The sequence below is a fragment of the Varanus komodoensis genome, unplaced genomic scaffold (genome assembly GCF_004798865.1).
Source record: "Varanus komodoensis strain SLA01 unplaced genomic scaffold, ASM479886v1 scaffold29_1, whole genome shotgun sequence".
Taxonomy (NCBI): domain Eukaryota; kingdom Metazoa; phylum Chordata; class Lepidosauria; order Squamata; family Varanidae; genus Varanus; species Varanus komodoensis.
In genome coordinates this window covers 8,703,019-8,772,279 of record NW_025335759.1, presented here as the reverse complement: position 1 = coordinate 8,772,279, position 69,261 = coordinate 8,703,019, and the positions used below count along the sequence as shown (strand labels likewise).

At 46.9% G+C, this 69,261-nt stretch overlaps 4 protein-coding genes and 1 long non-coding RNA gene across 11 annotated transcripts in view; 2 read left to right on the top strand and 3 right to left on the bottom strand.

Moving 5' to 3' along the window:
* Positions 1–8,800, top strand: part of LOC123025869 (phospholipase A2 inhibitor and Ly6/PLAUR domain-containing protein-like) — a 9,065-nt gene extending 265 nt beyond the window's left edge. Inside the window, exons 2-8 of one of the 2 annotated variants that reach the window (XM_044434982.1) lie at positions 488–549; positions 727–849; positions 1,751–1,879; positions 4,736–4,852; positions 5,023–5,175; positions 6,462–6,599; positions 7,449–8,800. In XM_044434982.1, the coding sequence (XP_044290917.1) occupies positions 543–549; positions 727–849; positions 1,751–1,879; positions 4,736–4,852; positions 5,023–5,175; positions 6,462–6,599; positions 7,449–7,642 (861 nt within the window). In that variant the 5' untranslated portion in view covers positions 488–542 and the 3' untranslated portion in view covers positions 7,643–8,800. Of the gene's footprint in view, positions 1–487; positions 550–714; positions 850–1,750; positions 1,880–4,735; positions 4,853–5,022; positions 5,176–6,461; positions 6,600–7,448 lie in introns of both variants that reach the window. The other variant, XM_044434980.1, reaches the window with a different exon arrangement.
* A 7,509-nt stretch (positions 8,801–16,309) lies between these two features.
* Positions 16,310–24,291, top strand: LOC123025851 (phospholipase A2 inhibitor gamma subunit B-like). 3 transcript variants are annotated; one of them, XM_044434945.1, is made up of 6 exons: positions 16,310–16,405; positions 18,850–18,942; positions 19,839–19,955; positions 21,922–22,074; positions 22,589–22,732; positions 23,914–24,291. In XM_044434945.1, the coding sequence occupies exons 2-6, from the start codon at positions 18,894–18,896 to the stop codon at positions 24,057–24,059; spliced, it is 609 nt and encodes a 202-aa protein (XP_044290880.1). In that variant the 5' UTR covers positions 16,310–16,405; positions 18,850–18,893; the 3' UTR covers positions 24,060–24,291. The 3 variants fall into 3 exon arrangements, with proteins under 3 accessions (XP_044290880.1, XP_044290877.1, XP_044290878.1); XM_044434942.1 differs by lacking the exon at positions 16,310–16,405 and adding an exon at positions 17,367–18,238; XM_044434943.1 differs by lacking the exon at positions 16,310–16,405 and having other exon boundaries at positions 18,258–18,942.
* A 612-nt stretch (positions 24,292–24,903) lies between these two features.
* LOC123025852 (phospholipase A2 inhibitor NAI-like) lies at positions 24,904–31,412 on the bottom strand. 4 transcript variants are annotated; one of them, XM_044434947.1, is made up of 6 exons: positions 28,606–31,412; positions 28,185–28,245; positions 27,044–27,163; positions 25,922–26,071; positions 25,685–25,840; positions 24,904–25,187 (listed from the first exon to the last, which is right to left on the bottom strand). In XM_044434947.1, the coding sequence occupies exons 2-6, from the start codon at positions 28,231–28,233 to the stop codon at positions 25,057–25,059; spliced, it is 606 nt and encodes a 201-aa protein (XP_044290882.1). In that variant the 5' UTR covers positions 28,234–28,245; positions 28,606–31,412; the 3' UTR covers positions 24,904–25,056. The 4 variants fall into 4 exon arrangements, with proteins under 4 accessions (XP_044290882.1, XP_044290883.1, XP_044290884.1 ...); XM_044434948.1 differs by having other exon boundaries at positions 28,185–28,829; positions 29,372–31,412; XM_044434949.1 differs by having other exon boundaries at positions 29,372–31,412.
* Positions 31,413–33,813: 2,401 nt separating this feature from the next.
* LOC123025853 (phospholipase A2 inhibitor and Ly6/PLAUR domain-containing protein-like) lies at positions 33,814–42,235 on the bottom strand. The gene is made up of 6 exons (XM_044434950.1): positions 42,162–42,235; positions 41,110–41,199; positions 39,339–39,455; positions 37,734–37,886; positions 35,696–35,839; positions 33,814–34,433 (listed from the first exon to the last, which is right to left on the bottom strand). Exons 2-6 carry the CDS (start codon positions 41,153–41,155, stop codon positions 34,291–34,293), a joined length of 603 nt encoding a protein of 200 aa, XP_044290885.1. The 5' UTR covers positions 41,156–41,199; positions 42,162–42,235; the 3' UTR covers positions 33,814–34,290.
* A 9,512-nt stretch (positions 42,236–51,747) lies between these two features.
* Positions 51,748–53,952, bottom strand: LOC123025854. The gene is made up of 2 exons (XR_006415196.1): positions 53,042–53,952; positions 51,748–51,855 (listed from the first exon to the last, which is right to left on the bottom strand). It is a non-coding gene; the product is annotated as an uncharacterized LOC123025854 (long non-coding RNA).
* Between the last annotated feature and the right edge of the window lie 15,309 nt (positions 53,953–69,261).

Sequence of the window (69,261 nt, the reverse complement as noted above, 5' to 3'; positions counted from 1 at the left end):
AATGCAAGAGAGAACAGCAACCACCTGAAGTTCTCTGTCATAGCTACAGTTGGTTATTTTTCAAATGTTTTCCATCCCTATTTTCATTTTAAATGCATTAAAATTCAGTATGGGCTTGCAGACAAGTTCATGTGATTGGTTTGATGCTTTCCACGCATTCACCCACAAAACTGGAATTGGCTTAGTGCTGCTTTTCTTTTATCGATTTGATTTTTTATTTAGTGCCGAGTAAACACAGAAGCTTCTGGAATGGGCTTGGCAAAGTATTATTTCTGTTGCCTAGTGTTTGCGAAGTGCTGAGAAAGTCTATACAATGTTGTTAAATTGTGTATGTGTGTGTGTGTACAGAGAGAGAAACAGAAAGCCAGTGAGAGAACTCCTGCCTGTCCAGCAATAAAATATTTGTTAGCTATTTATACTTGGCTGGACATTGCATTCACTTCCACAGTGAGGAGCTTAAAACCGAAAGCATATCTAATCCTTTTAGACAGAAAACTATTGACTTGCTCTCCCATTAAGGAGTTCATTATTCTTCTCTTCCAATGCTGGGTAAGTCACCGTCTTTTCGTGTCCTTTGCCTACCTGCAAAGCAAGTCCTGTCTTAAAGATTGATGAGATGATGCAATATGACAATGCACTTTTTCAGATTAGCAATGGTTCCAGCCGAGTTCACTAATGCACATCTTTTTCCTGTCTGAATCCTTATATGGACAGTTCAAACCGCAGGCATTGCTTCATCAGAGACAGAAGTTTTGTCACCGGGCCTCCACTCTGCATTTCCTCCCATCGTCATGACAGTCGTGATAGCCTTCTTGCGACCATTTCTCTTCTTTGAGCTTCTTAGGGCAGGTAAGCACCAGAGGGTCCTTCCCACGGGGTGGATTGAATTGTTCCGTGGGGTTAAACGGGGCCGAAACACATCCAAGATGGCAAACACAGAAGTGACACGTCAGCGTGGCCGCCGGGTGGGTGGTGGGTGAGGGATTACGTCCACAAGGAGGCAAGATTGCCACTTACTGAGCTTCCTTTTTTATGCTTTGGAATGCCCCTTGGGAATTACATACCAGCACCGAGGGCTCTCCCAAACCAGACAGAACTTGACTTTTTCAGGGATTCTGAGCATACAGAAATAGCAATCCATATGTATGCTCATAGGCACGGAACTCTTTCAGACTATAGCCCACCCCATAGCACCCTAATCATATGATATCAGAAAGAGACTTTGGGGTCATTCTACTGATATGGGCAACTGCAGTGTAATTTACAAAAGGGCTCAAGCCATACCAGCAGCGGGGAGAAAGGGCTTTATTCAAATTCTCGGGTCAGGTTCGTGTTTTTTTAAAGCAGGTCACAGGGCTGAGCTCCCACTCCAAGGAAACCACAAGCTTCTAGCACTCTTCTATCTCTTCGGGGGCAACCCTTAGAGAAGGGTACCAGAGTAGATCCAGCCAATCCAGAGTCTGAATTTCTGTCTTCACCTTCGCTCTCTCCACCTATGAGAGAATTCTGATGTCACCTAAAAAGTGTAGGGTGGTCCCCTAGACATAAGCCCCCTCTTAGATATCTGCCTTCTCCTCCATCTTCTTCTACTGATGAGAAGAGTCTGCCTATGACTTTTCTGTCCCAGTTCAAGGCCGCTGGGAAGGCAGCTTCTAGGTATGGCCCACCAGGTGCCCAGAAAGGTAGTAGAGCACTCATAAAAATCTTGAGTCGGGACAAAAATTACCACGAAGGGTCCTTCTTGTTTCAGCTCAACTTTCTGCGTTAGAGGCCCATACTGTAAAGCCGACCTTGCCGACCACAGCCAGTGATGTGGAGGCTGGTGGACCCTGGGAGACGTCCCAACCAATGTTTTCTACGCATGCAGAAATCAGTCCAGGTGAGTGTGGCTTCCTGCTCCCAGTCTGGAGTCGTCCCAGGTGATATCCCTTTTCTTGTTTGAGAACCTGGAGAGCCAGGGTGGTGTGGTGGTTAAGAGCCTGGGACTGGGACTCAGGTGATCCGGATTCAAGTCCCCGCTCGGCCATGGAGCCAACTGGGTGACTCTGGGCCAGTCACAGATTCTCAGCCCAACCCACCTCCCAGGGTGGTTGTTGTGGGGATAAGATGGAGGAGGAGATGTAAGCTGCCTTGAGCCCTTTGTAGGAAAAAGGCAGGATATAAATCGAAAGAAACAAAACAAAACAAAAACCTCTTGCTTGGGGCATTTCAGTCCCCTCAGGAGTAACAGGAATTAGTTACATGAATGCAGATTTCCCCTTGACGGTGCCAAACCCTCTCCATTGGCAGGACCACAACACATCCTCACGTGCCCAGAGGTGGTGGCTTCTCCTAAGGATGCGGAAGCCCCTTAACATCAGATTTCCCTTATCCCTCACAGCTGGTTATCAGAGAAGATCTGGAGTGGGGAGCTTGTGGGTGTGTTTTGCTCCTCTCCCAGGAATCCAAACAAAAAGCAAAAGGAAACGGCAGGGGCAGAAGCACAATAAAGTCATGGGAAAAAATGTGATAACAATATTTGGAATAATTGGGCAGTAGGATTACACACATGCGTATGGTATGCTGGGAACAGCCCGGAAAGGGGGCTGCTTTTACCAAATATTTAGATCTTTTAAAGATGTGAGAAAAACCCAGACTGGCAGATTCATTCATTCAGGCCCAAGGCTTTAACTACTTAGCTATGAAATGCCTGGGTTCAAATCCTGTGCATTCGGCCAAGTCAGGGCCGCCTTAACAGCATGATGGGCCCCGGGCAAAGCAGTGCCCTGGGGCCCCTACGACAACGACAACTACTGTTAATTTTGGAAGTTTTCCAATTTTCCAAGGGTTACCATGCACGGATTAGCATGGGGCCCACGGGCAAGCGCCCCTCAGGCCCGTGCGTTCAGGCGGCCCTGGACCTTGTGTGTGATCTCAGGCAGGGTAGGTGCCGCTCTCCCCCGCTAGCAGGCTCCCGCTCTTGCACACGTCTGTGGTTGGCAGGTACAACATGGTCCTCTGCACTCTGGCAATGGCCTTCCTTGCTACATTCGGCTGGAGCACATCGATGAGAAGTCTGTTTCCTTGCTGATAGGAATTTACCAAACTTTTGCAAAGCTCTGCATAGTCCCTTAAAAACATTGGAAGAGCCAGGCTAGGTCAGTGCAGCTGGTGTGGCATTCTGTTTCCACAGTGGACAACCAGTGGCCCACGGGACTGTACAAGAGGGATGCAGGCACGACAACACCTCTGCTCCTGGAGGTGGCATATAACCGTCCGGATGAGTAGCTGTTGGTGGACCTCTCCTCCGTGGAGGGTGCAGCCATCCGAAGGGGTGGGGTGCATGGGCTGGCCCTTCCCAGTGGCTGCTTCCAGGCCCCGGCACTCGAGGGATGCTAGACTAGACTCCTTCGTGTTTCTTTCCACCATAAACAAGGGCATTTCAGATCAAGCAGGCGCCAGGAAGCACGAAAACAGGAAACAGTTTGAGCTGGTTGGATTTCCCAACTGCTTCCAGTCTGGTGAAGAGAGATGGGTGGAGTCAAGGGTTCATGCTGGTTTTTTCTTCATAGTTTCTATCCGTAAAACAGACCACAATATGCATGTTTTGTTCAAATCAGTAAATCAGAACTCCTTTCCAAGGGCGCAGTTCTCATTCCATGTGCCACAGTTAGTCTTGTCTGCCGAAGCATATTGTGCTGGAAAAGATTAATATCTAAAAGATAATATAAAAGAGAACTGAAGATGTATTTTTGTGCAGATGTATTAATATATGAATTTTAATTTTGTGAAAAATTGGATGGAAACAAAGTTAAGACCAAAATATTAGAAATCAAATAAAACCCAAATTCATCTATCCCTATTTTAAAATTGAAAGTGGATCATGGGACGGAAATTGCTCATTAAGCAAGTATGGTGTAGTGGTTAGAGATCAGAAGTGGGACTCAGGCAATCTGGGTCCTAATCCCCACTTGGCCCTGAAGTGGACTGGGTGACTACCTCACAGGGTTGTTGTGGGGATAAAATTGAGAGCAGGAGGAGTAGAATGACGCAACCTGCTTTGAGTGTGTTGTAAGAACAACATGGGGCATAATAAGTGAATAAAATTGTGGGGATTCATTTTAAAAAGGGATCAATTATGCCAAGTAAAAGAACATAGGTACATTTAGTTTATTTTCGTATGGGGTAGGGGTCCTCAGCTATGGATTTTCTGGGCTCGTTTTAATAGCTTGCTTCTTAGCACATAATATATAGCAGTCTGCTCATAGGAATGAGCTCACAGGTGTGGGAAAAGAGCGCACTGAAGGTTTTGAGGGGCATCAGATCATGTTAAGTATGGTTAAGCCCTTTTCTTTGGCTGGCCGCTTAGAGATAGGCAAAGCAGTCTGTTTCTGGTCCGTGTCTATTTTGCCAATTCAGCATCAATTCCAGAGGGGGGTGTGTGTGTGTGGGGGGGTACTTAATCTGCAAAAAAATTGCATTCAGGGCTCAACTCTACACATGTTTAGACAGAAAAATATCCTGCAAGTCCCAGCCAGCTTTTGTGTTGAAACGTGCATAACTTTGTGCCCTAAACATGTATTCAAATGGATTTCAGAATGTTTTTGGGAGGAGCTGAGAACAGCATTGGGAGACTGGAGATGTTCGGAAGCGGGCGGATAGCTAAGCTCTTATCTGCCCAGGAGACGGGGACTGGGTCAGGTCAGCCTTTGGCAGGAATACCCCTCACAAAGCATTTCTCTCCTCTGTTTTGGAGGTGCCTTCTTGGAATGTGAAACCTGCTTTGCCACGGACAGCAGCTGCGAGGGGGTGATGGAGAGATGTGATGACGGCGAGGACACCTGCGCCATCTTCTTGCATGAAATGTCCGAAGGTGAGCAGCGGGATTGTAGGTGCATCCACGGTCGTGGAATTGCCATGGGCCAGTGCAAATCCTCTGAGGCAGGCCAGGTGTGCTGCATCGCATTTTCGCTTTCAGAGGAGGAGGGCAAAGGATGGAGGCCGCAGCAATGTGATGGGCCAAACACCCTTATTTCTCCGCAGGTGAAGAAACCAGGTTGAGGTTTGCCAAAGGCTGCTATGCGTCACAGTACTGTGGCTCTAGACCAGTTTTTGTGACGTTCGGCAAAGGAAAATTCATCAGGAGAAATATCGTCTGTTGCCAAAGCAACGACTGCCCATTGGCTTCTCCCCGAGGTAGGAATACTCTTTCCGTCTCTTCCACCTTCTCTGCCCCTCTCCCGGTATTGCCACAGCACCGTCATGGTCTCATGGGGGATGCAGCCTGCATTTCTAGCGCTTAGTAAAGGCAAGATCCTATGCTGGGAGCTGTAGGACATTTTTCTGTCCAAACCTGTATAGGATCGCTCCTGAAACCTTAGAATCAGAGAATAGTAGAGCTGGAAGGGGCCTCAGAGGCCACCGAGTCCCCCTGCTCAGTGCAAGACTCCAAGTTCAAGTGTTCCTGGCAGATGGCCATCCAATTGCCTCTTTGATGCCTCTGCGGGGGTGGGGGGAGACTGCCCCCCAGGGGCAATTCCTTCCATTGCAATGCTGCTGTAACTAACAGTCAGGAGGATTTTCCTAACATCCAGCCGGAATCTGGCTCCCTGCAGCTTACGCCCATTATTCCATGTCTTGCACATTGTGATGAATCCCAGAGTTGTATATAATCTGCATATAATATAATTCCAGATTTTTCTATAATTTTCTACATATTTTGCCAATGTAGCAAAAATATCAGCTGACCTTCCCTGCAAATTGTTGTCCGGGTCCTGCTCTCCGCCAACTTTGAACACTTGGTGTCCTGCACCAGCAGGGGGTTGGACTTGATGGCCTTCATGGCCCCTTCCAGCTCTGCTATTCTATGACTCTGTGACTTTTTAGATGGATCAAGTAACCATTTGATTTGCATGCTAGTGTCATATTGCAGCTGCATAATTGGCCTTTCACTGAATCTTCTAGCCACAGATGTAAGGATTTTATCAAATCCATTCCATCTGATTGTCTGGTGCCTCGCATGTCATCTTCTGCTCATGGACAGAATCAGATTTTGGCAGAGGCAAGGAAGCCTTTCCTAGCTAAGACTGGTCACGTGGATGTTAGTTCTGAGCCCTCCTCACTATCAATATGAGGAGCATGGTCTCAAGGCACATAAGGCATCCACCATGTGGAAGCTAAGCAAGCCTGGGGCTGGCCAGAGCTTGGAGGGGGGACCACTTGGGTGCTGCTTGAGCTCCACAATGGGAGAAAGGCGGGGTGAAAATATAATAAATAAATACGTGCAAACATCTGCTTGGTGCACAGTGTGCTGAAAGCCATTTCACTGCATGCGCTGCATCATCTTTATGGCAACCATCCAAAGCAGGTCACTGTTATTATCCCCATATAGCAGATTTGACTCAGGAGCTCCCTGCATGATGTGTCGATTGCTCCTCTGCCATGCCATCTCTCTATGTTGCCTGACTCTCTTTGCTTTTCAGTGTCCCCATGGAACACCACTGCCAATGGAAAGCGATGCCCAGGCTGCTATTCTCAGTCACACCCATGCCCTGCAGGGGAGGTGAATTGCACTGGAGCGGAGGACTATTGCTTGAATTTGATGGGGCTAAACGATGCTGGTAATTGTCCTTTTGCAGTGCATGCTTGTATTTATTGATTATCTCTCTACCCCACACTAGCGTGAAAATAGAATGAAACCTAGCAGCAATGCAAGGATTTAAAATGCCAGACAGAATGTAAAACTGTGCAAAGTTAAAATTCCTGGGAGAAGTCCTGGGAAAATAAGGTCTTCCCTGGCATCAAGGAGAATCCAGTGGAGGTTCTCCGTGAGTCTCCCTGGGAAATTCATTGCACGGTCTGGAAGCCCTCTTCCTCGTGGACACCTGCCGCCGCCGCCACCATTATCACCAGCACCACCAGCGCCGCCAGCACGTTAAGGATGTTGCTTGAGGTTTAGCTACAGATCCTAGTTCCAGTGGCGTCTGAAATAAATGTTGAGCAGCTTTCAGCGCATGCAGGCGCATGTTCAGAGGAGCATGTATTGCTCTGTCAAGGAAGGCATGCGTTTTGCGCAGCAGGTCCTGGAGGCAAACCTTTGGCATCATGTCATACGGATGCCCAATGTCTGCCTTTCTTCAGACAGGAATCTTTGTAGGGTAGGAGCTCCAATGAATTCCTGTGTACATTTTCTGCCCAGCGCTCTTACCCACCCACAGCACACACACATGTACGTGCGCGCGCGCGCGCGCGCGCGCGCGCGCACACACACACACACGTCCTTCCAATATAGCATTTCATGTCATCTAAATAATATTTGGTGCTGTTTCTGTTGCTGCATGCGGTCTGGATTGTGTGCACCCCTGGGATTTGCCAATGGAAAACTGGGGATATAAATCAAATGGATAGATGGAATTGCTTAGTTTACAAGGACTGGGGAAAGTGACACTCATCTTTGTTCTGGAATCCAGGAAAGACCACCATCGTGAGAGGCTGCACTACACAGCCCATCTGTGCCGGATTACAAAGCGGCCAACTGGACCTGCAGGCCTTCGAAGTGGAGGAAGCCAGCGTTGAGTGCAGGCGGGCTGGCCAGACCCCTCTGCTGCCTCAGTCCCTCCTCCTGGCTCTCTCCTGCCTCCTGCTCACGGAGGTGCTCCTGTGATGCATCTCAGCACCAAAGAATGCTTCCTTCCCATTTCCAGGAGGAAGATGCCTTCCTCCGAAAGGCCAGGCCAAAGCAAGAGGAGCTGGAGGAGCTGTGTTCGGTGTGGCCTTGTTGCTCCATCCTGTCTGCACGGCCTGTCAGGAGCCCTCCGGGGTTTGGACTGGAACATGGCTGCCCTCCGGCAGCCCTACTGGAGCCTCTAGAAATTGAATCTGGGAGTCTTTCGCATGCTGGGTGCCTGTTCTCGCCCATGGCTATGTGGTGCAGTGGAGCCCAGTTTAGCCGCCAGCATCTCAGCTCAGCCTGCCTAAGGACTATGAAAGCGTCAGCCAGTCAGCGCAACCAGTGCTGCATCAAATGGGCCATGTGGGGGCTTGGCAAAGGCGGCTTCTTCTGCCCCCTCATTTAGCATTGGCCTTTCAGAAGGATTTGCCTTTCTTTGCCTTTCTTCTTCCTGGAAGTATCTCAGACAGCAATGTGAGGTGTGCTGCTGCTGCAGGAATCCATCCCTCTCTGGTTTTATGTTCTGAGAGGCTGGAGGTCCACCAGACCCACCGTTGGAAGCGAGGTTCTCTGGGCTGCTTCTGATGAAGTTCCTGCGGGCAGCTGCATGCGGTTACTTTGACCCTGCATTGAGGGATGTCCTCCGTCATCTGCACTTATTCTTCATATTCTTTTGGAGGAATGATTACTACCACCACCACCACCAAGTGAAAATAAACACCAGACTGACATGGAATGTGGACATATAACATGGTTTTCGTGGACTCTGAGTTCCAGTGTGCTTTTTCCTTGGGTCAGCTGGTTTATAGATCCTGTTCTTGGTTCTGGGAACCAAGTTCAGCCCTGTTGGTTTGAGGGGAACCAAAAGCCACGTAATGCATTATGTGGAATTCTATTGCTTGACATTCAGTTTTTATCTCAGTGTTGATACCACTGGGGAGAAGGATCCTTTCCCCCTCCCTGGGGGGCGGGGGCGAACAGGTGGCCCTTCCAATCTCTGGAAGGCCATTGGTCCCATCCTGTGCCACCCAAGGGCTTTGGATGAAATGAAGGTGAAGGGGCCATGATTGTAACAGATTCTCCGGATTTGCTGGCTTGTTGTTCACATGTGTTGCTCCTGCTGCCTCCCATAAAAAATTCTGCATCAAGTTATTCTTCTGAAATCATATGTCCTCCTTCACCCTCTCCCTGGACAACTTTTTGTCAAATAGGGATGCTCTGAAGAGGTAGAATCCTTTAAACACATACACAGAAACATCAAACAATATGTTATTAGCATATGCAAATCTTTTTTTTTTTTCTTCCAAAGAGCCTGAGCTTCCGATCTGTTTGGTACATAGCCCTAACTGTGCCTGCCTGCTTTTCCTGGACTAACTCATCCTCACATACCGGGGGTAAAAAGATGTATTTTTCTTTCATGAAACAAGAGCATCTTTGGATCAGATGTTTACAAGTTGAAACTTCCAATCTTATATGTGGCAAGGGGAGAGTGAAACACAAATCTCTCTTCCCTTTTTTGCACTGATTAATTTTAGCCAACTGGATTTAACTAATGAATGAGTGCAATTGAACATACTAAAATTAACCTCTTTATTTAAACCTGGCTTCTATAAGAGGTGGAGCAGGTGAATGATGCCCCAGTTAACCTTTTGGGCCTGTTAAATGTGAATTAGCGCTGCTTCCTTGTAGCACGGCTTGGATCATTTCTTTCTTGTCAGATCTTTCTGTACAGGTCTCCTCTGGCTTAGGGATGGGGGGAAATTTTGTTTCAGTCCAGTGTTGTTCAAAATGTACCACAAATCCTGAACTTCTCCGTAGGTGAGAGGGAAAGAACACACAATTTTTAAAAAATTGAATGAGGGAAAAACTGAAAGTGTGACAGATTTGGTGCCTGGGCCCAGGGCTTTCGGGGCTTAGTCTGCATTTGAATCCTTGCATACTCAACTATATCTGTGCTGAGTTACAACTGCCAACTCTCCCTGAACGTGCCAACAGAGCTTTGTCTCTTTAATGCTTTACTGGCATCAGGAACCTCCTAGCCCAGCTCCTGCTGTGAATAGCTGTGCATATTGCATGCAGCTTCTTCGGCTGGAAGGAAATTTCGTTCGTGGGTTTCGTTCGTGCAACAAGAATTTTGCAAAGTTTGCCCATATTTGGAGAAGTAATTGGATATTTTGAAACTCTGAATTCAAGAGAAAACTAGTAGATTCGCTTCCATTTCTACCCTATACTGCTTGTTAGCTTTCGCTGCTTTGCCGCTCCCACCCGAGACTGCTCCTCTGTGCTCTTCAATGTAATGCACATGTAAGGTCCCAGGGAAAAATCAAAAATCCGTTTAGTCCAGGGTCTTCTTTCTCACAGAAGCGAACTAGATCCCTCTGAAGTTTTCACACCCACCTGCGAAACAAAATGTGAAGGGAAACCAAAGGTAGTTTACCTGCTGGGTGCCAAAAACCTGAGACAGGCGTCTTTGGTGTGGCTTTGTTGCTCTTGAAAGTCCTTTGAGCAGCAAGAAAGGGAAGAATAAGAAGAGATTGCCTCTCCGCTTTCAGGCTCTCGACAGAGAGCAACGCTGGAAAGCTGCAGTGGAGGAAGTGTTGGCTGAATCCCCCACGGTGTTTTTCAACAAGCTCGAACCACCAAAGAAGCTACAAGAAGAAAAGGGGAGAACGGTAAAACGCAGAACATCCCCCCCACCAGCCACTTCTTTGCTATACAAGAAGCCCCCAAACCCTGCAGCACCCTGAGAAGTTTTTGCAAAATTCTTACCTCCCCAGTGAAAGGGGCAGAAAACAACTTTCTAAGGGCAATGAAGAGATAGGATGCCACCATTAACATCAGGCTAGCACTGACTCTAAGGACTTTGGAGTGATGAATTTTATGTCCTGGGTTTTTTCCTTGTTGTGTTTGTCTTGGGATGCATTTATGCATGTTTCCACCTTAAATTATTGATGCGTAATACAATGTTTATGTTTTTATGTTCTAAGTAAAATTTGTACGGTTTTCGTTGTTGGCCTCCTTGAACATTATTTTTAGCTGAACGGCAGGATAGAAATAACATAAAAATCCAACCCTCAGACCAAACAATCAATACTATACTAGAAACATACTGTAACAGAGGATGGGGGTAGCTTAAAATAGCTCTTGAAACTCACACTGAGCTGTGTGGCTTCAGTGCGTTACAGGGATATTTTTAAATTGTTTAAAAATAAAGATTCTGAGCAGAAGAGGGCGCTGTGAACCAATTCTCTTGGTGATAAAATGTAAAATGTTTGCATGCTAAAAGTCTCAAGTTTAACCCATGGAATTTCTTAAGCCAGGAAATAAACTTGATCTGAAACTTCAGAGAACTGCGGAGAGCTTGTGCAAACAATACTAAGCCGGGTTGTTTGATTTTGACACTTCCCTAATTCAAAAACTGAGTTGAAGGAAAGGGGTTGAGCTTCTATAAAATTGCTCAAAAGCGTTGCATTTTTTTTTCTAAACTGTGTTGCAAAGACCCAGTTTGATCAGCATCCCCAGTGCAGACATCAAGCATGTTTTTAAAAAAGATGTCCACATGCTGGCATGTCACATCAGATTGAAAGAATCCATGTACCCGAGTTGGGAAAATCCATCCGATTTCCACCCTGACATGGACTCCATACTCATCCCATAAGATCCTGATGTGGTGTATGGAGGAATCCCTTTCAATAAATTCCATATCTTTTTAAACCCATGTTTGTTCCATCCCACATCTGTTCTCCTTTTTAAAAACCACCCATTTTCTGTACAAAACATATATGCATTTTCATGTACCTGGATATTTTTCTGGATATTTGCACACCATTTTCTCTAATTTGCAAGCAGCTAATATATGCCTTTCTGCATGTTTTTGTGGTACTATATGCATTGTAAATGCCATAGCTCCAGTGTATGCCCTATTCTATACATGCCTGGGTTACCATATCCCTGTACAGAGTGCTGTTGATGTATAGTTTTTAAATATGTTCCTCCTGTAGTTCACAGATAGCCAGGCAACTTTCCGTCTGTCAAGTTCTATTTTCTGCACTTGCATTTGTGTTACTTGTGCAGATTTGTACTTGCACAAATCCACCCAATCTCTGTATTTCCATGCTTTAACCTGCAGCAAAAAATGTACATTTTTGGTCAGTGCTCTTTTTTCGCCTTCATTTTTCTATGACTAAATTTGCACAAAGTGCAAATACATGAATAAAAGCCCCAGGAATCCTTGTGATCTGTGCAACTCAGGAAAGCCAGTCTCCTGCAAAATCCACGGGACAGTTTATATAAGCCCCAAATAAGTTGCGGCTCTCTCCGATGTTCCTGCTCCATACCAGCCCCCAGGCTCGCTGTGAGCTTCAGCGGAAGCCCTGTGGCCTGTGCTGTCATTGTCCCCGGGACAGACCATCTCTACGGAGGTCTCCAGCCCTTGGAAGGATTCCCCCTCTAAAGGGTGACTCAAAAGGCAAAAGAGTTTATGGTTGGGCAGTCTTAAGCAGGGGAGAGAAAGCAGATGTTCAGATTAGATGCTGCCCCTCTGACACAAGGAGAGAGAATTTGAAGGGGGAAATAGCGAAGGGAGATTTTGATCTTCTCTTTCTGGGATGCAGGAGACCCGGTCTCCACTAGAGCAGGCCTTCAGAGAGCATCATGCAGTTGCTTCCTTGTCTCAGCAAAGACAATCCCTTCTCTACTTCGAAGCAACAGGATGCAGCTGGATTGCTGGTGGTTTCACTTGCCCGTTGCCGAGGTGTGCGGTCAACTCCTCCCTGGTTTGCAGAACTTTTTCAAGTCTTTGAATGAGGTTGCTTTCTTGGTAAATTTACCAGCTCTCCGGACCAAGATCCCCCATGGTTTGGATTGTTTTGCTAAAGCATTTTGATCCATTCATAAACAATAATTAGTAATTACATATTATTATACTGTATGTGCATAAGTCCTGATGCTGGTGAGGCACAACGTCTGCATATTCCTTGATTTTTTGCTTTTCCCTTGCTAAATCACATTTAACCTTCATAATTGAGATGCAACATCTTTCAGGTGCAATCCGTGGCCTCCCACCATCATCTGGAAGGCCAAAGGATTATTCGGAATCCCACATGGAGGTCCTCTGACCTTAGGACAAGGGCTGCAAAGGCCGAGATTCCACCCTGTCTCCCTCACAGCTGGAGGAGAAAGAAATGTGCCAGCTGTGCCTCTGAGGTCTCAACTGGGTCTTGACGGGGGGAAAGGGGGTGTGCCAGGGCTGTGGGAGGCTGGGGCCATAGGGCTCTGCCAATTCCAAGCAGCATCCTTCCCTATCCCCAGGACTACATCCAGAGGGACAAAGAGGGAGAGCGTCACTGCTGTGCCTCATGCCAGGCATAGGGTGCCCCACTTCTTAGTTCAGGACCATATGCATCTCGTGGGTACAGAACATCGGGCTGCATCCTTAGCAGGCCAACCAGAGGGCCAGAATAGTGTACAAGTTCTCAGGTTCTCTCGGCTTCTTCATCCGGCCAAATGGTAACCCAGTCAAGGAAAAGGCATTTATGCTGTGGCAGTCTTAGGAGGGGGAGAGGAAGCAGATGCTCAGATGTTCAGATGAGGTCCTGCCTTGTGACCTGCATCTATTGGTTGCACAAAAGACTGGCCTAGGAATGATGGGATGAAGCATCAGCCAAGGCTAATGCGTGAGTTTTGAAGCTAGAAAACCCAGCTGTGAGCCAGATCTGTCTCCAGCTCTAGGTATCATGTGAGTGTTCCTCAGCAGAGCGATAGAACAGACAAGTAGAGGGAAGCCCAGTATTCTCTCATGGCGAGGGAAGAAGCCTTTGCAATGGATCCCATGTGGCGAGGGCACATGTGACTGCAAGCATCTACGCGCAGATAGATACTTAGCACAGCGGGTGAGGTTCAGAGGGTTCTGCTTCCAGAGAGCCTGCACTCTTGAAAGCTAAGCAGGGTCAGGCCTGGCTGAAACCTGGATGGGTGACTTGTGAATCTCCCAGAAAGCAAAAGAAGAAGGGGAAGAAGAAAGGTTCTGTTCATGAAAGGTGGTGGTGAATACTTCCAAACACCACCTCAGCGTTGTCCTAGGGCAGAAGAGGGTGTCACCATGGAAAAGGGAGGGGAGAATTGGCTCATTCCCATCTTGACAAACCGTGGTTTACTGTTGAATGGGAGGTCAGTATATGGGCGGAAGCCAGTTTGCCCCTCTCAGGTGTTTTTGGGCACGGCCATTCCCAGGGGCATCCTCCTCCCGCCCTCCGCATATCCATTTGGGCTTCTTCCTTGCCTCTCTCCGCAGGGACAAGGGGATTCCAGTGGCTGAGTAGGGACCAGCTGAATCCTTGCCTTCATGAGGGTGCACTCCATGAAGCACTAAACTGGAACTGGGAAGAGCAGCCTGATTTTGCCAGTAGCGGCCAAGCCCTTACTGGCCTGCTGTGCTTCCCACTGGACTTGTCTGTATACCATTCCCTTTCCCAAAGGAAGGGCGAGCAGCACGTAGGTCGGATCCCATCTCTGTTAACAGTGGGGATCCCTCCAAGGCTCAGGACTGGGAGGCCAAGCTCCGCTCTTGGAGCAATCCATGGCTCAGCCGGCTAAACTGAGAAGCTCAGGGAACCAGATTTATTTATTTATTCATTAAAATTTCTATGCCGCCCCATTCGCCGAAGCCTCGGGGCGGCTCACAACATAAAATTAAAATTCAAGAAATAACAATATAAAATAAGTCGCCTGGCCAGATTAGGCTCATAAGCTGCAGCAGCCTTGTTTTATTGTGATGCCCAGATCCAGAAGATACCTCAATGTAATAACTCTCAATATATGTGTATTCTACACAATGCTAGCTGAGATTTAGCAACAGCCAAAAGGGAGGACAGAGAAATGAAAGGGGAAGTGCTGCATATTGACAATATGAAGGGGGTGAATGCACTGCTTTTGACTTTATAATTTTTACCACATTGCACAAACTCAGCAAACACAAAGAATAGCAAGAGAAAATTGCTGATGACAGAAGTCAGGAAAATGTACGGAACAAGCAGTTTTCTTGACTCTGGTGAACTTGAGATACACAAAGAAGACCAAGCAAGTAGGGGCTTTATTTTTAAAATGGTGGTAATTTGTATTCTCCAGTGATGGGGTGCATGGTGAGTTTATGTTGCTCGGCAAAAACTGTAGCAACAGGTTTTGGGTGTACGTGTGTGTGCACGTGTCCCTCGCCACCTGCTTTTTCAGGTCCTCACCCGCCACCTCCTGTGTACAAAATCGTATCCCCTTATAACAGTCCCCACTCTCCTCCAACCCAAAGAATGTCAACAGATCCTTAACTGTATCCCAGAAATTCAAAGAAGTCTGAGCAATAGCAGGAGGTTGGACCTGATGGCCTTCATGGCCCCTTCCAACTCTACTACTATATTTATTTATTTATTTATTTATTTTATTAAAACATTTTTATGCCGCCCCATTCGCTGAAGCCTCAGGGCGGCTTACAACAATTCTATGATTCTATGAGAGTTGGAAGGGCATCAATTGAATGGATGTTTCTCTGGAGACCTAGACTAAGATCATCCATACCATTGCATTCCCAGTCACCATGCATGAGTGTGAACACTGGACAGTGAGGAAAGCTTACCCAAAGCAAATTTATGCATTCAGCACATGGTGTTGGAGGAAAGATGTGTGAATATCCTGGACTGTGAGAAAGGCACAGGAGGACTGGATTTGAACCTAGATCAAATCAAGCCAGATCTTTCCTCGAAAGGGAGAATTATGAAACTGAAGCTGTCACACATTCAGCATATTGTGAGAGGGCAAGACTCACTGGAGAAGACAACCACACTAGGAGTGTTGACGGGAGAAGAAGAAAGGAAAGAGCAACTAGGAGATGCATTGATTCCACAGTGGAAGCCACAGCTTTGAATTTCCAAGAGATACGTCCGAGATGACTTTGTGGCACAAAACAACAACAGGGAGCTTTGCACAACTATTGCAAACTCATCCATTTTTTCTAGTGCTGTTGTGTGTAAAAAGCCAGTTTTTGCTTGCTTGCTTGCTTGGTCTATTTATTTTTTTTACAAAACAGCACCTGGAAGACACATGACTGAGCTGCTTCTAAGGTGTTGTTTTCTGCAAAAGGGACCATTTTTATTGAAAGCTGCACTGGAAAACCACACGGCCTTGTGTGATGTGTATGAATCCCATTAAACCTGGTTTCCAGCACTGGCTTCCACAAACTGCATCATCAGTTTAAAAGAATGTGGATCGAGGTCCATCTTGCAGATGGCAGCTCACGAGCTAGTTTGATTTGCACTATACTGACTCAGAATCAAGAGGACTGGACTCCCGCCATCCCAGAATGAGTGCACACACTGGACAGTAGAGGAGACTCTGTGCATTCATGATTTTGTGTACGTCTACAGGGCAAATGTGATCTCTCCATATCATCTTGATGAGCACTACACAAGAATGAGTTGTGCATTTCATTATTGGACACGGTGGCCTAATACAGGAACAGAATTATGCTGGTGGGGCTGGGAGTGGGGGGGTGGGGGACCCAAACCACTTCCTGCCCTAGCAAACAGGCCTTATCCAGATCTGATATCAACACACATTGTACCCAACAAAAAATAGCTTTGTTTTTAGCGGCTTTCTTCCTCTTCTTATTTTTAGGTGGGGAATCTGATACCACATCATCCGCTTCTCCATCCCTGAGCAGGGAGAAGGAAAATGCCTGAAGCAGAAAGAGGCCACCAGTCTCACAATGAGGTAGAGTAAGGAGGTCATTTCAGGCGGAAGATGCATTTCAGGTGGGGGTGGGCACTGGGAGAAGCTACCAGTGCAGACGCTAAGATGCCTTCGGATACGGTGAAGGACCCTGTCCCATTACCAGTGTCCAAGTAAGATGCAGCTGTCCATCTGGCTGGCTTCTGCAATTGCTTCTGGGAGGTGGATGCCATCTTGTCCTTTGATGAAAGCAGAAAAAGTTGTTGGGTTGGCCTTGCAGCTGACTGGCATGCCCCATCCATTGCCAAACACTCGAGTTGGCTCAACTTTCCAAAGCCACCAATTAACCCATTCCATTAACTTCCCAAGGGCAAGCATGCGGAGACAACATTGGCAGATGGAGGAGAGAGGTCTACCGGGATTCTTATTTTATTTTATTTTATTTGTACAGGCTTTTATATATCCATAGCCAACTTGGCTCTCAGGTTTAATCATTCAAAAATATAGAATGCATTAGTAACATATGATCATAATAATGCATTAATAACAATACATTACAACATTTCAGCAGCCCCACACCTGAGCCAACCAACAAGAACCCTAAAATAAACCTAAACAACTAAAAATAGCTTAAATAAATGAGCAATGACCTGGCAAGTACATAAGAATGGAATCTATGGAATGTGCTCCCCGGAGAGGTCCACCTGGCGCCGTCATTATTTGATTTTCGGCGCCAGGCTAAGACCTTTTTATTTAAACAATATTTTAACAACATTTAACATTATCTGTAGGTTTTAATTTCCAGCCAGAATGAATTGGGGTTTTCAATTTGTGTAATTTATATTTTTTGTATTAGGCACTACGTTGTCTATTCATGTTTATTTATGTAAGCCATCCTGAGGCATTAAGTGATGGGACGGCAGATAAAACCTCCAAATAAATAAATAAATAATAAGAGAAAGCATAATATTTTTTAAAATATGTCTCACTTAACACATAAAATACTGGGAGAACAAAGAGTGTTTTGCCTGGTGCTGGAAGATGCATGAGGTCAGGGCAAAGCACGTTTCCCCGGGCAGTGAGTTCCATAAGCAGGGTGCCACAACCAGGCAGGCCCTTGCGTGGGTAGCCAGCTTCCTCGCATCCTTTAACCGCGGCTCCCGGGCAAGGCCCTCAGGGGATGATCTTAAGGTCCAAGGAGGCATGTCTGGATGGTCTCTGCCTCAGCAAGGACCTTCTGCATCCTGCTCAGGACTGCACTGCTATCTAAGGGCCTCCAGATAGCACCGTTAAAGTATGGCTTTATGCCACGATGGACATGTCTCTCAGTATAATCTAGTACAATCTTGAACACATCCAAGCAGCAGCTAGCACTGACCATTTCAAGGCACTCTGTCCCCTAGTACATGTATATGAAGCTGTGCTCCATGGGATTTAGAGGAAGTTGCTCTAAAAATATGCGCAGAACCTATATGTACTGCAGCAATCTATTCCATGGGGACGGGGTAAACCCCAGGCATATTTATTTGGACCCAGTGTCCATGCATCAAATGCATCCTGATCGATGTGCATATAGGGTAGGGTTGCCACTCTACCTGGGAGTAAGGAACATCACACTCAGTGGCACTTCTAAAAGGGTTTGGATGAAGTTTGTTCATCAGTTCACAGCTCTGGTGAAAAGGGAAGTAAACACACAGCAGTGCTAAATCCGAAGGGCCTGGAGTCAGAGATGTTCGGAAATGGGCGGAGCAAGGCACCAGCTTCGGAAATGTGTGATCAGGCCTCTTCTTTATAAAGGAAGGAGGAGGCAAGAACTGCCCAAAGAAACAGGGATAACGGAGAATTTGTCACTTCCCAGCATCTGAGGACCCATTGGTGAGTCTTCCCAGCATCTCAGGGCGCATCCCTGTCGTCTTAGTGGCCTTGTACCTCCTGCTTAATCCTGCCTGGTACATTAGTTTGAGGAATAGCAAGTTGCTCCAGGTCACCCAATGAAAGCATGACCCATGTGGAGAGCCAGTGTGGCGTGGTGGTGAAGAGCGTGGACTGGACTCGGGAAAACCGGGTTCGAGTCCCCACTTGGCCATGGATCCCACTGGGTGACTTTGGGCCAGTCAGACTCTCAGCTCAGCCTGCCTCACAGGACTGTTCTTGCGGGATAAGACTGAGAGCAGCAGGAGGAGAGTGGCGTGAGCTGCTTCGAGCTCTTGCAAAAAAGCAGGCTATGAATCTAATACATAGTGCCTGAGTAGGGATCGGAACACAGGTCTCCCGAGTCCTGCTCTGCTATTGCAAGGGCTCACCCCACTGGCCTGCTATCATGTGCTTGGTTTTCTTTGCAATATTTGGTGGATTAATTTATGCAATGTGTTTTTATGCACTATATGCACTTCGGAACTGTGTAACTGGAGAGGTTGTGCCCTTGTCTGTCCAATGATGCTTCTTAAAACGCCTCCATTTTGCTGCTGGACACCATCTGCTTGCAGGTCTGGTTTGGTTCCCCAGCTACACACCGGCATTTGCCACCACCATGAAGATTCTCCTGGGACTCTTGCCTTGCTTTGTCTTCATATATACAAGTAAGGAGCGGCTCAGGCTACCTGTGGAGCAACCCAGCGGTTCATTTTCATGTCTACAGCCGAGAGGGGAGGGGCTTTCACACTGGCCTAAATAGGCATTCTTCAATCGGTGTGCATAGAATTTAATACAATTCGACCCAATCTGCACCTCCCAGACTAATGTGGAGATGAAAGCTTAATTATTTTTCAGAGTTTGCCTTTCTCCAAATTCCTAGATGAACTTCTCAGTATAAGAGTTTCATTCTTTCTCACAACACGGGTGGGCATATTGTTATACACTGAAGTTGCTCCTTTTTTGAGCCCCGTGGCTCAAGAGGTTGACTACACCCTTATGCTCCACACGAGCTCTTTACCTCAAGCAGAAGAAAACTCTCCATACCAACATGCAGAAGAAACCAGAGAAGGTGTTGACCAGACCAGCCTGGGAACTGGCCAATCTGTTGTTTCTTTCCTGAGTGCATCCTTTCCCGAACTTGGGCTCCCAGGTATTAGGTACTCCAGTTGCCATCATAACCAGTCAGGATGCCCAATCATCAGTGATGATGGGAATTGTAGTCCAAAAACCTTGGAGGACCCTCAGTTGGAAACGGCTGATTTAATGGCTCATGTCCCCACCCCTCCAACTGTCAGATCTAGAGACAATTCATTGCTTGCAGCAAGAAAAGCAGATAAGAGGGTGTCTTTTATTGGAATCCCCTCCAGCCTTCTCTGCTTGCCTGTTGGAAGTGGAGATTAAGAGTCCTGGGCTGCTCTCATGGGATGGATTAACTGTGTTGTTTGGCTCTCCCAGAGCTGTAACTTGTGCACTACATTGCTTCATCCCTGGTGGTAGGAGCGTCCTACCATGACCAGGAGGCCTGAGATCTCCTCTTCTCTCCTCTCCTCTCCATCTCCAGGTGCTTCTCTGGAATGCGAGGTCTGTGCAGGTGTCGGCACCAGCTGTACGGGCATCATGCAGACCTGTGAGGCTGGCAAGGACACCTGTGTTATTGCTGTGTCTGAAAGCTCTCTGGGTGAGCAAGAGCGACCGCAAGTGAAGCTGAGCCTCTGAGTAGCTGGGCCAGGCCCAGGATAGCAGGAATGAAGTGAGCCACGCCATGTGGCAGATCATGGGTCCAGTTCAAGCAGATGCTCATCCATAGAATTTACTGCTTAGCATTTCATCTCCAAAATGGTATCCATGGCACCCCCCCCCCAAAGATTGGGGACCCTTGTGTGGGGACATTTCTGACAAGAGCTGATGCAGGCATCGTCTGGCTTTTTCACCCTTGGCACTTAGGCAAATGAGGGTAAGGTTTGTGTGTGAGCATGGCAGCAAAAGATGCCCGTTCTCTGTAGCTTAAGCCAAGCATGCCCTTGACCAAGCACAGGGAGATGTCCCTCTCCTTCCTGTGTCTCCTCTTGAGCAGAGAGAAAAAAGGTATTGGTTGTCATATGTGTGTGTGTGTGTGTGTGTGTGTGTGTGACCAACGTATCAGCCCTGTTCAAGCATTCACTGCAACATGAAGGGGCTAAAAATGTGTCAGGCATAAAGGTGTGCTTCCGAGCCCTGCCACAATGCCCACATCCAAGCGGGGATCAACCGAGACCTTTGACATTCAGTGGAGTGGTCTGAAGACAGCTGTGCATGTGGGTGTCTTTGCACAAGAGAGAGCTGATCAGACTCACAAGTCTACACACCATCATCTCTGACAAGGTGTGACAACCCTGACGAGGCAGGCCTTGTGTTCATGCGGCAACTCCAAGTGGGTGGAGACAAATGTTCCTGCGAACCTCTTTGGCCCCCAGAGCGGAAAGGAGCCCCCACATGCAGGGAGGGTGGCGAGTGACTGGCCCGTAGGCCCCCACCTGCCGCACGATGTCAGTCTTCCTCATGCAATCGGGCAAATGCCAAACAGGGCTATAGTGATACGTTAAACATCTGCCAAAGCGTTGAAAACTGCCCTGTGGTGAACCAGACCATTTAGAGAAGTATTGTAAGGACCAGAGGTGGGCCACCTGGACGTGGTGTTGAAGCACAATTCCCAGAAGTTTTGGCCAATATGATCGACGTCAGGGATTCTGGCAGTTGCAACATTTGTGGAAAGGCAGGCACTTGTCTGTCGCTGGGCTCTGCATTCTCCTAGTGTTCAGCCCTACTTGGAGATGCTGGGGCCAGAACCGGGGGCCTTGGCATCCAAGGTACCGAGCTAGAACGGCCCTGATTCCATCAGCCATAGAGATGCCAAGCCTAGTCTACCTTGCTTGTTCCAGCTTTCAGCCGTAATCCAAAACAAAACCCTGCCACTGTTATAAGCGGTGCTTTTTTGTAAAAAAAAAAAAAAAAACGGTGCTGGAACTCACGTCTTGGGGGCACACTTTTACACAATGGTCGCAGCCGGCAGTAAGCACTCAGCGTGTGACCACACGACCAATCCCAAGCCGAGCAGTTAATGGTTTTTGCTGCCGATCTGCTACGCCCAACAGGGCGATTCACAATCACTTGGAAACATCCGTCAAAAAACGGTGCCAGAAAGCCGTTCCGGTGAGTTCTATGATAAAAAAAGCCCTGGTTATAAGTTTGCTGTAGGCTGTATTTCATGTGTCTCTGGCTTGTTTGCTTCATTACACTATGAACTTGGTATTGAGGTTGGCTGAGGTGATATGTGGTTGGGACTATGATCATATACCAGTTCGAACTGCCTTATGGCAGAAATCAGTATAACAAAGATTAGAATGGAGTAATAGCCTCAGCCTATAGTTGTTTACTCAGGAGTAAGCCTCTTCGAGCATAATGAGACTTACCCACAGATAAATAATTATAGGGCTATAGCCGAAATTAAATATAGGAGGAATTATTTCTTGTTATAAACAGATTAATAAATGGGGCTGTGTTTTAGTTTCTCCTTCCCTGAAACTTGCAAAGCTCATTGATAAAAGGAATATATTTATTTTTAAGTGCATGCTGTGATTCCCTTTCTCATTCCTTTATGTCTGCAGCTGGATTCCACGTCCAGACAATAGCCAAGACCTGTGAATCTTCCAGCGTCTGCAGGTATGGGCCGCAGTATATGCACTTTGGTCACGGGCAAAACCTGAGGGCAAGGATTACCTGCTGTGTCGGGGCAGCCTGTAGAACCGCCGTTCCTCAATGTAAGTCCCACGTTCTCCCCTGTTTCCACCCCCTCCTCATTTTTACTGAGTAATTCACTGCCATCGCCCACCTTATTTTATTTTATTTTATTTTATTTACTTAAAACTTCTCTATACTGTCCCTTCACAGACCTCTTGGGATGGTTTACAACACCATTAATAAAACAGAATAAAAATACAAATAAGAGTAGGAGTGGCACAGCATTTGACGTTAAATATAAAACCACCAATTAAAGCAAATTAGCGATTAAAATATTGGGAGAATAAAAAGGTATCAATTTTCACTGAGGCCACCCTATAGTCCTGTTTCTTGCACTTACTAATGACCTTGTATTCTTTCCTTCTTTTATTTTTCTTTCCTTGTTGCGAAGACAGGAGTATGCTCCTTTTTAATATTTGGGATTTTTAGAATATACTACTAAAATAGCAGCAAAGGGCACGGTCCATTATTTATTTATTTGTCTGTCTGTCTGTCTATCCTCCCAACTGATGGGCTTTGGCCAATTGGTTTCAGTGCCTCCAGTCATCATCAAACCCAACGGGAAGCAATGTCCGAGCTGCTACTCTTTGTTTTCGGGCACCTGTAATGAGGAGGAGATGGTGGACTGTGTTGGACCGGAGAGTGAATGTCTCGATTTAGCTGCAACAGTTGTTCATGGTAATTCTGAGTTCAAACATGTGCACGGAACAGGGGCCGGATGTAGAGGGGTTAAATGGCTGTGAAAAGCAAGAGGTACAGTCCATACTAGTTAAATATGCAAGATAAGTGTGATGGTTTTAATGAAGAGTCACGCCTAATACCACTAATGGTGTGCTCAGGTCCACAGGTGCTTATGTTGTAATCAGTCTTTTGAGTGTCCCACATCACTGGGTCTCAAGTGGCTTCAGAAATGTTCGTATTCAGCTGAATCCAGATTTGACCATAGAGAAATCAGAGGGTATGGGCAATTTTGGGGGGATCCAGGGGCCACCTTCACCCCCATGGACCTCACCTGAGCTGAACCCTGGCACCATTTCCACTAAATTTGTCACAACGGATAGGACGGAGCAGGAGAAAACACCCGTGGTTTGCTGCCGAAGTTCACTGGCAAACGGAGCCATTGGGCTGAAACAGAATTAACTTTGTCTCTGAAATTTAACAGCAAACTGCCATTTTCCCCCCAGCAATGAAAGTTTTGGGGGCACAATAGTGGAGGTTGTCAATGAATGCTCTGAGGGGTCGTGGGGCTACAGGAATCCAAGCAAGTCCCGTGTTACCCCCACCCCAGAGTAAACCCATTGAAAACAATCGGGAACTGAATTGTCTGGATTGCGGCCATGGACAAGAAACATGGATTCCTTCTGTAAAAGCAACTCCAGTGTGGAGCTGAGGCGTGTTCTGGGGGCGATGAGGCAGGGGGACCCAGGGGCAGGACTCCTCAGAAACTTGCTGAGAACGTAATGAAACTATTGAAGTAGAAAGATCCACTGCTCCTGTCCTTTGGCATGAAGTGATGTGTAACAAATGTGTAAAAAGCACGTGGAGCCCCAAAGGGATCTGAAATTCCTCTTGATCTTGCTAGAAAATTCCATGGTGATCACCTCATGTGGAACACTTCCATGTTAAGCCCTGGGATTATTCCACCGCTAACACTTAACACTTCCATGTTAAGCCCTGGGGTTAGTCCATCAACCCATCCGGTGGTTTGGGCTATGCAAAGTCTTGCAAAACCTGGATTTAAGGCCATGTGTCAATATGACTTGCAGAAGATCCTGGGACTTGGCCCACTTGGAGCGGAAGGCTGTTGTTTCTGGGCACCCATGCTATTATTTGACTGCAATTCTTTCTTCCGTGTCCAGGAACTGTTGTTGCCAACACTCTCCAGAAAGGCTGCGTCACCAAGGGGGTTTGTAGTGATTTGAAAGTGGGTGAATCAGATATCGGGGGGATTCGCTCCATCATCACCAGTGCTGTGTGCAAAGGAGCCAACTCCACCTCGGCCTGAAAGATGGCTTGATCAACAACAACCTTCTCAGGATAAGCTGGACTCCTGCAGGTGAAGAACCCCTTTTTAATCCCTTTGTGTTGGGCTGCATTGCTTGGAATCTGTATAATGTCTCTGTGTTGCTTCTCCATAAGGTCCTCCAACCCGAGGTCACTCATGGCACTTAATTGTCTATTCTATGTGAAAAAAGTACTGATGTGCATTAAAACAGATGAAAGGTGTTCCTTTTTAATGTTGGTGGAGTGATTTAATGGGGAGACCTGCTGTGTTGTGTTTCTTTTGCTTGTTTCTTTTGCTTTCTTCCCCTAAGAAACTTTATGTAAGCATCCCCCCTCTCTCCCCCTCCCCCCTCCTTCCACCCTCTGTCACACACACACGCACACACACACACACACACCCCTCTCCATACCCTTCATTCTTCCATACCTAGGATCCACCTCTAATACTAAAATCCAGGATTTATCCCATTTTTAGCTTTCTCTTCCCATGTGTAATTTTCCTCTTCTGTCTATCTTTCTGCCCCCACTCCTAGTCCTTTCCCTTCTTTGCCTCTCTGGTTTTCTCTTTCACCTATAAGAATGTAAGAAAAGCCATGCAGGATCAGACAGAAGGTTCGTTCCGTCCGGCACTGTGTGTTCCGTACCCTGCACATTCCATGTACTCCTCTCCAAGATCCGGCAGTGCAGCAATTGGAACAAATTGCCCTCGTGGATAATTCACCGCCCATTCTCAACCCCACCCTTGAAAGAACACGGAGAAGGCCAAGGTTCACACCTGAGTCACCCCTAGGGCTCAGAAAGCACCACAATACCAGGGAAGTGCAAGAGGATGACCATGGCCTTTATGAAAACCATTCCACCACCAGCGGGATGCGTTTGGTGATGTCACTTCAACAGACGCTCTCTAACAGAGACGCGTTTCTCCTCACAGCCCAATCCTGGGGGTGACACAAGACCCTCCAATAGAAGGCAGTGGAGAGTCAGGGCATCCCGGCCACCTAGGAAGCCTGGCTACACTTGAGTTTTGTGATATGGATATCAGTTCCTTCAGAAGTTGATTTGAAGCCTTTTGCGTCACATACGTCTTTGGTTACACAGCCCTTCATGATGATGTGCATAACATAGTTACCTGGAGAGAAAAATCAAGGCAGGTGGTCAGAAATGATGAGGTGACAGCCGGCCCGCTAACCGCTCCTCACACATCGACAGAGGCCCAATCCACAGCGTGCTCATCACGATGGCAACGACATGAAAAGCCCTTTTTTAGAGCCTGCCTTTCAGACATTCCATTTCCCAGAAAGGCTTCTTGAAAGTTACAATGTCCTTTCCCACAGGCTTAGACTCTAGAATGTACGACATGAAATTGGGAGGAGGGAATGGGAAAGCCGCATCTAAGCACTAGCGTCCTAGTGGTGAAGTTCAGCAGGACCCGAAGTTGGATCTGAAGGAATGGAAAGATGCCTCATTCCCCCTCCTTCTCTGGCCCCAGCAGTTGCGTTAACATTCATCTACATCGGTCGGCATCTCAGGCATTAAGGAGGTTTTCCCAAACAAAGCAGATCCCTTGAGGAAGTTAATTGCATATATAGTCCCAACGGCATCATTAACCATCGATCTGGAACTTACCGTATGTTACTGCTTCCACCATATCAAGGCAGTAGTCTTCCACTCCGACACAAGCCACCGTCTCCGTTCCACATTCCACGGGGGACGCCGGAAAAAAGGAGAAAGCGTAGCAGGCTGGGCAGCGCTTCCCATTGGGCTTGTCCATTGCGGGTGGAACTGAAAGCGATCACAGGTCACCGGTCAGGTCCTTGGGCCAAAGCAAGGGGGACCGTGGACACCGGCTGCAAGGATACCTACACTGTGGAGCAGCTGTTCCGCAGGCGTCACCTGTGCAGCAGGTGACGCTGGAGCGTACGGATTTCCCCTGCCCGAGAGTCATGTGTGTTGGGGGTACGTGGCACGCAGCGGAGTATTCGCAGGCCTTCACCGAGGTGATCATCTTTTCACCTGCAAAAGAAGAGGAAAGGGGAAATCTGGCCTCTTGAGCACAAGGGTTCGTGCCCAGGGTGGCATGGGGTGCCGGGGGTGCCGGGGGTGGGCCCAGCCCAAGTGTAGTCCCCCCGCCTTCCCCTGCCTCTTTCCCCAAGGCCCCATGCCATGGCATTACAGGACCCATGCAGACGGTGCACGGTGAATGCGTCTGCCTTCTCTACTCCCGTTGCTGAACAGTGTAGGAAAAGGGGTTGGAGCCTGGAAGGCAGCTGTGATGGCCCCATAGAACGCCCCTGTGAGCTGAAGGAGACCACAGGTTCCAAAGCCCCACTTCGGCTGGACCCCCGTGCACAGTGTAAGCCTCACGTGAATGTAAGTCTTGTGCAAAACTCCTCTGGGAACTTGTGGCTGCTTGCTTTTGAAATTCCAACGCATCTTGCCACCATTCATTTCAGTTTTTAGTTTGTTGACCTCTCCATCAAAGTGGCACTCTTTATGAGCAGGTAGGAGCCATGATGTATTAATGATACCCCCATGAACACACCATGGCTTAGTTCTGAAAACTAAGTAGTGGGAGCACCTGGCTTGTGAGCTTTCCAGCACCACCTGCCTGGCCTTGCGTGATTTATTGAAGCAGAGTTGTTGTCCGGGTTGCTAAATGATGGTGATGCTTCTTAGGATTATGACGAAGGTGCAGTGACAGGTGAGTGGACTGAGTGATGAGCAGAGTGCGGAGGGAGGGATGTCCCTTCGACGGAGGGATGCTAGAGTACTCAGGACAAACATGATCCTGGAAGCCCAAAGCTGCCCATTGTGGAACGTAGGTCTGAATCCATGCTTTTCACCAAAACGTGTGCCTTGCTCACTTCTGTGGTCGGCAAGCCTGGAAATAGGACTCAGGATGCTTAGGGCCCCATCCCAAATACCTAAGATGGCTGCAAGGCTGCGGGTGGCCCCCCGGCCCAGTTCGTGTACGCTCTCGCTCACCAGTTAGTGAGTTTTCAGACAATATGGTGGCACACGTGTCTTGGCCGGCAGCGCACGTCTGCGTCACGCCGGTGCAGCTGCTGCCAAAGCCACTGCAGACTTCGCATTCCAGAGACGTGCCTGAAAGGAGAAGGCAAACCCATTGCAGTCCGTTCAGGCGCTCAGCCCTCCCCACCGAAGAGCCCCTCTTGCTCCATCCAGCACCGGAAGGCACTGCCCACGCGCCTAGGTCTCTGCCTGCCCCACAGGCCTCTCCTCCAAAGGATGGGGAGAAATGGAGGTGGGAGGAGGTGCCCCTGCCAGCACCCCTTGCAAAGTGCCGGTTCCCACGACCTGCTCCTGGGTCTGTGCCGGGGGCACACGGGCCAAGAGGCCTCAGGCAGGCCAGGCATGTGGTTCGGCAGGCAGGAGGGGCTGGGTTGGCAGGAGGAACAGCCGCCCTTGAAGCCCCACCCTCAGCCTCTTGGGCCAGTGGCTTCCCACCCTCTCCCTCCGTCCCTCCGCGTGAGCAGTGCGAGCGTTGCTGATCGCCAGTTTGGAGACTGAGGAGGAATACTGGCTCGTTGCCTGGACTAGCCATCTTTGGCCGTACACAAGTTCCGTCTCCCCTGTCTGTGGTTCCACGGATGGGGTTCTCCGGTCAAGGTAGCAGGTAAGGCCAGGCGGATTCGGTGGGGCTAGCAGAGGTGGGCACCTTTTAGGAGACTAGGGGAACCAGGGGGTCTCCAGTCAGGTTTGGGGCCCACTGGGGAGGGACCGGTTGCCTTTGAGGCTGACACACCTCACCCACGCAGGGTTTGTGGTGGCTCCAAGAGTGGGCGATTGGGGGAGGCCTCTCAACACCAGAGTGGTATAAAACTGAGGGGTGGAGCTTTCACGGGCCCCACCCCTCAGGAATCAGGTGACCCACCCTAAAGTCTGGGCCTGGTGTTGTTTAGCACTCACACTAGTTTCCCTCTGCGGGTTTTAAATCTGTGAATAAATGTGAGTTTGGTTTGCACTTACGATAGTTTTCCAAGGAAATGGAATGACTGCTGATCCCTTTTATGTCTGTATTGGGAAGTTCTTAAATGATGCGCTAGATACATTTCTCCTATCAAACTGAAACTTTCTCCAGGGGTGCTTAGCAATCACTCCTTACCTGTCTTTAGAAGCACGGAGAAGAGAAAGAGTCCCAGGAGAGAATGCATTTCGGCAGGAAACTAGCACAGAGGAAGCAAAGACTGTCTGTAATGTCAGTGACATTCAAGGAGGAAAATTAGTTATTTTATTTTCATGGACACTTCTGTTTCACAACAGATTGGCTCAGAATGCATTTCCTTTAAACAGGGCAATTGGTCATTTTCAGCCCAGTTCAAGCTGAGAAATATGGTTTTCCCACAGACTGTGGGAATCCAGCTGTTAAGTGAACTAAATAGAAATGTGAGGTTGGAATGTTTAATGGGTGCCTGGGACAAGCCTTATAAGTGCCCAGGACTTCTTTTTCTTTGCCAAGATACATACAACTTTGCATCAAGTCTAGTTTGGAGTTGTTAGTGACTTTGCTGTGAGTTAGAACTTACTTTATGAGTAAATATTTGGCGATTCTGCCTCCCCTCAGAGTATTCCCGATCTAATAATTTCCTTATTTTCAGTGTTGGAATCAGCAGGTAAGAAAGCTATTTTTTAAAGAAACAGCAAATAGCAATTTGCTGTTAAATTACTAAATTTGACAGTGTTCGTGCCATCAGACACATATTCTCAGATCAAGTCCTCCACCTGCTATTTGAATCCCCTGACCTGTGAGCTGGAGAAGAAAGGGATGTTAACATCTACTTTTGGAACAATATTTAATTATATAAATCCTTTTATATAATTCATTGATCCTTTATTCCATATTTAGATTGTAAGCCTGAAGGAACATGAGAGTCATGCCTTTGGGTTTTCAGTCTAGATCACCAAATATTTATTGCTAAGGTAAGTCCCAGAGTTCCACAGAAAAGGAAACACAGAAAGGATATTTAACAACTCGGAACTCGACCTGATGGCAAGACTTGAGGATCTTAATTTAGAAGATGCATCGTCTCCCTAAGCCCCCTGGGAGTCTTTTTGGATAAAATTGGGGATATAAATATAATTAATAAATAAAGGCCTGCACATAGCTGAACTGATTGTTAAACCTCTTTCCATAAATGAAACTTGATTAGCAATTTACAATATACTCGTATCTATACAAAGTAAAATTGCCAGAAATTGTGCATACTGACATACCCGCAAGAATTACATATGAGGGTAGGTAAACAAGAAATTTAGACTGGAGATGTGTTGGAAAGAAGATGAGAGGCTTACCAAATGGTCCTGTGTACCTCAAAGATGCTTTAGAGGACAACTCTGTGGAATCGGACCTTCTGATGAAATTTGCCTTCTGGTTTCTCCCATCCTGTTCCCTCTTTATAAAGGCTTTGGTGCCATGGGGTTTATTTGGACACCCCACTATCAAAAAATCCTTCCCCTTTCTGCAAATAATGGGAAAAAAGCAACCAACAACGTGGCAAAGGCCAAATGTCAGAGGTGCTGAAGTCACTCTTAACTGTTATCAGCAAGGGAAAGTTGGAGGACAACAGAGAACAAGGAAGTACATCCGACAGAGCCCCATGGCATGGGCACAGAGCAGATGTGGGTGTGCCTCAGTTTCCCCAAAATTTGCAGATTCCTTCCCATTCAGGATGGAAAGGACTTGATGATTTCAAATCAAAATGGGAGAACCTGAAAATGACAGAAATGTCCTTCCAAGCCCAAGCTTTTACGTGTTTGTCCGTTGACTCGATATACATGCGAATGTGTTAGTGCTGAATAACGATGTCCAGCTGTTTCCTTCTAAGAGGCTTCTAAACGTTCAGCAATTCGGTAAGAGGATAGCTAACAAATCGCTCCAGTGCAGACGAGGGAGAATTTGGGGTGGAAATAACATGAATTCTTAGAAACCTAAATGCATAAGAAAAACTGTCAACTCTCCGGTGACCCCGTAGAGCTTTTGCAAAGTCACTGCAGGCCTTCAGCATTTCCTATGGCTGACCAGACAGTGTCTATGGCCATAAGATTGCACCATAAACAAGCAGAACACAATTTATGTTATCAACAGAAAATGATTTCTCAGGAAATTGCTATTTCACAACACTCCCAGCTGCCAGTAAGGAAATGCATTAATTTTTAGAAAGTGAGCATGAGGGTATGTGCTGAGACAGGTGTTCAGGAAGTGCAATGCTAGCTCCAGGCCCTCCACATCCTCTTCAACAGGTGAGTCAAGGCGACATGCTGGGCCTTGGTGTCAGACTGGAGATAAACTTCTGTGTCAAAATATATAGCGGTGAAAACTGAATCAATGACCTTTTAAATGTTCATTTCAACTCTATAATGAAATGGTAGATTTCAGTTCAGTTTCTTTCTTCTGTAGAAACATTTCTGCTGATCTTACCAGCTTCCTGTGATACTTTTTAGTAGCGTCCCTCAACAAAAGGGAAAGGCAGGAAGATTTCAACAAAGAGTCATCAACATTTTATTCTCTGCAAGAATGTTTCCACTTGTGCTTGTGGTTGCTTTGGAGACTTGGTTGTGTTTTGCTTTTCTTTTGTAGAGCTAATTGCTCTGAGATCTGGCAACTTATTCTCTCCTTTCTGCCAAAGCAAAGACTTTCTTTTCCATTCTACTCAGGTTCTTTCAGGCACATGTGACTATGATATTGCACAAGGACTTTGGATATGGGCTTTCTGATGACACATTGAATTCTGACAGTAAGCCAAATATGCTGCCTATTCCAAATGGAGACAAAACACATGGGAGTTCCCAAGCACCAAACTTTCTGTCCAATTCCAGGAACAAATTCCTTCCCTCATTTCTTCCCTTATTCCATTTCCTGTCCCAAATATATTGGAATTCTACCAGGGCCATGACTATGCTGATCTGGAAGTCAGTCCTGTGGATCTTAATAGAACTTCATCCTGAGCGAATCCACTCGCCTTAACAATGTTCCTTCCCTTCTTGGGTGCCGCAAAATATTCTGTGCTCAATCGAAGCTTTGGAAAGTGTGCAGGGCTGACATTTGATAGGACGTGTTCAGCCACCTCCACCTCTTCCCTGCTTGCACTGGGGAAGAAACAAGTACATGAACGGAGATCAATGAGGCAGACGAACAGAAGAGAGGCCCTGAGCAAAATGGTTGTCTCTGCAGAGCACCGCTCCCCGGGTGGCTGAGCATTAGCAGGGTTTGCGCAGATCGGAATGGTCTATGCCTCCAGAATTGCACAAGGAACCAGTTTCCCTTACTGCTAACCAGGGCTTTTTTTGACGGATTTTTCCGAGTGATTGTGAATCACCCTGTTGGGCGTAGCAGGTCACGGCAGAAATCATTAACATAGTGCCTGCGGGCTGCTGGCGTGTCGGCGCTGATTGTGAGGGCGCTGCTCGGCTTGGGATCAGTCGTGTGGTCATGCAGCTGTGTAAAAGTGTGACCCCAAGAGGTGAGTTCCGGCGTCTTTCTTTATTTACAAAAAAAGCACTGCTGCTAACCATACTGCAAACATTATCCTTAACCTGCAGAGCTGGTGAAACCTCCCTGCCTCTAGAGAGCTTAAATGCAGCACCCAGGGTATTCTTGGCGACTGCTGCAGTTGCTGCTCTCAGTCAAGGCGAGATCTAGGCTTTGGGACAAGCACTGGGAGCTGGGCTTTCTTAACCCTAACCTAAAACTTAAGCACCGCTCTCTTTCAATGCCTCTTTCTCCGAAGTACATGCAAAAGTGTTCTGCTCAGGGTTTTCCTGTTGGCATCTGACTCTTGCTGCCCAGTCTAGGCTAGGCTCTGGCCCCTGGACTTGTAGGGGAAAGCAGGTTTGCCAGACTCCAACCCTAAATGGAAGCTGGACCCTGACATTAACAAAGTGGTGAAATGCATCTCATTCCAGACAGAACGCAGAAAGGTGCCACTCGGAGTGTCCATATTGACTGTTCATTCTGTCTGCCAGACTTGGGTAGTTCCAATAGCTGAAACGGGGATGAACCCAGGTTTTCCTAACCCCAACCCCAAGCTGAAGTTTAAGCTGAAACCTAACATGCAGGGGAAATAACTCTTTGGCCAGAGCATGCGCCTAAAGGCAGGACTTGAGGGGTTCTGGGTGGCATTGCTTTGCCTCCCTGCCCCCCTCCTACCCCACCCTCCATCCTGCACTGAAACCCCACCATTCCCTGGGTGTTGGCCAGGAAGCCAGGAAGTAAATCATTAATGTGGAAAGAGAGAAGAATGGACTATTGAAAAGCTGCTGGAATACCTGCCCTTTATCTTGAAACAAACAGCCTTTTGTTCAGAGTGGCAAAGGAAATTATCACTATAATGCGAAATGCCTGGTACGATTCTGAGAAGGGGTTTATCTTTCTTGAAGCCAGTTCAGTAAACATGATTTTTGAATGAGGCTTTGTAATTCATGGGTGGCAGCTACACCTTTCTCTATCTTTTGAGTCAGTTTTCCTGTCTCAGTTGTCCCTTCACAGAAGCCATTCATGTCTTACATCTTCAAATGTACATCTTGCCACATGCCCAACAACCTCGCTTCCTATTTTTCATAAGGTTTGATAGCCACTCTGTCTTCCCACAACTTCCAAACCCACCACCATATTTTTTTATTTATTTTCCCTATTTGGCTAATCCATTATAGCTAACAGGGTTTGTACTGCAAGATGCCATGTTACAAGTTCTCTTTCTCAGTAGGGACAGCCTGAATCTGGTCGGTAAGACCTTTGCTAAAAAGACATCGCCACTGTCCATCGTCATCTCCAGTTCACCGGCCTCCTTCTTTGCCCGTGGATGGCCACGTTTGGCCCACAAGACCAGAAGCTTCTGCACTCCTGCCATCCTGGTTTCGTTTCCGTTTTTTGGTGGAGAGCCATTCAAGAATCCAGGGCACGGGTGACTGACCAACAGGCAGGGGCACCAGGACCCAGGTTAGGGCTCAAAGTTCAGTCCAAATTGTACTCAAGGTCCGAGCCGGAGCAAGGTAGTCAGTCCAAGAGTCAAACAAGCCAGGAGTCAGGAAACAAGGAGACTGCCAGGGGCTGGAGCAAGGGAAACGGAAGAAGGGTCCAAGAAGCCAAGCAGGTCCTGGAACAGAGTCCGACAGACAAGGAGCACTCTGACAAGTCAGAAACCTTCATTGCCGAAGCAACTTCTGGAGGAAAGACCCAGGTCTTATCCACAGGGCTCCCAGGTGGTGCTCATAACAAGCCCTGGCAGCTGCAGTAGATTGGGGTAGCAATCCTGCGACTACCAGGGCTGCTATGCTGGTCCTTGGCCTGCAGAAGGAGCCCTGAAGCTGTCCTGGGTCTTGGCAGCTGCCTGAAGTAAGACACTCCAGGATAATCGCTCTGCGTTGATTCTGCTGCTTGTAGACCCTGCCCCTAAAACCTGACGGAAGGCACTCATGCAGCAATCCATTCGACCCTTGTGTGAAATCTCCCACAGCTACTTACAACTTTCCTCTGGCAGCTCCTGTGCCTTTGCCTGCTTCAATGAGAACCATGCATGCATGCAAGAGTCTACAGCAGGGGTCTCAAACCCGCGACCCGCGGGCCAATTGCCGGGACGGGCGGCGCACGGGGAAGGGGCCCTGCGGCCTTCAAAGCGCCGGTGGCGCCCAGGCCGGCCGTGGGATGAGCGGCCCCCCACCACCGTGGTGGTGGAAGACTTGATGTGGCCCAGCCTCACCCAGACTCTACTTCCAGCGCGGCCCCCCGGGGAAGTTGAGTTTGAGACCCCTGGTCTACATGAAGAGGTCCTGCCCATGGAATCTCCAGTCTATCCCCAACATTTTGTTAAGTTCTTATGAAAAATAAAAACAAAACAAAAAAAATCTCACCCACACATCCTTTGTAATATCCTTTGTAATCCATCCCCTCAAACTTCCTGGATACATTTAAGTTCATAGCTTTCTTTTATACATCTTTCGAGGCCACCAGGGTAGACAGCAATGGAAGTGAAGAGCTTCCCTTTGAAATCAGCCCCATGGAATGAAGGAGAACTTTTCCATTATCTTTACAGTAGTTATTTTTTTATGGATTCCATGCAAAGGACACAGCAGGGAGGCCCAAATGGGTTTGGGGGGGGGTTACTGGCAAGCAGAAGGGGGCACGGTGCAGATTCTATGGGAGAACCAAAGTAAATCAAAGGAGGATCATTTCCTGCAGAAACTCAGGGATACTTCGCTGCGGACCAAACTGCCATTCAGTCTGCGGCTGGGGCTGCTTGGCATGCGGCCTTTGTGATGTGCACTTGGAACCTTGATGTGTCAATATCACCTCTTGCTGTTTGGTCACATGCCAGCTTGGTGGCGCAGCCCTTTTGAGCCGCATTGATCACGAGAGATCCTGTATGTGGAAAATCAGATGGCGTAGTCAAAAGCAAGCATGGATCTCAGCAACAACGGTGCTCCATACAACCTTCCCAACATTCACCATCCCTCTTTCAACAAACCGACACCTCCAGACTAGTCAACTGGGTGTTGTGCTGGACTAATGTATAAAATGTCACATACAGGCGGATCATCTATCTCAGAAATGGAGAATCTGTCACCCTCCACAAGAAATGGGACTCCAGCTCTCATCAGACCCAACCGATATGGCTGATAGCCTGGGATGATAAAAACTGTAGCCAAGCGATGCCTGGAGGGCAACAGGTTCTCCCCACTGATCAAAGTAATATTCCTGTACAAATGATTCCATGAATATATCCCATTAGGAATTTTATAGCCTGCTGGTTGGTCCCTCTATGGAGTCTTCATCACATGGTCAGAGGATGCATGAGCAACATCTTTCAGTTCATTTTTTCTTTAATCAGGATTTTCCAGTTTACACCTTCTGGACTGGACACAGGCTCAGCCCCAACCTGCAGTCAAATGTACACAGGAAATACAATTTTTCTGCTCCAAGAATCATTCTCTCCTGAGCCCCAAAGAATGGCTTGGCGCCATCTTTGACCCTTCCATGCTATTCCCTGCCAACAAGCCTTGGTTCTTCCCCAAGCATGCCTGCAACCCTAACCTCACATCTATGGGAAGTCTCTGATCAATATGACAATCTGATAAAGCTGGTATTTGCACTCCTTATGGTTGTTTCTAATCACTCATGTAATCGCAAATAAACAATAAATTAGCTGGTCTGAGAGCAAGTGGCCTCCCTTTGGACATTCTCCGTATCATGTTGACCTTCTGGAGAAAAGATATTACTGCAGTCTAGAAAAAGTTCTCTATGTCACCACTGCCTGAGCAGGGATGTTAACATTCTTCCCTTAACACCAGCCTCACATCTTCCACATACAGTCCAGCAGGAGGCATCAGCATCTTTTATCCAATGGATATTATACTGATGGGGTGTGAAGGGGACCAGTGGAATGGAGTGAAGACTGGAGCATCATTGGAGGACAGGTGGAGCGAAAAGGAGGCCTAGCGCTGGAAGATCTGTGGGGAATGGCAGATTGTGGTGCCATGAGTTAAATGCTTCCATAGGATCATGGTTCCGTCATTCACTTCCTGTCCTTTGTTTTAGGTAGGCTTGAAAGAAACATGTCCTTGACTCTTCCTCCCACCCTGGGGGAGCTGAAGCGCAAAGCCATGTTGTGAGGTCATACTTACCATGAGTGATCGTCATAGCCAGGTCAAGACAGTGTTCTTCTGGTCCAACACACTTGACGATCTTCTTAGGATTGCAGGTGTTGGGTGACACAGCATAGCAAGCTGGGCATCGCTTCCCATTGGGTTCAACAAAAGCCGGAGGCACTGGAACCAGTGAGAACATCCCAGTAAAGGAAGGGGGAGTTTGTTGTGGCAGGTAAAGATCATATAAACTTGATTAGGACAGAGGACCAGTCAGCATAAATCTTACGATCAAATGGAATTTGCATTTCATAATTGGGAGTGGACTGTGCATCCCCAGATGGGAACATAAGAGCCATGATCACCTGGACCGAGAGTACAACAGCGTTCTGTTCACACCGTGCCCAACCAGTTACCTGTGGGGTATCCACCAGTAAAACACAAGTGCGATAGCCACCTCCCAGTCAGGCTCCCAAGCAACTGGTAGACACGGGTGCACTGCTTTTGGTACTGGCGGTGGCACCTGGCCACCGGGGCTTGTTCTCTTGATGCCATAAGATGTTTAACTTCACTGCGGACAATCGATCACTCATTCACGTTTCTGTTCTGCCCAATCGCTGCACATTTCTGGCCAGTTTGCAAACGCTATGCTTGTTGATTTCATTTCTGTACTGATCAAAGAAAACATCATCATCTCAGTGAGTGATGCTATGGCCCCTCAACAGCGCTTTGGGTGGCCTAGGATGCCGTGCATCTCTCCTCCATTCCCAAAGACAGAACGGATGATTAGGGCAAGATCTGATTTGAGATCTTCATGCCATAATTCCTCTTCCCCCACAGCTGCTTCAGAAAGTCTCCCTTGCATATTTGCAACTGTGATCTCATTAAAAAGAGAGGGAGAAAAGAGCCAGTGTGGTGCAGTGGTTAAGGGCATGGGACTGGGACTCGGGCGATCCGGGTTCTAGTCCCCGCCCAGCCATGGAGCCAACTGGGTGACTGTGGGCCAGTCACAGACTCTCAGCCCAACCTACCTCACAGGGTTGCTGTTGTGGGGATAAGATGGAGGAGGAGAATGATGTAAGCTGCCTTGAGCCCTTTGTAGGAAGAAGGCAGGATATAAATCAAAAAAATGAATAAAATAAATAAAAGGATGCACTGCTGGGTAGGGAGAGGATGAACAGGGTGTGGAGTGGCCAGATAGTCTTAAGACCTCTCCTGTCTTCTCCCCACCTGCTGCAGATAATCCAAATACAAAGGTTTTGTATTTGAATCAGAGTAAAAAGCACCTCCATCCTGCCCTGCGTGACTCCTGCTGGCAGGGCATAGCCCTGGGGACGCCTGAGAACATTCAGTTCTTTTTTGGAATGGGAATTTCCCAGTTTACACCTGCGGGACTGAACATGAGTCCAGTTGCAAACTGAAGTCAAAGTCTACACACTTCCACACTGGCTGTGTGAGTCCACGAGTACCTTAAGTTAGGAATCTCCCATCATGTTTGTGGACCCATCTGTGAATCCTTCACCACAAACTAAGGTAGAAAGACGGATAGTGCTCTTTCTCCAGCGACTTATTTCACCCAAACTCTCAAGGAATGTTGTAGATTCATCCTTTCCATGACAGTCGCTCCCACTACCCATTGCATCCTTCCAGGTCCTCCTCCGAGCATGCCTGATCCACCAAACTAAAATCGTTTGCACAGGATTGCTCCCATCAATGCAACAAAGTGATATTTTGACAGAGCTGGTAGTTGCTGTCGTTGCCGCTGTTTCTAATTGCTACCCAAATAGCAAATAACAAATTAGCAGTTCTTGGGGGAGCTGAGCTCTCTGTGGTTATTTTCCCGATCACATGGACCATCAGCACCTTTCTGGAGAGGAGAAACTGCTGCATTCTCTAAGGCATCCTAACTACATCCACTCTTTGAGGATGCTCTTCCCACGTATTTTTTTCTTCATGGATTAAACGCACGGATCAGAACACCAATGCCCACAAGATTTACATGGCTCCAGACACAGTGATGCCATCCTCAGATCAAAATAATTCCATCCGTAGAATGTGGAGGAGAAATAAAACTTACACAGAGGATCTGTAGTTCGGCAGGCATCTCCCACACAACAAGCGGTGATGGATCGTATTTCTCTTCCCTCCCCCAAATGCACATACTGTGGTCCTTGATCACAGATGTCGGATGATGCACATCCTTTATAGACTGTGAGAACGGGGTACCCAGCTGCAGGAGAAAGAGTAAAAAGTGGGGTGCGTCAGCTTACAGTGTACCATTTGCCTTCCCTGATCAGTGTTCTTTGCAGGTCGGTACCCGAGGTAGAAAATCTATAGGCCCCTTTCGCAACTTGAGTCGCATGAATTTCTCCCTGGATTTTGGCATTCCAAATGACCTGGTCTTGTTCCCAAAGTGAAAAGGAGGAGTTCTGTATGGGACTCCTCAGACGGAGGTTTAGAAACTAATTTATTCAGACTGCAGTGCTTGGTGTTTGAAGTTAGCCTCAGAAAGCACGTGGCACCATTTTGTGTGAGCTCCAAGGGTTGCTCATTTGTTGCTAGGCTAATTCCAACATACTTGTGTTTATTTCTAAATCCTTGAGCCCAGAAATTTTGAGAAAGCACCTTGTTTTGTAAGCTGAACACACACACACACACACACACACACACACACACTTTCAGATGCATTGCTGAGCATCTTTTGAAGGTCTTCCTTGGGACATGGGTGGTGTCCAGACCCAACCCAAATGGCTTCTGACTAGAAAATAATATACTCCTGGGCTTTTTTCAAAAACAGGAATGGAATTAACAGGTTCATAAATGTTGGAGAACAAGGAATAAGAAAATAACTTATTAACAACCACCTACATAACTATTATACTGCACCTCTGTACATCTTCTTTCCAAGCCTCTTTACAACTACCCACTCACAGAGATGCAGATACTTGGCATAGTCACTTATTGTAAATAAACACCCATACCTTGACTCTTGGCTCTGCAGGAAGTTCCCATCTCAAAGGTCTTGCTCTCTCCTGAGCAAAGGAACCTGAGTTTTCTATGCATTCATGCCAAATTTTGACTTCCAAGATCTTCTAGCAAACCTTGCTTTAATGTCCTAAAGATTTCATTTATACAGATTGGGATCTGCAGTTTCTTCCCAGTGATTTCGGAAAGTTCCTCAGCTTTCTCCCAGCTCTTACATAGCTTTCTTCAAAGAGATGTTTCTTCTACTTTTCCACTCACTCTTCAACTGCCTGCCCTACCTGCTATCTGTTCCCTCCCCTCTATTATCACTTATCTCCCTGGAAATCATTCATCCTACTTTTAATTGCATCCCATCCCAAGTGGCCAGAACCCTGATAAAATTCACAATAGGTCCCACTGTCTATTCAGCTGCCTCCTGCCACACAGCGAGGGTCAGTAGTACAGCCCAGTTACTACTTAAAACACCAGTGGGGGCCTTTTTTCTGCCTATCTGCTGCAAGGTCCTCCTACTGAGAATCCAAAGGGCACCCCTGCCTACTGCCCATTGTCAGAAACAAAATTGACAGCAGTTTCCACAACTGGCCATGTGGTCTCCATTAACAATAAGTCCCAGAACTGCCATCAGAGGTGACCTGCCTCACCTTTCCTCATGGGGAAGCCACCTTAACCATCCCCATTCGTGGTCCATCCTGCCCACCTAGTGAATTTTCAGCCCGATTGATGACACAGGTGTCCTGCCCGTCCTCACAGATCTGCCAGCTGCCGGCACAGGTGGATCCAAGGGCAGAGCAAACTTCACAGTCCAGGGAGCTGCCTGAAGAAGAAACAACAGAAAAGATCTTGCACCATTTGTGTTGGCCAGAGTTGCATCTCCTGACTTCCTGGCTGCAATGCTTCAATGTTCATTATGACAGTGTGCAAACACAAGAGTTGGCTCAGACCAAACACCCTCCTAGTGCAGCATCTTGTTTCCCAGAATAGCCAACCAGGTACTTTTGAGAAGCCCACCGAGCCTGGCATGGGGACCGTCTCTCTCTATCACGGCTGTTGTCCTGCAACTGCTGCATTGAGATTCATGGTGCATCTGATCCCGGAACTTAGGTCATCATGACAATCTTCAACACAGATTTGTCCTATTGCCCTTTAAAGCTCACTAAGTGAGTGAGAGAGCTTGGTATGCTGATCATGTGCTTCCTGAGTTATGCCTTGGGGTTATGCAATAGCCTGATTGTGTACTTACGAAGCGTGCTCATGAATGACGCACGACGTGCTTCCTTTGGCCTCTCTTGAATCTATCATCTTTCAGCTTAATTGGGTGATGCCCCAGTTGTAAGTGGTGGAAATAATGAGAATGGTGGGAAGCCATTGTATGTGCTCTCCCACACCGTGCATAGCTGAGCAGAACTGTACCGTACCCCCTCCTACTTCTGTTTTTCTTCTAAAACAAAGGGCTAAAACACTGCAATCCTCCCTCAAAGGGAAGGTGCTCCAGGAAATGCATAACTGAGCGAGTTCGGCACCTGCACTGCCCAGTGGATATTCCATTTTCCATACAGCAACCCAAAGGCTAGACGTGGTCCCTTCCATAAGCAAACCTGCAACATTCTTAGTTGCCAGAATGGTATTATTGGGAATTGCCTTTCCTCAGCTTCATTTGCTTGCTTTTCGATAGTCAATCCCAGGGCTCTAACAGCCTCCTTTCTCCAGCCTAGGGATGTGCATTTAAAACCAGAACTGGACCCATTGTCCAGATATGAATATCAACACACGTACATTGTGTGGGCAAATGGTATGCATTTCCAAACTGTGATGCTCATCTCAAGGAGGATGGGGAACAAAGAAGCCGCTTTTCATGTTTTGATCAATGGGGGAAATACATACCAGGGGCAAGAACTCGTACGCATTTTCCCCCGGTGGAAGTGAAACAGACCGATTTTCAAAGTGGAACCAGAAGACAAGATTCTATGTAAAAGTAAAACCTGAGCTTGGAGAACTTTGACAAGCTCTCCCTCAAAGCTTGCTCCAATTCACGTGCAACTTTTTTTCCTTTTCTGAAGAATATTTGTACATACATTTTTTAATGGCCCTGTCAGTTATGTACATTTTTGAAATGCGCACATTCTTGATTGAAGTGTCTTTGCTGTCAGAGGCATGCTCATTTTTGGTCTGCAAGACATCATCCTACCTCAAAAATGGACAGATCCCAACCAAAACCAAACTGAAATGAAATTCTAGTATATCTGTACCGGGAGACCCTCTACAAGACTGACCCTCACTGATCCGTCTGTCTATGCACCAATCCTAAAACATGGGAACACTCATAGTTCTAGACTGGGAATTCTTGTAGATAATGAACAACACTTTGTGTGAACTGAAAGCACTGTGCAAGCCATCATTCTCTAACTTATTCCAGTACAACTAGAAATCACCGTGTTATGTCGGAGATAGGAATACAAGCCCCTTTTTACCTGTAGTTATGAGAAGGAGGCAAAGAAAGGTCACTAGGATCTGCATGACGATGAGAAATGCACAGGACGAGATTTGCAACCAAACTGTACCTGAGATGTAAATGGAGATATTTTATCAGCAACAGCTGAGGAAAAGGGAAATCCTTCTCATTAGAAAAAAATGAACCTACAAGCAATTAACCAGAAAAGAAAGGACTCCTTCAAAATTATTCAGTTTAAAGGAAAGGAAACAGCAGGCACTACAAATCCCCCTTTTTGTTGTTTGTTTCAGAGTGGCAATGGAACGTTGCTTTGTTTGTCCAAATTTCACCAGCTGTAATTCGGAGTTAAAAGGACGCATTTGTGGTTTCCTGATCATTTCCTTCTAGCTTTACTTCAAGAATGGGATGTGCACGAGGCCAGGGGTGAACAGTCACTGTTCTGTTTTCTTTTCTACTGGAATCCTAAGGTCATTAGGAGCCAGATATAACACAGTGGCTCAGAGCAGAGCAGTCTTGTTGCAATTAGACAAAGCTGCCCCTGTGCATGCATTCACCGCAACTGGGTGCTCAGTACCAAAAATTACAGTGTGTGGTCTCACAAAAAGCCACTCTTGCTTTTCCCCTCAAGTTGGCTTCCATCTCCCCAGCCTATCTGTCTGTCTGTTAGATTTATATCTTGCCATTTTTCCTACATAGAACTCAAAGCCACCTACATCAATTTCCTCTTCCTTCTCTCAGTCCTATCCCCACAACAACAACCCTGTGAGGTAGGCTGGGTGAGAGTCAGTGATGGGCCCAAAGTCACCCCGTTGGCTCCATGGCTGAGTGGGACTAGAAGCCAGATCGCCTGAATCCCAGCCCAGCGCTTTTAACCACTACACCACACTGGCTCTCCAGTTTGGAAGCAGCAAAGAATCCTTTTGCTGCTGACATTCCACAATGAAGTGTTAGAAACTTTTGGTGATCCAGCGTGAATCACCCAAAGACCTTCCAGTTGACCTTGATTTGATATTCTGCCTACTCTTACTATATAAACTGAGCGGATGAAAGGGGAGCAAGATGGCGACTTACCAGAGTTCCCAGTCCCACCAAGAAGCTGTAAGATGGAGCAACTCTGGCGGAAGCTTTGGAACAAGCTGTCCCTGTTTCTCTAACACACATTCTGCTCTTTCTGCTTTCAAAAGAAGAAATATGAGCACAGGTTTTCAAAGCACACGGCCCGCCACACCCATTGCATAACTGCCCTGAATCCTGTTTGAGCCATTTTTGGAGAAGTGTGCATTCATTTCTCTTCTTGGGTGGCAGTTTTCTGGGTGTGAAGCTCTGGACTAGCATCCCAATCCCAGCTGTTTACCCAGAAGTAAGCAACTTCATCCTATGCATTTCCAGTAGAACTGAAAATACATAAATACTCTTATGAGAGCATGATAGAATTCATGCATGCATGCATTCATTATTAGATTTATATTCCACCTTTTTTGTTTTTAAAAAAGTCAAAGCAGCTCACACCATTCTGCTCTGCCTGCTCTCCATCTTCTCCCTAAAGCAATACCCCACTGAGGCAGGCTGGGATTTGTCTGTGCCTGGCTCAGAGTCCCCCGGTTGGCTTCATGGCTGAGTGGGGACTGGAGCCCAGATCACCAAACCTGTGCTCTTAACCACTGCACCAGACTTCCTGATTCATTCCTTCCCTTCCATTTCAGTACCATCCAATAGCCGAGACTCTCTAAGCAGTTTGCAACAGAAGATAAAAACAATATGTTAAAAAGCAATGAAAATGCAATACAATCTTATCAAATTAGGTGGGTGAGTACCCAGAGGAGGGCCTTCTCTGCGGTGGCGCCCCATCTGTGGAATGCACTCCCCAGAGAGGCCCGCCTGATGCCATCATTATTTGCTTTTCGGCACCAGGCCAAGACCTTTTCATTTAAATGTTATCTTAATTGATTGTTAAATTATTTATTGCTTTTATCTATCTCCGGGATGTTTCCAATTCTGTATATTTTTGTATATTGCTATTTATTTGTTGGAAGCCGCCATGAGACTTATGCAAATGGAGCGGCGTACAAGCATTCCAAATAAATAAATAAATAAATAAATAAAAGCGATGAAGACTGAACATGCAAAAGAAACGCACCTAAGATGGGCAACCTGTTCAGGCTCCTGGATATCCAGGTGTGTCCTGAACGACCTTGGTGTGACGGGCTGCAGCCTGGTGCCGGCAAGATGGCGAGCTTGGCACCGGGGGAGCCAAGGCAGGAAGTTCCCTCCACAGATGGGGGAGCACCGTGGAGAAACCCCCCTCTCACAAAAGCCCTCCCCTCGGCCACCTGCTCATTGCCCCCTGGTAGCAACAACCATGGACACTGTCATTCCCCCCCCCCATCACATTTGAGTAAAGGGAGGACTCGTTGCCCTTGCTCTGAACTGGCTTCTTGATGCAGCCAGTCATATCTGCTGCACGGGTTTTGCTCTGCCACCCACTGCAGTGGCCTCCTCTTGCCTGCAGGACGGCTTCACTTGCTGCTGGCCGTTGTGGTTTCCCGGAGAGTGCACATGCATGCGCGCACATGCACCAGGACATGTGCGTTTGTGTGCATGTTTGGCATCTGTCTGTGACTGCTGCTGTGCATTAGCAATATGCCAGTTCAAAAGAACAACAACCGTGCAAAACAGGACAAATGAGTTCCAGATGTTTCAACTGTAAACAAGAGGAAATGAAAATGAATCAGACGCAGCTTGGAGCTCCCCCTCCCGACTCGGTTCTAGTTACTTTGCATCAGGACCGTCACTTTGCACAGGCTGGAACCGCCTGTAGAGCTGCTTCCCTACCTCTGGGAAAGGAGAAAATAAAAGGAGATGTCCCACTTGCTCCTGGTGCAGGGCCTGCCGGCTCTTGCCGCCTGGGCAAGGAAGTGGCGCTGCACTGAGGGAGGTCCAGGTTGCGCTCTGACTTGCTGGTGGTTCCAGCGCTGGGCGGTGCAGAGCCTGAAAACACAGGACAGGTTCAGGTTCCTCTCCTCCCATGAGCCACTAGACTCTGGGCCTGAGTTCAGAACTGCCGGTAGAGTTGGGAGAGGCAGGAGGCTCTCCTTTTAATGTGAACTTACCTATTTTTTACTCCCAAATTGGCCGGAGGTGGGGGGGGGGGTCGTCAGAGGAATCGGTAGTGGACTCCCCTGAGTCTGGATTCCTCTGTGTCTGTCTTGTGACTTCTTCAGCAGATCAGCTTTCCTGGGGAACACAGAGTTTGTAGGGCTTTGGGGCCATATTTTATTTTATTTTATTTTATTTTTATTTATTGATTGATTGATTGAAAACTTTTCTATACCGTCCCATACTTAAAAGTCTCAGGACGGTTTACAGCAAATTAGTACCCCCCACACACACAAAAAAAAAAAGAATAACAATAACAATTGCCCTACCTCCAATGTTAAAATATAAACCCATTTTGAAATTGTTTTGCACCTTTTTGCACAAATATAGTTGCAGAAAGCTTTGCAAAGTAAACAACAACAACAACAACACCAACCCAAAATGTGCAGATTGTCCCACCAAGTAAAATAGGAAGATATGCATGAGGGGATTTGTGTATTTGGGGCAGATGTGCATCTTTCCAGGAACTTGCATTTGTGCAGATATAAACAAGCAGGCAGTGGAACAAAAAGTCCCCTGAGAACTGTCAGCAGCGAGGCAGAATCTGCAGAGACAAAGCTATGGTGGTGTCTTCTCAGGGTAACTAATCATGATGTGTAAACCAGCGCATAGAGATGGCCATGAACACAAAGGTCACCTAGTGTAACCATCTGCTGCAGCCTCTGCTTAAAAACCTCTAATTAAGGAGAGCCCATGGCATCTTGTGTCACACTGCCATCAGGAATTTGTTCCCAGTGTTGCATCCACCCTACAAACACCATTAAGTGACTTGTTATTCTTCACAGTGGAATAAGGGGTGTTCTCAACTTTGGTGACCTGCTATTATTGAAAGAAAGCCTTAAAGATAAGAGAAAGTAAACTGCTAAATTTAAATAAATACTGCGAGTTGAGGAACGTGGGAAATACACATTGAATCTGTAATGGTAAACATACTTTTGTTGACACAAATTTCCGAAACTATCTGGGTGAGGCCAGCTATGGTGGCAGAAAGTGCCTTTCCATATCCTTTTGCCAAGGCAAATAAAAATTTCCTGTTGTGCAAAACACAAGGCTCAGTTACTTAGTGTTCTACCAGAAAGACACAAAAGGTTGAAAATATAAAATAAACATCTATCAAAGAGGGAGCAGATAGACTGGAGGCAAAAGTTTCGACACCAAATGTCCCCAAAGGACTTGCAGTTCATAATCATGTACAAAAGTGACCATGTAGGAAAGTAATGGAATGTTTTCTGCTATGATGTTCTCGGTTACTAAAGATTGCAAAAAGCCGATGTATAAATTCATTGTGCGTGATGAATGGGGCAGTTGGTCCTGGCTGGAGACAGGCTCACTCACCTACAATAAAGTCGTTTTGTATAGAATTACTGGCTGGTGTTTCCTGTCTCTCTCACAGTCAGACAACAAAGGAGAGGGACTTCTTTTTGTCCCCAACAGATGTTAGCTCTGCTGCTGCAGCACTGGGGCTTTTGGCTAAGTATGGAAGTCGTCACACCCAAGAAGACGCAGGTGCCTGAATCCACCTGATCTCCTTCTTGTAAATTGGGTTCTCTGTAGAAAATAAATCAGCCGCTAATTCCAGTTAGCCTTGAGAAAGATGCTTGTACTGAGTCTGGCCCAACTGCTGTCCGTCAGGATTGGCCACACCCGGGCCCAGTCTAGGGCATCGTCTAGATTTGACATTCCAGACATACCTGGTTTGGGTAATCCCCCCTACATGCATGTGTGTGCACACTCACACTCACACAATCATATTCTCTAAGTATGTGAAAGCTAGTTGAGCCTCTGGGAGAACCTAAACATGCTGTGTTCATCCTCAATGGCACATTTTATTTCATTTTTGAATATCCACTTGATTAAGATAGCTGCATTTTTTCTATTCAGAAATTAATCAGCATCTGGAAAATGAACTGTAGTTGAAGGTATGATATTTTAATGAAAGTAAAATGGAGAACATCTTGCAAAAGGAAGCGTTCTTCCACGCTGATTCTCAGCAAGGGAGACCCTATAACAAGAACATCTTCATCATCAGAAACCCTGAGATCACCAGGAAGACGGATCCAGAAAGAAGAGCATTCCCCTTGTTACAGGAAGCATTTATGGATAGCCCACTCACCCCGGGTGTCTTAAAGGATGGATGGACGCAATCACTGGGAGATGCACAACGCTTCGAGATGATGTTCACAGTGTTCTCTCCTGTGCAGGAAAGACAAAAGTGGCAGCAAGAGACTTAAAATTCCAAGTAACTCCATTCCGAATAATTCTATCTATATCCTATGGTTGGGTGAATCAATATATTTCTAGTACATCCTGCCTGCCTGCCTGCCTTCCTGGGTTTCTACAAAAATGTGCAGATAAATAAAACTTTTTAAATGCAATTTATTTCAACGCACATATTTTATGTACCAGTGGATGCTTCTTGAGCCAGGAGCTACATGTGAACATCTGTCTCACGCAAAAGCCGGTGGACAGTCTGACTAGTTCAGGAGTTACAGGCTCGGTCTCCCACACTGGAATTCACAAAGATCGAAACCCTCCTGCCAGGGTCAGCAACTGGACTTCTTCCATCTGTTTTGGACCAGAACTACACACCCATTGTGGCATTAACTTTAATGATGGCGCACAAAATTTGGGCCGGCCCACAAGTCGTCTTGCTTCCTTCACAGCTAATGCCAGCGGCATTGCATTTTCTCACTGCAAAGCGGCACCTGGAAGGAATATGAGAAGTGTCACAGGGCATCTTATAACGGGCACGTTGCGTGTGTTACAACCCACCTGAGCGCTACCTCAACTTTTTACCAGGGTTCTATAAGCTGTATTCAGGGTCTGCCTTCTGTTCAAAAAAGGACCCCCATCACCTGCCGAATATACATCTTTGCCAAATATACTCCACTCCTCTTGAATCACAGAACACACACACCTCAGTCGGGTGGTACAGTTGAACAAGGCACATCCATTCTTATAAAGAATATGGCACATTGCTTAGACCTGCTCCGAAGTCCACACATGCTGAACCCAAACTTTCAGACTCCCATCTTTCCATATTAAGAGAGAATGTCGGAAAAACAGTTTCTACTAGACTTCCCTTCATCGTGAGTAGAATCTTGAATGTGAGTAGAAGTTTCTGTGTGATCAGGGACTAAGGGAAAGCAAAGTTTCTGGTTGGAGGCTTCGATATATGTTGTTGTAAACACGGGTCCTCCAGAAGTCTTCCTTGCAGGGAATGAGCAGGCAAAAAAGTGAAAAAGAGCCATCCTTTATGGAATTAAAGAGGGTGGCAAATAGAAGCAGGGTCTTCTTAGTGGCTGCCCCCCATTTATGAAATGGCCTTCCAAAAGTATTTTGTCTGGCATCATCTTTACAATCTTTTCAGTACCAAGTGAAAACAGTCCTCATCTCCAGACATTTTAATAACTGATTTTATACTTGGACATTATTTACACTTTTTTTACCTTTAATGTAGTTTAATTTATTGATCTCTGACCTCAGCTGTGCATTTCTCTGTTTTATTGTAGGTTGTTATTGTTATTTCATGAAATATTATTTTATTTAATATTGTAATCTGCTTGGAAAGTCTTCAAACTAGTGTAGCAGAATATAAGTTGGATAGATAGATAGATAGATAGATAGATAAATAAATAAATAAATAAATAAATAAATAAATAAATAAAAACATAGAAACAGAGCGAGTCAGAAGGGGTCTTCCGGGCCATCTAGTCTGACCTCCGGCACCAGCCGGCTCCGCTCACGACATGCCCACCATGTGCACATAAATAAAAAATAGCATTGGGAATGGGGCCAGTTCTCCTTCACATGGATGGATGGATGGATGGATGGATATGCCCTGTTCAGGCATAAGAGAATGGAACAACACGGATTCCTACTTGCTACACCCCTACCTTCAAGGAGTTCTTTATATCAAAGAATCCACTTTCAAGGCTGAAATTAGTGGCCCAATAAATCTAGCTCAGACTTCCCCAACCCAGTGACCTTCACAGGCATTTGGAGCATAACTCCCAGAATTCCCATCCAGCAGGGCCCTTGACTGAGAATTCTGGGTGTTGCGGTTCAAATATGGAAGGCACAAGGTTGGGGAAGGCTGATCGAGCTGTTTTCTTCAAACGATGCATGAGAGATCTTTGAACTGGGGCTCAGCCAGCCCTGCCCCACTCCTTGCTTTGAGGGCTGTAAACTATGAATGTTAAAAGAGGCCATGAAAGCCCCTCTTGGGTATGATGATCTTTGAACCATTCCATCTCTGCCTCTCTCTATGGAATACCTCTATTCCATTCCATCCATTTCCTCAGAGACACCAAAGTTCACCATCTCGAAGGACATATTTTCACTGTTTGGATCAGATTCTAGCAAACAGACTCCGGTAGAGCAATCCTTTCACCTGCAAGGTAATTGCCACATGCTCCTTATCTGTAGTTAGAAGCACGGAGAAGATCAGTCCCAGGAGTATCTGCATGTTGAAGGAAGGCTAATGAAAAGACTAATGAAAGACCCATATTTCTAATGAAGCAATCTCTCTTCCTGGAAGGGCTTGCAGCAAGAATCAGAGAAGAAGCCAACAGAAATTTGAACAGTGTGTTAACATAGCTGGGGAGCAGGGCGATTACACAGTTCATCAGATGGTTTGGATTTCTCAACTAGGTTTGAGTAAGAAAGTTATTTCAGCTAATTTTGACCCAGGAAAAGAAGCAGCAGCGGCGGCAGAAGCTGTTTATTGAGGTCAGTGACCAGATTGTCCATAAAAAAAACAATTTACAAAGTAAGACCAGGATTACATTTATGTACTTTTAAATTTCTGTACTGACCAATCGCTGAAGACCTGAGGGGAGCTCACAACAATGAAAGTACAATGAAAAGAGATACAACACAACAGTCTAAAATTCCAGCATACAAATTGGCAACAGTCTAAACATCTAGTATACAAAGGATTAAAACAGTTTAAACATCTAAAACAATTTCAGTAAAATCAATTCTAATTAAACCATCTGGCATAACCCATCACACCACTGCAAAAATTAAAGAATGGTGCCTTTTGAAGGATAACATGGTGATTATGGAAGTATGCAAATTTGCATGAAATGCAAGCTGATTCAATTTCATTCCCACCCATAACTACAACTCCCATCAGTCCCATCCAACATGAAGAACACAAAAGGGATTTTTAGATTTGCAGTCCAAAACATCTAGAAGGCACTGGGCTGTTCAGTCCTTCTCTAGCCAATCACACCAGTGGGGAGGGGAGGAGATCTAAAGAACACTAAAACCAAAGAGAGGGTTTTCTTTAATTTGCTTTGAGAGTGGCAAAGAAGAGAGCAAAGCCCTCTGGAAAGGTACATGAGTGACACCTGAATCCAGGTGCTTCTTTACACGAGCATCTTCATCAACAGGAACGTGGAGAGGGCCAGGAGGAGAGAGGCGGACGATGGAGAAGCTTTGCTGCATAAAACTTCTGATTCACTCTCTCCGCCAGCTATTTGAACGGGAGGAATTCTTTTCGCGCAGGCAGACTTCTCAAAGCAGCTTTTCACAACGGAGAAGCTCTTCACATCTCCTGGGAGGGAAAATGCAGGTCAGTGAGCAGAGCAGTTCCAGATAACTAGGCCCAACTCCTTTTTATTTTCCTGATTTTTAAAGTGTTAAAGTGTTTTAAGATGGGGTTTAGCTGATGTATGTGTTGCCTGTTGCTGTTATTTCATTGTATTACCATCCTTGTACTTTTAGTGAAGAACAGGATATCGTTGTAAGCCGCCCCGAGGCTTCGGGAAATGGGGCAGCATAAAAATGTTTTAATAAATAAATAAATAAATAAAATAAAAGCAGGACATAAATAAAACCAGTAGCTGGACAAATTCATCCTTCCATCTCTCCCATTTATTTCTCAGGCTTCCGTCAGCATGCACAAGCTGGTTATCAACATCAGCATGGCAAAAACGGAATTACTGTGTTATCTATAAACAAAGCCGGAGATGAGCAGCTTGGCTGCTTTTACGGGTTGTGAGGAATAGTGCACAAGTGTTTCTACGGAGGGAGGGCTTGTGCAGGGGAAATTGTGTTGCTCAGCACGCAACATCATGCACAAATATGGATTTAGGCCAAGCTCCAACCAGCAGGGGATCCCCATATAGCCTGTGAAGACCCCTCCGTGTGTCCAACCAAGGCTCTAACCCTTGACACTTTCTCTACCCACTGTACTTTTCTCCATGCAGAGGGGGCACAGTGGTCCGTGGAAGCTAAGCCCCTTCCCATGGTGTGCTGTTCATTGTCACAAATGGGAGCGCCCCAGCTGTCCCCCAAGAACCCGCCAGGTCCCTCACCCTCCACCTGCCATCATGAGTGTGGCAGCTAGTAAAACATGAGTGAGCTGACCCAGCTTAACCGATACATGGCAGAAATTTTCCTCCAAGTGCTGGCTAAGTCCTTTGGTCCATGTGAAGAGAGCATGGAACAGAGAGTGAGAAACATGCCTCGAGTGCCAGAGATTCGAGCGTTAATCCCTGAAGTTTTCATTTAAAGAGGCCTCAACTAAACATTCCAGCTAGCAGATGTGAAGCGGTGAGCGCTGTATCTCTTTACCTCTCTGCAAGTGTGTCCAGCCACAGGTGGGATCTGGCACAGCCTAAGCTTTCCCCACAACACCCTTTGTTGTCTTACAAAATCCTGCATGTATCTAAATCACAGGAAAATTAGAAAGAGGCAGAGGAAGGCTCCACCAGAGACCACAAGCTTCTTAATTTTAACCCTCCATGGGGAAGGGGAATTCTGAAAAAATAGGTGGAGTGGAAATGTTTTACCCAACCCTAAAAAAGCACCATTATCCTGATCTGAGTCAGGCCTTTGTGTGCTTACACAGAGGTAAAGAGGCGTACATGCCCATGCAGCTTCACAATGAGCACTGGAGAAATGGCTGTATTTGTCCCGTAGGTGATGGCTGTTGAAGACAACTTTGTGAGGCCTTAGGGGCAGGCTGCTAGAGCATGGAGGATCCACGCTTTGACCTGGAATAATGTTTCGGGCATCCACTTGCCTTGTGCAGTAGCACATTAGGATATCTGAAGTGTAAGCCCAGAACTTTAGGAGAAGAGCCCAGAACTTTATTGGTCAACAAGCCAGCTCTAGCCTAGCCTATAAAAACCAGCCTTTTTGTAAAGCTGTTCTAAAAATGTGTACCTTTCCTATCGACCTAAAATAGCACTCAAGAAAGAGCATTTGCCCGTTCAAAGACTGCAACATTCTTGGTATTACAAGAAGGGACCAAATGTTAATTGAGGGACTTTTTCCCCATCCCCACCACCCTCCCAGCTAGTATCAGATTAGCAGCTAAGTTCAGCAGGACTAACAAGTCCAAAAGGAGTGGAAGATCACGCCACTGTCTCTGCTGGTACTTCATCCCTGAAAATGCAGATTCCACAACATCCCCGAATTTGTGTGCATCCGGCGCCCGTTCCCTGGCTGGGCCTGGCTTAGAAGTTCCCACACTAACCTACTCTCGTTTTTGTTAAAATGGTGGCACAGGTATCATACTGGGAACCACAATCCTGATTTGTGCCACTGCAGGTCTTGCCATTGCCAACGCAAACTTCGCACTGTATCGAACCCCCTGGAAGAGAAAAGAGAAAGAATTAAACAGGATGTCTCTAGGATAGGCCAGTTTTGAAGATACCTACTAAAGTTCAAGTGAGTGCTCATGGGAAGCCTATTTAAACTTGGTTTTAACTGCAGTTTAGCAGGATCCAACTCCTGAACATGCCTTCAACTAGACGTGGGACAGAACTGTCCGTCCTGGTCCCACAAAGAGAGGTGGGTTGCTGAGTTCAAGAACATTCCATTCAACTTGCAAATGGGTCTGCGTGTATATTTGCGTGCGAAAACTTGTGTGCAAATCCACATACTTTGATCATGCATTTGTTTTACACGTGCACCCACTGGCTAAAGAAGGAACAGGGTGACTCAGCTCCGGGGCCACATATGGCACTCCGGAGGAGACAAATCTAGCCTTCTAGTATTCACAGGATGGGTCACACAACCTTCTCCAGATACCGATCATTTGATAATATCCCAGCTTGTGTACACATTCCCAATCATGCACACATGGTGTACATGATGGAAACACCTGGCCAAGGTTTTTAGGGCTAGACAACAACAAATGCTTTGTCAGTATTGGCTCGCCACCCCATTTGCCTTTGGTCCCGTCTCTTCTGTCTTCAGCCTTGCCTTTCCCGGAAACGAGGCCCTGGGAACTCTTCTGAAACTCATTTCTGCCCTCAGGCTGAAAGAAGCTCCTCACTCCTGTAGTAAAGTGATTTTGGGCCCGATGTTTGAAATGATGGTCTTCTCTGAGCATTTTTCCATATACATGCATTTTGGTTCGACACATTTGCTCACTCACTCCAAGTTCAGACATGCTTTCTGGCCACAAAGTGTTTTCAGATTTGCATCAGGTCTGGGAATTGTACACGGGGTAAATTCATTTAAAAAGATTTAGCAGAGTGCATTTCTCTCACATTTCTGCTTTTAAGCCACAAGCCTGAGTTTAGTATATGACTGGAACAAATGTAAGAGGAGGTCTTGCTTTCTTTAGATGAATTGAGATGATCTTTGACTTCCTCCAGTTGCATACCTGAGCATTCACGAAACTAACCTTGGCCCACTTTGTGGAGTCATACTGGCAATCTGCAGTCATGTTAGTCAAGTCACACCAAGTGAAGCCAGCTTGCATATGGTTAGAGCTTCTTGCCCTCCTTGGAAAAACCCACTCCGGGTACCAATTACCAGCTGCACCTTACCTGTTGTTAGAAGCACCAAGAAGAGAAAACATCCCAGGAGAACCTTCATGGTGATAGGAAGATTGTATGAGCACTAAGCTCTCCTTCCAACAAAGCAATTATGTGACCAGAAGAATCTGCAAATAGATATTCAGAATAAGCGTACCTCTTATTGAAATGCCTTATTGAAGAACTTCCAGCTTTCCTGTTTTATTGTATTTCCAAATTTCATATTGGCCAGGGGAATCTGTTCTGGCTTCTCACCAATTCAAAAAAAAACCTCATGTTCTTTTTGAGGAACTTTTGAGAACTTTGTGAATTTTGCTCAATTCTCATCTAAACCAAACCGGCATTCAGCTCCCACTTGTTCCTAGCTGGAATTGCCTGATTTGTTCTAATGGCAGTCAACTCTCTTGACCCTGACACTGGTCCTTCTTTAACTGTGTAGGTTCTGTTCCAAGAACTTGGTCTACAAGAGATACAATTATCCTAGCAATGTCCTATCCCAAAAAACAATAAGCAAAAATGGAAGGAGGAATGACCATCTAACCCATGGATAATCTGCTTGTCTGCATCGATATATTCACAAAATTAGCACCTAACTGTCTGCAGTTGGGGATACTTTATCCCCACACAAAAGAGTGCAAACTGCTGTCCAAGGCACAGTAAAGAAACTGCAAAAACCAACACACACACACACAGAGGAAACACTCCTCACAAATCATTCTTGTCCGAGAAAGTAGGATTTGGCATTTGCATTAGGAAAGAAACAGGGAGTCGTGTTCCTTACCGGGACTTCAAATGGCTTGCCGATGTGCCCGAACATGAGAGAAACTGAACTTCATGCATGGCTCACTCAGCTGCCTCCCTTTTAAAGGAGGGAGGAGGCTCCTATTGCAGCATATTAAAACATTTTAGGACATGCACGATGCTGAGCAGCTGAGGAACAGCAGCCTGATGCCCAAGCAGTTCCTCCAAGGAAATAAGCAGCTTGTTGGGAGCGGCAAGGGCAGTGACCTTGTGAAACACACTGCACTGGGATCGGGGAGGATGGGCTGGGGGAAGATCCTGAAATGAGGGAGGTGCACGTGGTTCCATAGTGTCGTGGTTATCACACCTGCTTTACACGCAGAAGGTCCTGGGTGACATGCACATGGTGGGCATGTCATGGGTGGAGCCGGCTGGAGGCGGGGGTCAGACTAGGTGGCCCAGGAGACCCCTTCTGACTCGCTCTGTTCCTATGCTTTTATGATTAGATGTTTTGCCAAGCCGGGCAGTTTCTGGGAATGACCAAGATATACAATCCGTGGAAGGGATGTCTGAGGATGAGGAATTATCAGATGCAGAGTAGCCCCCACCCTGCTCTTGACCCCATGGGGAGATGTCAGCAGAGGCAGGAGGTCCAACTGAATGAGCAGCGCACAGAGAGGAGGAGTGCTTGCCTTCAGAAAGCCCCTCCTGAGGGGGTGGGGCCCAGGCATGCCCATAAGGAGAGTTCTGGAAGTAAACACCAGATTGCCACTCTGTGCATGCTCAGAGATCCATTCTGGGTGATTTGTACATGAGAGCAATACGGAATGTTTGCCCAGAAGAGGCCCTGTGACTTGCGATTGCACATATGCACCCACAGCACAGACGGATGTGGGAGGATGTTACAGAGTTTGAGAGCTACCCAGAAGGCAAAAGCGCAATGGGGAAAACTTGCAATGCTGGGCATGGAGAGCATAAATAGAGAAAGTAGCAAGTTGGATAGTGAGAAACAGAGAGGTGCAGGAAGAATTTTTCTGTTGGGAAAATTCTGATCAGGAAAAATGGCATGTTTCCAATTGGAAAATTATGACTTTTTAAATGCACATTTTTCCAAAATAAAAATGTGCGCTTTTCCCCACATGCTATTTTATGTATTTATATCTCACTTTTGTCCTTCCAAGGAACTTGAGGCAACTTACATAATTCTCCTCCTCCTCTCAATCTTATCTTCATGACAACAATCTGCAAGGTAGGCTGGGCTGAGAGTCAGAAACTGGCCCCAAGTCAACCAGTGAGCGGGGACCAGAGCTCAGATTGTCTGACTCCCAGACCACGCCCTTAACCACCACACCACACCAGCTCTCAAAGCATGAACATGCCAATTTGGCAAGTATTCGCATGTATGCCCACAGGCACAAGTACACAGCTTTGGACTCAAATTCAAATTCAAGAATTGCTAAGATTTCCCGCTATACGTTTGTTATCTCAAAAGGGACATATCTGAACGATCAGCAAACTATGTTCTCATCCATCACAGCTCCCACCTCTTTTTCTTAGCAGCCCTCCAGAGTCCTTTTCCCACTTACATTCCGGGCTTTCTTTTGTGGTGCTGCTGTCAGGGTTACACAACAGAACTTGTTGTTCCCCTTCTCCTGCAGCTCATGCCATACCCCAGATAATCACAAATCATACTTCACATGTCTTTCCAGGAAGGATCCCTGTCCTATCTTGTACAAAATTTACATCTCTCTAGACACAGCCATATGTTCAAGAAATGCAAACATCTGTTTCATCCTATTAGTACGGAAACTGCTGGATGTCCAGGTCCTTCGACCTCTGCCCCTGTATGTCCACCTTCCACTCCACCCACCACCCTGTATTTTTGAATTTCCCATGGCTCTGGTGCCAACTGAGCAGGAAAAGGGTCTTTTAACTGTATTTCACTGACTGTAGCTCCTCCTCCTCCTGCAGTTTTCTGGGTTTCTTTCCAGGGTCATGTCTGTGACACATGCCATCTTCAGAACAATGTCCTAGAAAAAAGTTAGGGCGATTAGTGTGTCTCCAGTGGCAAACCCCGAAATTGGAAACACCGTTCTTGCACTACGGAATGGGCTCCCCAGACTTTATATTGTTTTCGGTGCCGGGTGAAAACCTTTTTATTTGCCCATGATTTTAAGTGCTAAGACTTTTAATCTGGTTTTAACTATTTGCAGTTGCTTTTTAAGTTTGCTCCTGTTTTTGATTTTGTCTTGATCTTGTTTTCATTTGTGATATATTATTGCCAGCTTTATGTATATTTTAATTACAGTGGTACCTCGGCTCACGAACGCCTCAGTCCATGACCAAATCAGGTCGCGAACAGAAATTTCATAACAATTTTTGCCACAGGTCACAAAGTCTGCATCGGGTGATGATCGCAAGCACACCCGCCTTCCCTGCATGGGCACGATCTCGGTCGCGATTTTGCCCGTGCCCGCTTCCCCCAGCGTGCCCGCGATCGCGCCTGTCTCCCCCCACACCCCCCTGCACGATCGCCATCATTGACCAAAGCAGCCTCGTTTCACCCAGCTTACCCCCGAATCTAAAAGAGAGGGGCCGTAGCTGCACTGGGCCCCTAGGCTAAAATACTTCACAAATCGAAACATAAGGAACTGCAGAAAAACTGTAGCATCTGTTTTTATCAAAGCCCCCACCCAAAAAAATCTGCGCAGCAGGCAGTGCTTCCAGAGGTTCCACTCACTCTTCCAAAGATGCTGTGAAGTTTCCCATCCTTAACTTATCAGCTTATTTATATGCTTAGGAAGGCCTCGGTAATTCTAAATATATGCAAATGAATAAATAATTTGACTGCCCTTAAGATTTCAAATGTGCAGCGCGAGAACAGTGGGCTCCCACACTTTCCACCACAGGGGCCGGGTGATGAGAAGGAATCCCCTCCCAGCAGACAGAGGAACTGTGAAGCGGCAGTGAAGGAGGCTGCATCATGATGGGAAAATGCAGCACAAGATCTTGTCCAAAATTCCCAAAAGAAGATGGAAATGTATCACCATTGTCTAAAAGCCTTACTGGGACAGCCACGCATCTCAGGTGTCTAGGAAGATGCAAAATAAGCCGGGAAATGATGGAAGAGACCTGTTAAGGCTCATGTGCTTCTGAGAAAGAGTGAGTCATTAATGCATCAAAGGTAAGCAGCAGCTTGCTTTCCAGCGGCACCTCCTTGGGTGAATTTGTGCGGCCCATCCAGGCAGGAGGCGTTTTCGTTCGATAGATGCTCACAGGAGTCTCCTGTGAAGTTGAGGAGGGCTGCTTTTGCATGGGTGAACAAACAGAATGCTTGATTTCTCAGAGGGGATCTGAGATGAGCGTTACAGGAATCCGCTTCCTGCCCCAGGCATGTTCACACCTGCTCTCCTTGCAGACACAGGCAGGCCTCCAATAAGCTGCTTTTGCAGAAAGGCAGTGAGCAAGATGCGAGATCGGGCACTCCCCACCCGCTGACACAGGAAGCCCGTGGCCAGAGCAGGCTGGCGTGGCTAGGCAGGTGGCAGGGCACTGCTACGTCTGCCAAGCCCGGGCCCCACTATCACCAGCAGCACATTTGAGCTATTCTGGGTGGCTGGATCTAGCCCCCCCCCCATAATTTCCCACAGTTCCCTTGACCAAGCTGACACATTGGCATTCTGGGAAGTTTAAAGGGTAGGTAGCACCAGCTCTCCCCCACACCCAGGTTAGGGAGCTGTGAAGAAAAAGCTGCTCAAGGAAGGGTTTTTCAAAATCGCCCTCTTTTCAATGGAATTTCAGCCCTATATTAGGGTTAGGGGTGTGCACCAGGGTGGGGGTCGATTACGAAAACGAGGTGTCCTGTTAAGATGTTGCTGGTTGGGATGTGTTTAGAATGGGCAAGAGTGATGAGCTGTGCAGAAAAGGCTACTCAAAGGAAGGCTTTTTCAAACTTGCCCTATGAGAAAGAGGAGGAGGAGCAAGCCCAGCTGGTGCCCATGAGCACGAGAAGGCAGAACCACTGTGGAAGGGTGTCTTCAGGGGTCTTTCCGAGGGGCCCTCAAAAACCCAGAGCTGGCACAGAAATTACCAGACTGAGCAGCAATGGCAGGGGCGGGAAAAGGAAAAGCGGGCTGCTACAGCACTGGCCATTTCAACATGGCCCTTGGTCAGCTGGCTGGCTGGCTGCTGGGTTGGGTGGTCCACCCTCGGGGCCATGCCCAAACTGGACTAGCTGCTTTGCCTAGATGGCCGGGAGTAGCAGCGTCCAGATTGAGGGGAGGACTGTGAGAGGTTGAGACAACTGTGTGCATGGAGAACGTCTGCCTGAGAGTATCTGGGAGCAGGAACACTGGCCCTAGGAATGGTTATTGCGGCTGTTTCTGGGTGGTCAAATAGTGCAGGTTTAAGTCCTGGAAACCCCCTCTCTTTGGCCCATTATATATTTTCTCCCCCAATGTGTTTGTGAGGGGAGGGGTGATATATTGTCCTCTCCGATATCTTTATTGAAAGAAAAGAACTTACACAAAACTTTTTGAGGGGGCTGGTAAAGTTTATATTCTAAAGCAAAGCCAGCATATTCATTCCTCAAGTAATAGGACACAACTTTCTCAGTTCATTGATACACATATAGCCAGCCTCTGTTGACTGATTTTCTCCCTCTCCCTCTTCCTGTGTGAATGACCATCCATAGCATTAAGCTATCTTCATATGCCTTTCAAATCTCTTTCCTTATGGGATATGTCTGGCATCAGGAAAGGAAGCATCCCAGCAAAAGATAAGACTTTACCCAAATTTACAAAATGTTTCATATTTAAGATGGAAAGAACTTGAGATTAAAACAAAGGGAAAATGAATGTAGGAACAACTGAAATGACCAAATCAACCAGCCAGGGCTGTGAGTGCTTAGCTCCTAAAACTCTGGTTTGGAATCTCTGGATACCACATTTATAGTACTAAATTAGGTTTTCCACCTGCCTCTCTTCTCCTGAGGAGCTCTTCCCATTCAGCTGTTCTATGGCAGAAGGGCACCCCATGGTCGTCTCTGTGCTGCTTTAGATGCATTTTTCCATTTCGGCTGCTGCAGACAAGTGGGAATTTCATTTCAGTTGATTATTTTCTGAAATTTTGCAAATTCTTGATATCTGGGATGGAAAGAACTTGAGATTCAAGCAGTTTGGATCTAGGAAAAAACAAGCAGGCAGATTCATCCAAGTGTCCCAGAAACAGGACTGGGACCTTCTCCGTGCCTTCCTTTGCTTCTTCCCGATCTACAGGCCTGCTGTCAGGTTCAGTCAAGACACTGAGTTTTGTGTGGCTTTCCTTCATTGGTGGCTGAAAGACCTGCTCATCTGCGGAACTGGTGGCAACCAGTCATTCACTGAGCAGGAGGAAAAATGCTTCATTCTTGCAAAGCTGTTCTTTTTTTTCTTAGAAGGAAACATCCTGCATGTGGCTGACCATGTTTGGGAGCAAGGATGCTAACCAAGCAGGTGGAACAGTCATGAAAAGTGTCCGATAGGCCATCAGTGGAAAAAGCAAGGCTTATTGTTCTACTGCAAGAAGGGCTGTAGCTGCTGAAGAACGTTTTAGCACGTTCTGGCACCATGAATGCGTCTGCTCTTGCAAAGGTGTGGGAAAAGAGCATCGCAAATCGCTCTGAAAGGTCAAACGGAAGCCAAAGAAGATTGCATGCTCATTAGGGGGAGATCTTTCTTTGTTTCAAATCACTTCATGAGAATATCATATGATCTTCATCAGCAGGATCCCGGAGAGAGCCAGGAGGCGGGAAACAGGTGAGGAAGAGGCTCTGCTACACTCGAATTGTATACAAGGAGCGCAAGTATCCATGCATCTTCCTTTCACAAAAATGAGTGGGGCATAGCAACATTTGGGAGTGCAGTTACTGGTGCCTAAATTGTCATACTCCGATCCTGAACCTGAAAAATAGAAAGAATAATCAGTGCAGGCATGGGTCCTAGTCTCTAGCACTCAAGAAAGTGGATTTAAGCCCTGCTCTGGGAACCTGCCCTGAAGGAGGTAAGGAGTGTGTCTACCTGGTGAAGAGCCTTCTCTGTGGTGGCGCCCGGATTGTAGAATGCACTCCCCAGAGAGGTTCTTTATACTCCTTTCGGGGTCTGGTAAACGCCTTTTTATTTACCCATCATTTTAAGCATTAAGGGATTTTAAATGGTTTTAATATCAACGGTTGCATTTTGTTTTTGTTTAGTTGAGGTTATTAATGTTATTTGTTTATCCTTTTGTTACTTATTGTAATTATTACTGCTTTATTGTAATTATTATTGTTTTAATTATTGCAAGCCATCCTGGGACTTTTTTGTATAGGACGGGGTAAAAATGGTTTAAATGAATAAATACATTTAGTCACAGATTTCCTATTCCATTCTATTTTCAAAGAATGATGAGCCAACCCAAGAATTTGGGAGTACCCACAGAATTTGCGGGGACCCCTATTGAGATGCACCACACAGCTCACAAAGGCAAAATTGCAGAAGGGGGTGGAAATGAACTGAGAAATCATGCAGGTGTGGTGTAGTGGTTAAGAGTATGGGACTGGGACTCGTGCGATCCGGATTCTAGTCCCCGCTTGGCCATGGAGCCAACTGGGTGACTTTGGGCCAGTTACAGACTCTCAGCCCAGCCTACCTCACAGGGTTGTTGTTGTGGGGATAAGATGGAGGAGGAGAATGATGTAAGCTTCCTTGAGGCCTTCATAGGAAAAAGGCAGGATATAAATCGAAAAATAAATAAATAAATAAATAAATAAATATAAAATGCCATCCAACTCGCCCCCCCACCCCCAGCATGCAAAGATGTGTCTAATGCCACCAGGCTGTAGGGCTTGTGTAGGGAATGTCCAGCTCCTGAAATTCCACAGGGCCCAGTTCCTTGCAGCTGGAACACTCCCACTCGAAAGGTAGTGCGACTCCATCCAAAATAGAGTGGGTAACAATCTTGCAACAAAATCTCCGTCTTGTCTGGGTTGAGCATCAGTTTGCTCACCCTCTTCCTGCACCCCATCCCTCATCCTAGGAGGACCTTCCTCAGCGATTTGGGATAGGTGTTAAATATGGGGAACAGTGAGAGAAAACGAAAATACAGTGGTTCTGCACAACCAAGAGGTGCAGGTGCCACGAGGCAGACACTCGTCACCCAGCGCAGCTTCTGCAGGCAGCACAGCAGGTAAGAACAGGCCTAGGATGGTGAGTCATCCCCAGTTATTTAATGACTCACAACGAGTTATATGCTGCTGAGACAGCCAGGAGAAGTGAAAAGACCAAACTCGTCCTGTTCACCTCCCAGCCTAGGTCACCAAGGGAAGAGATCCAGGTGATTCCATTAGCAAAGTCCAGGTTGGAAGCCAGACTGATTGTCTGGATTGAGTTCACGGTCAACCAACAATGCCTGGAGTTGTACAAGAAGCCCCTGCCCCATTCAACGACCTTGATCCCCAAAAGGAAGATTCACATATGGCTCCGGTTCACTAGCATGGCTTCCGGAAAGTGTCTAAGAAGGAGATCGAAAGAAGGCTGAACTGCTCTGCCTAATTGGTGAACTGAAATGGATGTGAGCAACTTAAGTGACTGAAACTTTGTTGTTAGTCGCAAAGTCATGCCCGACCCAGCAGAACACCATGGACAGCATTCCTCCAGGCTCTCCTGTTCTCCACCATCCCCCAGAGTCCACCCAAGCTCACACCCACTGCCCCAGTGGCTCCATCCAGCCACCTCATCCTCTGCCGCCCCCTTCTCCTTTTGCCGTCAATTGTTCCCAGCATCAGGCTCTTCTCCAGTGAGTCCTTCCTTCTGATTAGGTGGCCAAAACATTTGAGTTTCATTTTCAGTTTCTGGCCTTCTAATATGTGCGATTCTCCACACAATACTCTGCTAGCTGAACTATCATTTTACTGATTAAATTTAAAGCAGTTTCTGCTTTTCCTCAGCTCACAAGTTTCATAATAACTCGAGAATAATGCTGAGGTATCTGGACCAATGAGAGGTTTATGTGTAACAGGAAACTACATCAAAAGAGCGAACCTGTTTTGGCGTGAGAGCTGCATTTTGGAGAAGTTTTCTCGAGCTGCATCCGGGGTGGGGGGCTGAAAGCAAAAGGGCCTGGGCCAAAGGCAAGGGGGTGGAGTAGCGAAACACCTGCAAATATTAGCCATAAGCTCCTACCGCCCGTCACCAAGCATTAGGAGAGGCATTTCAGCTTCTGGAGTGGGGGTAAAACTGCCGAAGTGGCAGGGCCCCCCGCCCAGTGGTACCTGGTTGGGGGAAAGTGGTGCAGCCATCTCAGCAGCCCCACAAGGCTGGACTGGGATCCCAGGCAAGCTGGATTTGGCCCTGGACACGGCAGCCTGTGCACTCTGCACCACGAAGGACAGGCGTTGGCTCCCCCTTACCCACCTTCTGCTGTTTCTCTCCATGCGGCAGCACAAGGACAGATCTTCAGTTTGGTAACACATTTATAGTTGAGAGGTATGCAAGGTTCGCATTCGCAAGAAGCTCCTGGAGGAGGGAATAGAGGCAGGTTCATAAAGGAGGGCAAGTATCTTAATTATCCAGCAGAGTGGGGGGCGGGGGGCTCACATGGGGGAGCTTCGCAATGCCCCACAAAACTACTTGCATTTTGATTTTTCTTCATTAGAGCCCAGCCACAGCACTATGATCCTTCTTAAAAGAATGTGCAATGCTACACCTTGAAGACTCATTTTATGTGAGCTTCTTGCTTTCCCTAGAGGCAAAAATGGGAAAACTGAGGCTGTCATACTTCGGACACGTCATGGGAAGGCAAGACTCCCCGGAGAAGACAGCCACAATAGGAAGTTGAAGGCAGGAGACGAAAGGAAAGGCCAGAAAGACCATTTGGAGGGTCCTCTTTCCTTAGGTCAGAATTCTTAAGAAGAATTCCACCAGTCCAGGCTGAGAACACGCTTTCTGTGATGGGTCCTAAGAACACGGCTGAAGCTGGACAAGAAATTCTCGCTGGCTTTTCATTAGATGACTGTTGACCCATTCGGTTTCTGCATCTGCCTTTGGCATGACAGCTTTTAAGGAAAGTGGCTGGTTTCTTTTGCCTCCTGACTGACTCCAGATCTTGCATTTAGGAAAGGGTGAGCCACTGTGGCGTCGTGGTTAAGAGCATGTGACTGGGACTCAGGCGATCTGGGTTCTAGACCTCACTTGGTCATGGCACCAACTGGCCAGCCATAGGTTCTCAACCCAACTACCTCACAAGGTTGTTGTGAGGATAAAATTGAGAGGAGGAGGAGGAGGAGAATTATGTAAGCCATCTAACATTCCTTGAAAGGAAAAAGAAAGTAGAGTATAAAGATAATAAATAGATAAACTAGACTTCAGTGGAATAATCTGCACATATTCAGGCTGAGAAGGAACCAGAAAAGGGGGAGGTCTATAGGCAGTGCCCAGCAGTGGGTCAGGAAGGAGCTGCATGTGTGAATGCACATATTTGTGAGCCTGTGTGTACTTGCCTCTGTGCCTGGAGGTCCTTCAGGATTTCTGAGCAAGGAGGAAAGTAAAATCTCCTCCAACCCACTGCAGGAATCCCAGTTGGAATCAATGGCTTCCCCTTGACATCAGCCATGAAAACTAGCCAGTAGAGATCTCAGCTGCACTGAGGTTGCTAAGAGAAGGACTGGCTAGAGATTCCTCCCCGCCAGGTCACCATGACCCCTGTCCGGACTGCTGTCTTGATGCTGCTAACAGCATCAGTCCCCCACCCCACCATGGCTGGGCAGGCTGGAAAGGCCTCCCTACCTGGAGTTAGAAGCACCGAGAAGAGGAAATATCCCAGAAGAGGTTGCATCACGCCGGGGCAACACAGCACCAGGCCTAGTGCAAAATATGCTGCCTCCACTGAAGCAAATCCAGCTGTTATCTGCCAAGATGTTCAAGAACAGCCTATTTATGTGATCGTGCCTTCACCGTTTGTCCCTCGGCTTCCCAGAAGGCTAAACACCTGCCTTTGAAAGCAGCCTTGAAAAGGAAGCAGGTGTTACAAGAATTCTAGGTCATGGTTTGTGGTGGAACTGGGACATCTTCCCCTGTATTCACCTGGCTGCCTGAGCCTTCCTGCACTTGTGCATTATGGGAGTGAAGCTTATAGGTCAGAGTTTTAAGCCAGACAAAACAAGCTGTGTGTGCAGGTCACTCGGCAGGCTTTCGAGCTGCCTGTCCTGGATGGGAAAATGGCCATGGGCGATAGGCCCATTTCTCAAAAACTGCAGCATTCCAAGGTGGATATTCAGGCTCTGAGTTTGAACCAGAAGAAGAGGCAGATTGGGGTGTTTTGCTGGAATACAAAGACTTTCGTGCATACCGACTGAGAGGAATCTTTGGCACACATAGGGGAGAAGGAGGCCTTCCCATGGGAACCAGGATTCGGTGCAGGAAGATGTGTAGCTGCTGCCCGTTGTACAAACCCCCCCCCCCACACACACACACACTCCCTGATGAAGTGTTTCAAAGAGAAGAAGACCCAGGGGAGAGAAGGACTCAAGAAGAAGCTGATGGTGAAATGGGGTCGGAGGGCGGTCAGGCAGTTGCCGGGGAAACTGCTGGGCCGTTTGCAGATAGTGACCATGGGGATGCTTCAATTGGCACTGTCCCAGAGGAGAGGGGGTCGAAGATGCTCATTCTTGGAGATGCACGTGCAGGCTTGGGCGATTGGAGTCAAGGGAATTAGAAAGGAGGAGGGAGAGAAGTTTGTCTGACCCACCCAAGGAGGGACATCCCAGATGAGTCAAAAGCATTTCATAATCTGAGCCCTCGCAGATTGAGAGGACAGCTTCGCCATTACCATCATCATTAAAAGCACCTCCGTCTTATCTTGTCAATGCTTCTACCATGTTTCGCAGAACAAAGGATTTTAGCTTCAACTGTTTGATTTTTTGACTTTGTTGAGGAGGAGTGCCTCAGCCTCATGACAAAGACCAGTGAGATGCAAAGTAAGCCGAACAGCTGGTAGGAATCAGATTTCCTCTGGTTTGGACAGGACATTCTTTAGAATAGGGAGAGTCAGAGAAAGAAGGTGTCGGTCAGTCCAGATGTCCATTGCCAGGTCAAGAGAGCTAACCTGTTAGCTAACATCTGGCCTTCCTGCTGTCCAGCTCACAAGCGATGTGAACCTCCCTGAGGGTGGAGCTAACTCTATTTGGTAGAGAAACAGGAGGAGGATTCAGTTTGAAATCAATGTCTAGCATGGGCAGAACAGAATCCACACTTTATAATAAGCCTATAAGAGGAGTGGACCCAATCCCTATACCATGCATGCTAACTCCATTCTACAAGTCCAGACTTGCTGGCCCTGCGCCCTTCAGTTTAGTCCTTGCTATGTCGAAATGGTAAGGGTCGAAAGGGAGTTCTACTCATTCCCCTTGAAGTGAGGTAACCCCGCCACGCAATTACGGAGAGGATCCCTGAATACGCTGAGAGTTCTGCTCACATTCAAGCACATGTAAGTCGAACGCCATTTCAGATCTTGCTGATTCAGCATGGCAGGGCTCTGGACTGAGGTGGGTGGGGCCAGCATGGCCAGGGATACAGAAGACTGGACAGCATGGCCAATTCCATCCAATTATACACTTTAAGCCCTCCTGTGTTTGGGCAGATACCTGTACAGGGCTAGCATTTCACAGCAGCACCACCTGATGCCTGTGTCCTTCACACACCATTATGCACAAAGATCATTGAAACGTCTCTGGAGTTTCCACATGCTTGCGCCTTTCATTGGGGGACACTTGGAAAATGGAATGAATGCCTATTTACTTCAGTTTTATGGCTGGAACCAGATCCACCCAATCCACCCACTGGTGCCATCTACTGGGTTAAAATGTAAAACAAAGCAGAACAGAAGGAAATGTTATGAGAGACTCTTTGCAAGGTCAAATGTGGTGAGAGATGCTTAGCAAGGTCAGCCTTACCCACAAACCCTCCACAAAAGCCTAATGCGTAGCGCGAACCTGCACATGTTTACTCAGCAAGAAGTACTATTACTACGAAGTTGCTCACAGGTGTGTGGGAATAAGATTGCATCTGAAGTAATCCCAAGTGAGTTAGAGCTTGGCCTAGACTAGAGCTTGTCTAATAGTGCTATGCAGTAGCTGTGTGTTCGTTTTAGTGCTTTTTATCTGTGAATGTTACGCTTTATTAAATATTAGAGCTGTGTGTAAATGGTTTCTTGAAATTCTGTACTGTATTTGTAGGCAAATCTAGGCAGCATACTAAGAAGCAGAGACATAACCCTGCCAACAAAAGTGCGTATAGTCAAGGCAATGGTTTTCCCAGTTGCAATGTATGGCTGTGAAAGCTGGACCATAAGGAAGGCTGAGCGCCAAAGGATTGAGGCCTTTGAATTGTGGTGCTGGAGGAGACTCCTGCGAGTCCCTTGGACAGCAAGGAGGTCAGACTGGTCAGTCCTAGAGAAGATCAACCCTGACTGCTCTTTAGAAGGCCAGATCCTGAAGTTGAAACTCAAATACTTTGCCCCCCTAATGAGAAGGAAGGACTCCCTGGAGAAGAGCCTGATGCTGGGAAAGATTGACAGCAAAAGAAGAAGGGGATGGTAGAGGATGAGGTGGCTGGATGGAGTAATTGAAGCAGTTGGCATGAGTTTAAGTGGACTCCAGGGATGGTGGAGGACAGGAGAGCCTAGAGGAATGCTGTCCATGGTGTTGTGATGGGTCAGGCAACTCTTTGCGACTAACAACAACAACAATTTGTAGGCAGAGAAATGGGGGATACACAATTGCACTGAACTTTTTCCATGGGGAGAAATTCTCAAGCAGTTAACACAGGCAGGTCTAACCAGTGGTAGGCATTGTCACACAGCTTCTCTCTCTCTCTCCCCCACCCCCCCTTCACAGTTTTTGCTCTTGGGGGGCTGCAGCAGCATCGATTGCCCCCCTCTCATTTTGCATGCTCTGCGATGCAGGTGTGAGCATAGGACAGAATTGCGTGTAGCTCCAGGGAAGAAGTGGAACTCGTGTGTAGCCAAAAACTGTCCTTCAGACTTTCTGCAAGTCAAGGAAAGAGAACTGACTCATTTTCAGGAAGTTTCATCGTTTCTTTCTGCATTGTTTTCGAGTTTCCCTACGCCCTGCAAAGGGTGTGCGTTTTCCTTCCATTACTCATCTCCTCCTTGACACCCGGCTTTGCTGTACTTCTTCATCTGGGGAAAAAAACTTAAGGGAAAAAGTACATTACTAAGTCTTCCTCTCAACTTTAATGGAAGGGTGGGAAGCAATTGTATTGCTTCACGAAACCAAATTCTTTTCTATTAAACTGAATGAAAATGATGAGGGAGGGAAGGGAAGCCAGCACTGACGCATGTCATGGCCTGCTTGATCTGTCGGAGGCTGTTAGCACATCTCGTTCTAGCTAAGGCTGCCTAATTGTTGATGGCAGTTTCTCCAAAGCAAGGATTAGCCTCCCCCTTTTTCGCCGGGTCATAGTGCCCATACCTGCTCAGGTCACTCTGAACACCCACAGTGCTTAGGTCCCCCTTTTTATCATATCTAGACATTGTGGGGGTCGGAGTGTGAGAGGAGGAGAACAGAATTATTTCATTACATCGCCCCCTTAGGAGCTTGACTCATCTTGGTTATTAAATGGGCCATTCCTCAGGGACCCACCATGATGTAGGACAAGAGCAGAGTGTGGGATGAGGGATGGGAAGACCTGCCCTCAAATGTCCCTGCAGCCTTCAAGCCCAATGTGTGATGCGTCTAAGGTTTGTCCCTACATGCCTAATCTAGAAGGAAAAACAGATGAGCTCATTGAATTCTTTCTTGGAAGAGCTGGATCTGCCTTCCAGGTTCCCCAAGAGATCACACCTGGCCCAAACACTTTTCTTCAAACACTGGTGGCGTGGTGGGTTGATTTCTTGGGTTTTATGCAGTTCCCCCCATCCTAAGAGGGTAAAATTCCTCTCGGAAGGCTTAGTTACCACTACCATGTGCTTTAAGGTAAAATATCAGCAGGGGAGGTAAAATATCAGCCAATTTACTCCACCCAGCCACCCACCCACACACTGGCATTGGGCCTGCAGGAGCTTCTCTGAGATGGAATTTGGCCCTTTGGCTGAAAAAGCTTTTGCACTCTGTCTAGCGGTGGAACACCTTTCCGGTCTGTCGATTATCTTCTGTGCCATCGCTGCTGCTTCTTGCTGCCTCCCCACTTCCACAAAACCAAACAAAACACAACCAACACAACACCTTCATGTGGCTTGAACAGGCTGTTCCAGGGCTCCAATTCAAGCAAATGAGTAATGCAGGGTCTTCCATATATTTATTTATATTTCCATTTATATGCCTCCAAATACCTAAAAAGTCCCTAGGCCGCTTGCAAGATCAACATCATCAAAATTCGCCCAGAAGGCAAAGTTAAACAGAGAAACTGGCTAAGGTTTAAATGGAGGCATGATTGAACCAAGAGCTGGGTCTGTCCCACAGAAGTGCCTCTACAGGACCATTGTCATCAGCAGGAGGCCAGAGAAGGCGGGCTGGAGAAGCCTAGTAGACTGGGCCTCCCAGCCGGAAGTGCCCAGTACACACTTGGCTTTCAGAAGTTCACTCCCCAAAATAGGGGAGCGGCCGCTTTTTACCAATTCACAGACAGAGAGAGAAGTGCAGCCTTTTATGAAGGTCTCCTCTTGAGTTCCATCTGCAATGGGAAGGCAAGCAGAGCAGTCAGGAGAACCATTGTTGCCGATCACCATTCTCCAAACAGGACCCCCTAACCTGGTTGAAGGGGCCCCCTTTGTCCTCGCTGTGGACTGGGAGGAATGCCGAGGACCATTGTCCCGGGACCTGCTCTCTTCCCATTCGTCTGAAAGGGGCTCTTGCAGGAACCCTTCCTGCAGTGTGTGAGACTCCTCTGTCCTGCATCTCTGCCTCATTGCCAGGTAAAAAATTGCCAGGTATTTATTGGCATACTGTCCAATAGCCAAGTCAAACCTTTGTGAGCAGTTCAAAAGAGGTCTGTAGAGCCATAAAATACAGGGAAAGGATAATATGATAGAAAATGAATTAAAAGAGGTTGACAATGGAGGACAAGAGAAAAGGAACCCAGGGCAGAATCCTCGGAGCTCCCAAAATCACCTGGGGAAAAGCACCTCCAGGGGGAAGAAAAGGCGCATGCTAAGGACAGAGATGGAAGGAAGCTGGACTCTCTACCAAGGCCCATTCCTACTGACACCCCAGCCTTATCCCTCCCCTGCCAGTGCTCTATCTCCATGGAGGAAAAGAACCACCTTGATCAAATGCGCAGGGCAAGCAGGGAATGGTTTCGCCTGTAGCCTTGCATGCAAGCTGGCTTGGAGGCATGGAGTTCAGCAGCTTCTTTACATGTGGGGTGGATTGCCCCCTAAGAATCACATTTTAAAATGGAGGGACCAAAAGACTTGGGAGGATTGAAATGTTTTCCCTGGGAACGTGAGCGATCCCAATG

Coding starts and splice junctions, on each gene's coding strand:
- LOC123025853 (XM_044434950.1), bottom strand. CDS start 41,155: ATGCAGATCCTAGTGACCTTTCTTTGCCTCCTTCTCATAACTACAG. Junction 39,456..41,109: donor CCTCCTTCTCATAACTACAG/GTAAAAAGGGGC, acceptor TTTCTTCTTCAG/GCAGCTCCCTGGACTGTGAA. Junction 35,840..37,733: donor CCGAACTACAGATCCTCTGT/GTAAGTTTTATT, acceptor CACTGGTTCCAG/TGCCTCCGGCTTTTGTTGAA.
- LOC123025851 (XM_044434945.1), top strand. CDS start 18,894: ATGAAGATTCTCCTGGGACTCTTGCCTTGCTTTGTCTTCATATATACA. Junction 18,943..19,838: donor CTTTGTCTTCATATATACAA/GTAAGGAGCGGC, acceptor CTCCATCTCCAG/GTGCTTCTCTGGAATGCGAG. Junction 22,075..22,588: donor TAGAACCGCCGTTCCTCAAT/GTAAGTCCCACG, acceptor AATTGGTTTCAG/TGCCTCCAGTCATCATCAAA.
- LOC123025852 (XM_044434946.1), bottom strand. CDS start 28,233: ATGCATTCTCTCCTGGGACTCTTTCTCTTCTCCGTGCTTCTAAAGACA. Junction 26,072..27,043: donor GTCTGAAAACTCACTAACTG/GTGAGCGAGAGC, acceptor CTTCTTTTGCAG/GTGAAAAGATGATCACCTCG. Junction 25,841..25,921: donor CGGAACAGCTGCTCCACAGT/GTAGGTATCCTT, acceptor GATCGCTTTCAG/TTCCACCCGCAATGGACAAG.